Source organism: Acomys minous (genome assembly GCF_964271855.1).
Source record: "Acomys minous genome assembly, chromosome: 4".
Taxonomy (NCBI): Eukaryota; Metazoa; Chordata; class Mammalia; order Rodentia; family Muridae; genus Acomys; species Acomys minous.
In genome coordinates this window covers 19830396-19902188 of record NC_140486.1, presented here as the reverse complement: position 1 = coordinate 19902188, position 71793 = coordinate 19830396, and the positions used below count along the sequence as shown (strand labels likewise).

The 71793-nt window shown below is 40.5% G+C and overlaps 3 protein-coding genes across 17 annotated transcripts in view; 2 read left to right on the top strand and 1 right to left on the bottom strand.

Moving 5' to 3' along the window:
• Positions 1-1627, top strand: part of LDLRAD4 (low density lipoprotein receptor class A domain containing 4) — a 328427-nt gene extending 326800 nt beyond the window's left edge. For all 12 annotated transcript variants that reach the window (XM_084779090.1, XM_084779087.1, XM_084779093.1 and 9 more), the window contains one exon: positions 23-1627. In XM_084779090.1, the coding sequence (XP_084635216.1) occupies positions 23-553 (531 nt within the window). In that variant the 3' untranslated portion in view covers positions 554-1627. The remainder of the gene's footprint in view (positions 1-22) is intronic.
• An 11515-nt stretch (positions 1628-13142) lies between these two features.
• On the bottom strand, positions 13143-42971 carry FAM210A (family with sequence similarity 210 member A). 2 transcript variants are annotated; one of them, XM_084779096.1, is made up of 5 exons: positions 42745-42971; positions 22861-22910; positions 21844-22356; positions 18042-18153; positions 13143-14696 (listed from the first exon to the last, which is right to left on the bottom strand). In XM_084779096.1, exons 3-5 carry the CDS (start codon positions 22317-22319, stop codon positions 14463-14465), a joined length of 822 nt encoding a protein of 273 aa, XP_084635222.1. In that variant the 5' UTR covers positions 22320-22356; positions 22861-22910; positions 42745-42971; the 3' UTR covers positions 13143-14462. The 2 variants fall into 2 exon arrangements, with proteins under 2 accessions (XP_084635222.1, XP_084635221.1); XM_084779095.1 differs by lacking the exon at positions 22861-22910 and having other exon boundaries at positions 42745-42965.
• Positions 42972-43027: 56 nt separating this feature from the next.
• Positions 43028-67398, top strand: RNMT (RNA guanine-7 methyltransferase). 3 transcript variants are annotated; one of them, XM_084779079.1, is made up of 11 exons: positions 43028-43128; positions 50311-50769; positions 51958-52093; positions 53611-53736; positions 55732-55844; positions 57879-58060; positions 58199-58363; positions 60311-60428; positions 64620-64721; positions 65558-65591; positions 65862-66645. In XM_084779079.1, the coding sequence occupies exons 2-11, from the start codon at positions 50353-50355 to the stop codon at positions 65927-65929; spliced, it is 1461 nt and encodes a 486-aa protein (XP_084635205.1). In that variant the 5' UTR covers positions 43028-43128; positions 50311-50352; the 3' UTR covers positions 65930-66645. The 3 variants fall into 3 exon arrangements, with proteins under 3 accessions (XP_084635205.1, XP_084635207.1, XP_084635206.1); XM_084779081.1 differs by lacking the exon at positions 65862-66645 and adding an exon at positions 66672-67398 and having other exon boundaries at positions 43030-43128; XM_084779080.1 differs by lacking the exon at positions 43028-43128 and adding an exon at positions 43243-43403.
• The last annotated feature ends 4395 nt before the right edge of the window (positions 67399-71793 follow it).

The following is a 71793-nucleotide window of genomic DNA, read 5'->3' as shown; positions in this document are numbered from 1 at the left end:
GCCTCTTCTCTTTTCCTTGCAGATCATGTGTGCCGCACGAGGCAGGGATAGGTTTACGACTCCGTCCTTCATCCAGCGGGATCCATTCAGTCGTTTCCAGCCCACTTACCCCTACGTGCAGCACGAGATTGACTTGCCTCCCACCATCTCCCTGTCAGATGGGGAGGAGCCACCTCCTTACCAGGGACCCTGCACCCTGCAGCTCCGGGACCCAGAGCAGCAGATGGAACTCAACCGAGAGTCCGTGAGGGCCCCACCCAACCGAACGGTGTTTGACAGTGACTTGATAGACATTTCTATGTACAACGGGGGACCATGCCCACCAAGCAGCCACTCAGGCATCAGTGCAGCTACCTGTAGCAGTAATGGGAGGATGGAGGGGCCGCCTCCGACCTACAGTGAGGTGATGGGTCACTACCCAGGCACTTCCTTCTACCACCACCAGCACAGCAACGCACACAGGGGCAGCAGACCACAGTTTCAGCCGAACAACTCAGAGGGCACAATAGTACCCATCAAGGGCAAAGACAGGAAGCCTGGGGACCTGGTCTGAATCCCTCCACAGTGCACTTTTCAAGGAGAGAGAAACCTCGGCAGGGAGAGAGAGAGAGAGAGAGAGAGAGAGAGAGAGAGAGAGAGAGAGAGAGAGAGAGAGAGAGAGAGAGAGAGAGAGAGCGAGGCCTGCAGGGCCCCCTGCCACAGTGTTTTCCAGCTCTACATGGTACAGCTGAGTAAAACCAAATGTGCAAACATGGTCTTCGTTTCTGATTCCTTTCACGGGAATTGCATGCAAACAAGACTGAAACAATACAAACTTCCATCTGGTCTGGCCACACACAGTGTTCATCTGGGGGCGGGGTGGAGTCAGGGCTAGAGATGGCCTAATCTTGGCAAAGGGCGTGCAGAGAGAACCGAGAAGGCTGCTTTGAAAACATCATGAAAGTAAGACCCACAGAGGTATTTTTGACATATTTAATTCCAAAAGGAGACTACAGATAAATGAGGCCAGAATGGCCTATTTTATAATTAACTGAATAAAGAAGGAAGAATTATTATATATTATCATGAGGAAGAGTCAGCCAGTTTGCTTTTTCTCCAAAGGTGTGAAACTTTTATTTTGTTTTAAAAATATGAGTCGAAACTCCTGTTTTGTGTGCCAAGGTATAAAGTTGGAGAAGTTAGACGAGTGAGAGGAACTGATTTGTGTTGTGATGGTATGTTTTAAGAGTTGCACTATCTTAATGTTTAAAAATATGGATGAGGGAAACTGTATTGTGTGACGTTTCTGTATGTCGTCTTGTCACCTATGGATGGCTATTATGCCCAAGGAACATCCTCAAGTGTCCACAGAGTCATATAAGAAAGGTATTTGGGAATGTGCCCTGGTGTTTACCAAGTTACATATATTTTAAAAAGTGGTTATGTTGCAAGAATTTGCAGCCAGAAACAGTGTGTTACTGAGGTATTTGGAGAGGCTGGGAAAGAGAAACACCTGCATTGGGTATCGAGTATCATGCAGAGCTAGCCTTATTTCCAGCAGTGCCAGCAAGTTAGACTTTTTTCACTGTAGCATGAAATATATTCAGACACATACCCTATTTTATGCAATAAATTGTTTAAAATGCAAGATGGTTATTTTGTGTACTGCTGAACTGTGGGGCCCAGTGAGTCCCATTGCCTCTCCCCTCTCCTAGGCAGTTCTGTTGAGTTCTGCGAGGGAGCTCTGTTCAGCACCTGGCACCAGCAGTTGCCCCCAAACCCACTTGGCGTTCTAAGTGCCATGCTGGTAATGGCCCCTTATGTTTAATATGCTCCTGGACCCGAAAGAACACGAAGTTTGGCATAATAATAAGCCATTACATATCACCAGTGTCGCATGTTAGGGGAATCTGGCACAGACCTTCCCAGACTCATACCAGACTCACTTCCGCTAGCCAGTCTTTTCACTGTGGTCAGTTAGAGAGCAGAAGGTGGTGGGTTGGGTAGAGACTCAGGACAAGGCATGGCGGGCAAAGCTGCAGCTGGAAAATTGCTTCTCAGTATTTGAAATCAGTTTACTATTTCTAATATTTCTAAACATTCTTATGTAGAATAAAAAAAAACCCAACAACTTTATTCTACAGGCTTTGTAAACCCCCCACCAAGGCAGGCTCACCTGTAGTGGCAGGCCTGCTTTCTGGAGGGTGGTCTGTCCTCTCTGCGTGTAACAAAATGTTGCTCAGTGGCAGCTTTAACACCAAATCAATCTCAGTCTCAACCCCAACCCCCTCTGCTCTGCTAGCTACTGTTTTCTGACATGATTATGTGCAGTAACTCTGCACCCTTACCTGAGAATGAGAGATTGTTTGACGCCCCAGGCCTGTCTGACCCCAGGCTTTTCTTTTCTGCTTGTCTCAGTAGGCAGGCCAGTGGCTTGCTTTGAGACTTGAGATCTCCGTGGGGTGGATCCATTTCACACCGTAGCAGCTACCCCCAGTCCAACGGAGAGAGAACAGATAGACAGCAGTCGGCAGTTTGTGCTTAAACGCTGCTTAGAAGGATGTACCTGGGAGAGTCACTGGGAGGCAGGAGCTGCTTTTCTGTCTTGTCCGGTGACATTCAGTGGCCTCTGAGGCCATGGGTTAACTGGGCCAAAGGTGACCTTTTCCATTTCCCTGAGGCCTCCTGAGAAGGTTCTGGCTCCCGATGACCTAGGCTTTCAGACTGTACTTGTATGGGACCTGAGATAACCGTGGCGGAGGAGAGGAGGCAGTATGTGTCCTCACTGGGTTCTTGACGGCAGGGACTCGGCATGAGACTGCCAGAGGAAGGCGAGGGTATGGTTTTGTCATTCCAAAGCCTAACTAGTTTTGGTGAAGCTGGCTAACCCACCCTTTAGTTTCAGCTCCAAATGGCTTCTCATTTATCTTTATTTTGCTACCAGCTGTGAGAATGAACACAGATGAACTGAGAGACTTGTAAATTCCTCCGGATATTGGCAAGCACACGGACATTTTGTAGATGCCAATAGTATTGGCAAACCAATTAATTCACGTAACTTAGTTACCTTTCAAAGGAGAAGTTGCCTTCTTATTGTTATCACAGCCACAGCCACAGCCCCCACCTCCAACACCTGACTCTGAGATTCCACCTCTTTACAGAGTTAGTTTAAAAGCCAAAGCAAAGGTCATAAGCATGAGTTAGTCCATTTCTCTCAGCCCAGGGAGCAGGTTTGGATGGACAGTGCATGCCATGCTGTCTCCTGGCTCTGAGGTGCTGACTAAGTAGCAACTGTGAAGACAGTCCACACAGTGGGGCCTACTGTCTTTTGAGGAGTTGAGTGCTCATCTTAGAAAGCAGCATGCTTAGGCAAACAACAGTGGGTTAGAATGATAGATTATTCCCATGGGATACCGTAGTAAAAAAGATTTGCCTGATCAGGCGCAGTGATGGGCAGGCCATTCTGACTCACAGATTTCATGGAATATGAAACATACTCTGCAAACCCATCTCCTGGAGATCAGCCATTTGTCCTGTATTTGCTTTTTAAGAATCTTTATAAACACTGAAGCACTATTTAATACAGATTATAGTAAAGCCGACTATTATGGTTACTGGTTAGTAAAGCCAACTATTATGGTTACTGATAAAAAGCATTCCCCATGCCTTCTCCAGCAGACACATATCAAGAGGTGACTAGAGCTTAAAGATGTATGGTGAGAATTTGCTTTCCATGGTCGTTTTCAGCTCAAACTCAAGAGCTAAGGATGAGGAGTCAAACTGGGATGAATGCCTCTTTACACAAACATGGGGACTGGGTATAAAAAGGTTGTTGTTTTTTTTTTTTTTTTTTTTTTTAAATCTAAGTAGCTTTATTTGACCTTCATCTTTTTTATTGGGACCAAAAAGAAGTACTTTCAGAAAGCCCCTTTAATCTGACAATCCATCCATATGCCTGCCTTCCTCTCAGGTGTAGGTTTTACATCTCTTATCCAACTGTTCTTTTTAGGAAGATTCCTGGTGTAGTCCTTCTGAGATGCCCTCAGGCTATATTAATGGGGACGCCCACATGGCCTCTGTGAGCTCTACTGACACTCTGCTGTAGACAGAGCACAGTCATCCCTAGACGTCATGGAGACACAATTGTGCATGCTGTGGCACTGCTTCCAGTTTTGCGACTTAGAATGGCAACTGTATAAACAAATTCTCAGCAGTAGAGGTGAGGGGAAGAAACTGGGAAGGATACTTGCTATTACGTTTTTTTTTTCTTTTTTCTTTTCTTCCATGTCAGTCACTCCTTGTGTCTTACTTACACCCTAAAAATCACAAGCAGCTTCATGGTTTAGATTGTACCCATTCCAACAGACTCCAGAGCTGTTCAGTCCTTGGAGATATGGACACATCAAAACAGCATTCTTAGCCACCCGCAGTCCATAGGTTTTAGAAATAAAGATGTCACTTAATAGCTGGCTTTGCAAGCTGGAAGTAGCACAAGGCTAATGTCACCACACAGGGACATCTTGTTGAACAAGAAGCTTCTCTGCACACCTCATTGTTGTCCCTAGGCATGCTGGAGATAGTGTAACACGACAAGGTTAGCACTAGACAGATGCAGTTGCACATACCCTCTTGGTCCCTAGCTCTGCAAATCTACCTATAAGCAGCTGAGATGCCTTGAGTTCTGATGTCAGGAGATGTAGGGCCCAGCCCCAGCATGCAATGCTCACCTTTGCTGTGCCTCACTTGAAATGGTGCTTCTTCAACTGTTTGCTTTTATTTGTAAGGTGCTGTATATAAGTTGAACATATGCACATATTCTACCCAATGGGTAGAACAAGAAATTAATACTGTAATATATTGTGTAGATACCAGTTTTAACAGAAATGGCATAGAACTTGTGAATGCCTATGTACTCCATCTTTTGTAAGGAAACTTGCAAATGATTACATACAGATAAAGTCTATGTAGTTTATTTTCCTATGAAATATATTAACACCATGGAATGCAGTCTGAACAAACAAGCAGCTGTTATGACCAGCACATACATAGGAATTGAGTTGCACCTTTGCTCTGAAAATACTTTAGCAATTTCTAAGATTTTTGTTTTGTTTTTATTGTTTTGTTTTGTTTTGAGACAGGGTTTCTCTGTGTAGCCTTGGCCGTCCTGGACTCACTTTGTAGACATCATTTTAGAAATAGACCAGTTTGGTTCTATTTTTATCAGGGGGGATTTTCAGCTTGCTCTGTATGCAGGCCTTCTCTCTAGCTGTAGTATCAGTGTCAGGCCTCAGTGGGATGTGCAAACCTCTGATGACACACATGGTGTCAGGAAAGTGAGTAACCTATAGCAGAGGCTGTTTAGCCTCAGGGCACTTGTGGCCATTTGTGTCCCATGTTTCTCAGTGCCTTGTCTTATAAATGGAAGCTATGAAGCCAATGAACTGTCTGGAATTTGTAGGGAGAGAGTTCCTCAGAAAACAGATCCATTGGGGATGAGTAAGGTAGGAAAAAAGTTTTGTCACTAGAGCTGTCAATCAGCTGAGTACAGAAGCTGAAGTCCATTCCTGTTGTGTTCTGTGGGTTGTCCTGACCCCTAAGGCATTAGGTTTGTACCACCAGTTAGGTTACATGTCAACTCACACTTTCCTCTTCCAGCTTAGTCTTTATGTTCAGTTGTAGCCTTGGCATTTTTCTTTAAGTGTTGTTTTTGTTGTTTTCAAAGAAGCCTTGGTGTCTATTAAAATCATCATGGACACTAAGTGCTGTCCATAAAGGCAATCCATAGAATGCTGCCCATCCAGTCTAACCCAGTTATGTTACCAGGTGATGATTTGAGTAATTCCAGGCCTTTTCTTTGTTCTATGGCATGTGCTCTTATTTTGAAAGTCAGGAACAGAATTACCATCCCCCACCAATCAGGAAAAAACAAAAAACTCCAAGCTATTACTAATTATGCTTAATGTCCAACTCTTAATGTTGACTCAGCTAACACCTCCTAAAAGAACTGAGCAAAATGACAGTGGGTACCTCCTAAACCCAATGCAAGTCCAAGTTAACATCTCTGACTACTGCAGGGTACCCTCGGGATCCTTTGGGTCCAACATCGAAGAGGCTCCACCACTCTCTAGTGTCAGAATGTTCTGGACTCAGTAGTAAGATGTGTGACCAACCAGATTCCTTTCTATAGACCCAGGCCTGGCCAAGCATTCCTCTCAATGATGCTGGTTCTGTCTTAATGTGCTTGCCTTTCAAATAAATCTCAATTTCAGCCCATATCCTTGTTGAGTTTAAAGTTGTTTTAAAATATATACAGCAGTATCCACAGCATTTAGTTCATTTAATTTTTTATTATAAAGAAATCTACTAAAAAAAAGTACAACTGTATTTGAACCTTCCAATCTTTGTGAGCTATGATACTCAGAAGTCAGTCTGTTTGTGTTTAAACAACCATATGCTTACTCTTTAACACAATCCCTGGTTATATATGGGAAGTGATTGACAGCTGTCACCCAGCTGCATCTTCTGGTGATGCGGCTTAGACCTCAGGTCTGTAAATTGCAATACTTCTGATGAAAGATGTTGCACAAGTGCTGTTTGTTAGTTATGAAATCAGGTTTTCTGCTTGTTCTTAATGCCATGGTCAAATCATAGCACAAAATCATTAAAAATAATCAGTGATAAATATCTGCTCCCTGGGGTTGTTTGTTTATTCACTTTTCAGCTGCAACATATACATAATAGAAAACAGATGTGTGTATGACCAGCCTAAAAAAATACATTGTTTCTTGAGGTGCTGAAGATAAAATTCAGGGAAGAGTTCTTCTTGGGCTACACGCCAGCCCGAATGATACTGCTGACCATCCCATAGTTACTGACCTTAAAAATATTTGTTTGAGTGTGCTGGGGACACATGTGCACATGTGCTAGTGTCAGTTCCAAGAATGCACCTTAAACTGTCAAGCTTGGCAGGGAATGCCTTCCTTCAGTTCCTATCTCACCAGTCAGTTGCTGACTTTTTAAAAAGGGTTTCCTAGTGTGTTATAAACTCAATCCCATATTCTAATACAGGAAATTCGGAACTGGTCCCCAAGAACATCTGACCCCATGAGGACTTTGAATGGCTGTCACACAGCAAGCTAAGTAGGCCTGCCAACAAATGCTTAACATTCCCTGAAAGTGGACGCCTTCATATGTTCTGTGACCTACACCAAGAGAGCATTCGACCTGTGTTCTGAGTAAGATGACACGTGTATGCACAAACCCCACACAAGTTACCACACAATAAGTGAATTTAGCATGATAGTAGAATGCTTTACTTTTCCATCTCTGCTTGTGTGTAATGAACAACTACAAACAAAATTTTTAGGTCTTACTGGAATAGCTGTGTGGGCCCCAAATCATCATAGATTCAGAGTGAGGCTATTCTGGTGAGGGGTTTACACAACTTAACAAGCAAACATAGGGCCTCTCATCCTTAGTCACCTATAAACCACACTGTGCTCTCAGGGAAATTCCAGTTCAGCAGCTCACTAGAGACATCACCACCAGGTCCCTCAAACCTAACACTAGTGTGAGCCAATGATGGCGGATGTCAGGCTCTCCCTTCCCTCTGCCTTAGGTACAGATCTCCACCTCAGCTCTGGTAGATTTGTGTCCTCAGTGCTGTTTCAGGGAAGCAGGAGCAGGACACTGGGAGGCACTGCTGAGCAACAGGGTTGCCGCAGCAGGAGTGTGGCTGGCCCCTGAAGAGCAGGAGGCCAGTCCTCCAGTTCAAGAGGAAGACTGCCTTGCAGGACTATCTTCTCCCTGGCTGAGAACTAGCAAGCTCTGAAGACCTCTGGTAAGACCTGATAAGGACAGCAGCTCACACTGGGCCTTTAAGCGAAAACATGAATTCTGTGTCTCTATGGTAATACTTGCATCAACAGTTTATAAGAAACCCATTATTTAAAACAAGTTAGAGTTCCTTCACTATACTGTCTTGATCTGTTTGGCTTACAGATTCTAATTAAAACACACATTTTGAAACAGCAGCCCCCAAAGTAGTTTTAAATACTGTACTTCTGTCAAGATTTTAACTCTTGCCTCAAGAATGCAAATTTCATTTGTTCTGTTTTACTCTCACTTCCAAAAAAAGAAATTAAGAGCTAATGCTGGTTCTAATTGAGTGCAACAGTGATGACTGAAACGACACACCCTGAAGGCCCTTAAAGTAAATTAATTCCATTAAAGACCGTACACACACCGCAGTTACAGTCAGTGACTCAAGTGATTTAACCTGTCAGATCATTGTTCACTTAGCATTTCATCAGTTAACAACCATTTGTGAGCACAAAAACAATCATGTGAAAAAAACAGCCAGTATGGCCGAAAGCCCAAGCACAACTGTGCTACCTAACTCCTCCAGGGGCCAACAGCCCAGCTTGGTCCCCACGTGCTGAGACTCTTATGCCACCCCGAGGTAAGCTGGGACATACTCTTGGCCACAGCATCTTTGGTGTGGGGTTCCGAGGTGACTTGGTTTTGTAAACATGTCCTACATACAACAAGGAGCAGCTGCTACCTTGAGCCCAGCTGACTTCCAGATAGTTCAAGAGCTCACCTCAGCTAATGGATGTCCCTAGCTGGCAGTAGTTCCAAACCCCCTCCTAGAAAGCAGGTGTAACTGTTTCAGGTAAGTAGAGCTAAAAACAAGGGACCACCTAAGGCAGAGGTGGCAGCCCACCACACTCTCAGTGTCTGCAAGAGGTGACAGCTGCTAGCCAATGAAGTCCCACCATCCTTGCCATTTAAGCTGAGGGAATGGGCACGCCAGGCACATGATCTCTTCCAGGTGCAGGCCCTGTGCAGGATGCTGTGCCCTGCACACATCTGCTGAGGCAGTGAAGAACACACATGCTTTGCTGCACAGTTATGTGAAGTGCCAGGTGTTTTGTTTTCATTTTACGGTACTGAGACTGTTTCATAGGATATCTGCTCTCTTAATGAATGCAGCATAGGCTTTAAACTTCATTTGCATGGGACTCAGGGAGAGAAAGCACTCTCTTGTGAAACTTAGCATTTCCGGAGCATATCTTGAACGTCACTGCACGAAAAATTTCTATAAATACCAGTTTCTGATGGCTTCAGATGTTCTAGTAATTGGCAGCAATTAAATGGCTTCAAGTATGGCACTGACAAAGGTTCAGACACCAGCAACACTGGTACTATACATGGGCAGGAAAGGGAAGGTGAATTCATTTTGAACCAAGGAGACAATCTGAGCTTCTTCAGGCCAAGTGCTCCCTGATATGTGAAATATTTAAAGTTACTTATATGGATAAAATCTAATTTCATGGAGGTTTTCTTTGTCTCAAATGTGGATTTAGGAAAAGGCAAAAAAAAAAAAAAAGTTTTATGACTGGAAGAGAAACTAGAGATTCAAATATGGGTTTAGTTGTGTGAAAAGTGCAACTTGAATGCTTTGCTAAGCCCAGCTTCACTAGATGGTGCTAAAGGACAGAGTAAGACTGGACCTTTAGTCTCCCACCCTCACCCCAGTCATCCCAAACTAAAGAGAAAATGAAGCTAAAATAAAGTCACAGAATAGTTTGTTTCTCTTTCAGGCCACTCTTAAAAAAAAAAAAAAAAAAAAAGAAACAGTAGAGTCTAAAGAAAGCTAAACTTCAACAGATGAAAGGGATCAGCAGAAAAGCCAGGCTCTGTGTTGCTGACACATGCAGTGAGTTGGCCTGACTTACTTTCCCTTAAGTCCAAGAGCATGTGGCCTGGCTTGCTTCAGTACCCGGCGCAGGGGAGAGGGCCGCAGCCTGAGTAATGACTAGCTGCACTTGAGACTCAGGTCATTTTGCCTTTTTCTTCAACTAGAACATGCCCGGCCCACTCGGTGCCACACTCTACACTTCTCTTAGTCTGGGGTTGGAGTTATTATCAGAGGTGAAAGCAAAAGTAAAAGCCAACGACCGCGACTACTCCCTCCCCAAGGTGCGACTAACCCATGTGCCCAACAAGCACTGCATGTATGGACACGTTTGACTGTTTTTTTTACTTTGGGTCACTGCAGTCCTGTTTGTTACCAGTCAAAAGAAGTACAGAGTACAAGTTGCGTGTCTCCCACAACCTGGCTCTGCTTCACCAAGGAAACAGAATGTGCATGCTGACTGAGGGCCCTGTCTTACACCGCCATCACAGACCACCAGGCAGGTAAGGACACCCAGCAGCCTTTGTAAGGAAGTATGAATTCAAATGAGTAAAACCATACTTGTCACAGAATCCCACTCTAGAGCTCATAGGTACAACCTGTCAACAGCTGCTGCCCTTCCTAAAGTCAAATCCAGGATTTGATGCAGAGATGCCGCTTGTTATTCTGTGTAACAGCTTTATGGAATTGTCAAAATATGGCAGAAAGTGCCTTTTACTATGTGCAGGGATTAAAAGGGGGAGGAAATGTCATCTGTTAGAATAAAAAAGGAAGCTAGGCTTCAGTGTTGTTGCTCTAGAAACTGGTGGTTACAGTCAAATGCAGCTAGATGTCTGAGGTCCTTGGAAAAATGCCCTGTGCTGCTACTCAAACTGACCGGGAGCTGAGCGCCACAGGCCTGCTGCGCAGACTTGCACTGGGCACACTCCCTGCACATGTGTCCTCCTCACTTCAGGGACTATTTACTAACATTTAAATCAGTCAAATATTAAGACAGAAAGGGCTGGACAAAGGGAGGAAAGGGAATCAGTGCTGTGGCAAGTCATATGCTCACCACCCAACATTTGCTCTTTAGACATTTCCTGGAGAAAACAGCATGAGGTGCTTCCCCACAGCTCACTCTGGAAGCAGCCATGTTCTGAGCTTGCTTCCTACTCCCCATCAAGGCCATCCAAGCAAATCCTCAGAATAAACCGTTCACCTTCTGCCCTCAAAGGACCTACAATCAGGACCATTCTTATCAAAATAACCGAATAACCGCCGTAGGACTCTCAGGATGTGTAACTACTGTTAGTGACTATCAGCCATGGAGAGGAAAAAATGCTGCTCATTTTCAAAGCTCAATCCTGGAGACACAGGTCTATAACAAACTTGTTTTGACTAGTTAGAATCAACAACAGACACGGAAGTCACAAACGGAAAGAAAAAAATTCTCAGGGAAAATCAACTCAGTGAGCCTAATGCAGCATTTAACTGTGAGAAACTCAGAGCAAGAGAATGTCCTCATGGGGAAAGAGGAGTGCTGGGGCAAGAGCGGTCCTGACACCATCCCATCACCAGCAACGATGTGAGGTCTAGACTCTGCTTTCTTTCAGGTATATGACCTACCTATATATGTTTTCCTTTTCTTCCTTCCTGCCTCCTCCGTTTTCCTAGAAACCCTAATTAATACAAAACTGGCAAATAGCACGCACATGGGCCAATGGAGATCGAGCGCAATTACTATCTGAAGAATGAGGGAGTGATACCCTCCTCACTGTTTCCCTGCCATCCATGTTCTGCACATTTCCAGGTCAAGAGACCCACATACCCCTCACCAGATGCTCATGTGCTCATCAGGCATGGGGCCAACACCTGGGTGATTCTGACACCATGTCCCTGCTTAAGTCAACTAAACAGTGAGTTCTTAATGCCAACAAGTAAATGGCATGCAAGAAGGGCACTTATATAGGTAAGGAGAACTTCGCAACATTTAAATTTACCCTGTTTTAGCTCTTATGGAGACTCAGTTTTGAAAATTTGAAACAATATGTCAGAAAATGAACTGTAGCTACCAGGAAAATTATTCCTTTAATTTTAAAACAACCTCTTTTTAGAAGACCTTTAGTAATTCAAAAAGGTGTATGTATACTTCAAAAATCCCTATTTCAAAAAGAATTCAGAAAATGAACTCATTATTTTCCCAGTTTTGCTAAAGTCACTTTTGGCCCATCTCACTGCTGTCATCTACAATAGCTTGGTTCCTATCTGAAGCCATTATGAAATCCTGAAAATTTGCACCCAGTGCCAAGAACATTAAAAGAAGCTCAGTGTGTCTAAAATACAAATACCTCGTCTGCTCAAACTATAAAGATGCTTAAAATTCCTACAGCCATAGTCTGAGACCACAGAAACAAGAAGCTAACCAGCTTCACTCTTTCCTCTGTGAATGAGAAGATGGAGGCAGATTTACAATGGAAAATGCAAGGGATATTGGAAGGCTTAGTTTTATTATTTTACTGTGGGAGGAGGCTAATCTTAACATACACCCTTTTCCCTTTGGTGAAATCCAAATGTACCCCATTTTGCACAGAAGGCTCTCAATAATGATGTGATATTTTAAAAGGCTGGTTTTACTCTTATTCTTCACAAACCAAGCTTTCATTTGAACTTATTTGCTGGACAAATGCTTTCTGTTCATTTTTAAAAAATGAAATCTTAAGTCACAGCTCCATTCATGACATCAACTTATCTTTCAAAAGGACAGATGTATACACCAGACCTAGAGCTGCCTGGTTTCCTTTGCAGCTCAGAGAAATGCAAGATCTGCTGTAAATAAAATGCAATTCAGCGTATATAAAAATCTATCTATATATTATACATTTTGATAATTTGTTATGTTACTTTTGTCTGCTATCAACATATTACAGGGTTCTCTATAAGCTGTTTGTTGCATGTCTTAAGGATGTATTGGTAACAGTATTTTTATGACATTTCTGATGCCAAATCTTTAAAGACATTTTCATTGGATTTAAAAGCATACACAAACATCTCCCCATTTGCTATAACTAGGTAGGCACAACCCAGACATAAAACGGGATGGTGGTAAGACTCCAATGGCCTGGGCAGGAGATACCTATTCAGGACAAGAAAGTTGCAGTCTCTCTAGAGCTCTCAGATTATGCACTACAACAGGCAAATGGCTTTAGGATAAAGAACTCTACATAACACCACATTTTAGCATAGCTTCCTTGGTTTAAAAGGGAGGAAAATGTTAACACACTAGCATTTAGTAGCTTACTATTTAATAAGCGGGCTGCAGTGTGCTGTCTGTTTATACTTGAAAGCACACCATCAATGTGCAGCAGAACACTGAACTCTGCATCAGATCAATCATGCTGCCAACAAACAGAGGAACAGAAACACAGGGCAAGTTCCCCTCTGTCATTCTTCCAACCCAGAAAGACTTCAACCACAGCACTGCTACTTATAATGTGCTTTAATATAATGACTGGGTCTCAAATGTGACATTATTCCTCCATTCTCTAAATGAGGCCAAATTAAGCATTTGACATAAACCCTCACAGCTATGTGCCAAAGTCTCTGACATTTTCTTGATGGTAAGTCAAAACCAATGCCCTCTAAAGAGGCATTTGCTGCTCCAGTGTCCAATCGGGTTAGAACCATAGGTGAGCCATTAGTGCAATATGAGACACACAAACCTATAGTTATGGGACTTGCCTGACAGCCCGACTAGTTATAAGCAGGGACACTTTTGCTATAAAAAGTTGAGCAGAATATTTAAGCAGCATTTTCCTCTTCCGATCTGAGAAATATTAGCCACAACACTAATGATACTCAGGACAGACAGGCTTCTTTTGTTTGACCAGGGATACAAAGACCCAAATCCTGCAGGGATTGAAGTAGTGGGAGAGATCTGTGAAACCAATAAATGACCCACATGGGTGCACTGCCCACCTATTCTCTACAGGCACCACAATGAGCCTCCACTCTCGTCCATACTCAGTTACAGACTTTTGCTCCTACCAAAATCGGTGGTGAAAGCAAGGCTTGATGTAGTTAAGAACAGTAAGCTTGACTTACTGTTGTATGTGATTTCAACAATAAAGTTTATAAAACTTTCACTTCTCTCCCAAGATTAGATAGAGAAGACACAAGCAAGTTACAAGGAAGTTTAGCAGTCCATGTGATAAATCACCATGCATAGTCAAGTTTGAAAAAATTTGCTTAAAAAATGTGATTTTGACGAGCTCCAGTTAAAACCATTTTAAAAGATCCATTTCATTACATAGCCAATATATGTTATTTATAAATTAACATGTCAATAGGTAGGTAACGTCTCTACTCTCCTTCTTTATCCAGAGTTTGAATGGTGTACGCTTTCCCACAGAACTGGTACTTAATGACTCTGATGCTAGGAGTGGACTGCCCAGTACACACACACTGCAGGTGCCAGAGTGCATGAAGCAAATTTGATTCTGAAGATATGGAAAAAGAACTCTGACTTCTAGGACATTAACTACTTATTAGCTTATTGCTGCAATTCATATAAAATCTGTATGCTGGGTTCATTTCTTCATTTTTGAAAAACACTGATTCTCCCCTCTACTGTTATTTAAAAGAAAAAGAAAGAAAGAAAGAAAAAACCTATCTGTTCTTTAACCCTCAGAGAACTAATACTTTCAGTCAAGTAACCAAAAAAAGGAAAAAAATATCAGGAATATGTTCTTTGCCCAGAGTATATAGAGGGTTAAAGTGCAAGGTTTTCTGTAGTAAGGCAGCCTTATTCCACTTTTTTCTTAAAAGAAACTTTCTCTTTGGTTTCCTGTAGTCTCTCAGTGAGTCTGCCCTTTGTCTCCTCCATCTTTTCTGTGATGAGCTCCTTCGTCTCCTCCATTCTGTCCTGCAGATACTCCTTGACAGGTGGTGGGGTAGACATGTAGCCGTGACTTCGCAAATACTTCACAGTGAAGGACGTTCCTCCTAAGGTCACAGTGTAGCGGGCGGGTGTGGCGATCTTAAGGAGAAAGAAAGCAAACAGGTGGATCAACATTTGATTATTGACTATAAATAAAATTAAGTTGGAACTTAACGTTTTGCTAATAATTAGCATAACTATTATTTGAGGAGGTGAGCTTCTTACCTATATTTTTGTCTTTCTAACAAGGGATACTTTTCCTGTGGGCTTAAATTGCCTGTCCTCAGACTATGTTACTTAAGATTTCAGGGTTATCATAGACAGTTGCACTGACACCCTTATGAATGCTAATGATCATGGGACCAGGCCTGGCCACATGGCAGAAACAGGACAAGATTGTGGTAACACAGGTAATACAGGTGCATCATTTTTTGTGCCCTAACATCTCTGCCATGTATGGCAGATCTGGAGCTAAAATGCAGCCAAATTTCAAACAGGGGGAGGAGGCCAAGAGAGAATTAAACACTTCTTTGCTGGATTAATTTTTGCTCTACTCCCAAATCATCTTTAACTTTTTCTGCATGTATACTCCCATCTCACTACAGGGTCTGAACTGACAACTCCTGAGGCCAGGACAAAAAGGACAAGAGACTTGAAGCAATGCAAAGAGCTTGTATAAGCAAATGGCTCCATGGGACCAGGTGCTCAAGCAGGTAGACTACCCAGCAGTCTCAACTCTCAGTTGTTCCTCTATCCCTACCAACCAACCTGCTCTTAGCAGTTTTAATGGCCTCTGTGAAACCATACCCACCATTAACCTGCAGACAACCTGGCCCACTCTAAGATGGCTTCCTCTGCCTGACTCCCATGCACTGGGTGCCAGGACCCCCACCCGACCCCATGGCTTTCCTGAGGATCTCTGGCCACTTCCTAGCTTTTCAATCCTTTTCTGTTTCTCACACCCATGACTGGCTGTCCAGGTTCATGCTTTTAGTGTTACATCTCCAACTGAATTCTAATTCTGTATAGCTAAGTTCCTGACTCACCTGTGCTTGCACGTCTGAGTCCACTTTGGAACCTCAGTTGTCCCAGTCCTGCTCCTTCCACAATTTTACTCATAGGAAATGGTGGCTCAGTTCTAGCTGCTCAGCCCCAAATGAATAGCTCTTACTGCAGTTTCTTCAACGTAATCTGTATGCCTGTCACTAGGAAAGCCTTAGTTTCTTTAAAATATATCCACCACACAGCTACTTCTGACTGCCTCTCCTGAGAGCACTAGGGTGCTGACCATGAGGATCAGGCCTAGGCTTCTGTGACAAACAGCTCCTCTCAGAAGCTGTGGCTTTTAATGAGATGTTCTCAACAAAGTAGCTGCAGAGAGTTTGCTGAAACAGAGGCCACATGTTTAAAGTTTCTCAACAGGTTTCCATGCTGATCTGACAAGACTTTTTTTTCTCTCTCTGTTTTTTTGAGACAGGGTTTCTGTGTAGCCTTGGCTGTCTTGGACTTGCTCTGTAGACCAGGCTGGCCTTGAACTCACAGTGATCCACCTGGCTCTGCCTCCCGAGTGCTGGGATTAAAGGTGTGTGCCACCATGCCCGGCAACAAGACTTTCTTGTTCACTCCAGCCACTTGGCTCCCAGCTAGCCCTCTAGCATACAGCATCCTGCAACTCTCAAGGCTTCCTCTGCTAGGTATCTTCCCCCCCTCCCCCCAGCCACCAGATCAATGTACTAGCTGCTTGGAGCACCTCCCCTTTAAATCTGCAATCTTGGGGTAGAGGGAAGGGGTGGGCTGGACAAAAACCAAAACAAAATAAAAAACAAAGTCCAAACTAACACACACCCAAATACCTCCTTTATCTGGCTTATTCTTTTTAAAAATGTTTTTTAAATACTTATTTTATGCATATGAGTGTTTTGCCTGCACATGTATATGTGCACTGCATGTGTGCCTGGTGCCCACAGAGGTCAAAGGAGGGCATTGGACCATCTGGAAACTGAAGTTACAAATAGTTGCGAGTCAACAAGCGAGTGCTGGGAATCCAACTGCTGGTCCTCTGCAAGAGCATCAAGTACTCGTAACCATGTTCTTAACATCCAGTACCATTTAATGTAATTTAAATATACATGCACCACATATATGTGCTTATACACACTGTGTGTGGGTGCATGCTTATATATCCTCCTTCTCTGTCTCTCCAATTACCCATGGCCTTGCCACTCTTACTCCCTAGAATATATGCTCTGTATGGCAGGTACTTGGCAGGGGCTTTGTTTTTTTCCCTTCCTTTCTTTTCTTTTTATAAGAAAGAGTTTCACACTGTCTCAGAACTTGCCCTGTAGACTAGGCTGGCCTTGAACTCAGAAAATCTTTTCCTTTTCCCAAGTACTGGAACTAGAGGCATGCTCAACCCACCATACCTGGCCCGACAGTGTTTTCTTTAGTTAGTGAATTCCTGGTTCCCAGCATGACAGCTGACATGGAGTCAGAGTTTACTCATTTAAATCTGAGTTAACTACAGGTGCATGCTAGAGGCCATCTGAGGGAGCTCTGATGCCCCAGTACCCTTGGTGTTCTGCCTTAAGGAGGAAAGGCACCTCTGCTGTTCTACCTGAGGGGCTGTGGGATATAGACACTCAGGACCATGCTCCCCATTTCTCACTCACAGAGAGAGGAGAGGCGGGAGACATCCACAGGATGTGAAGGTTCCAAATCAGCTAAGCATTGATGCACCTAAAGTCACTAGAGAGGAAAAGCCCAAGTGCAGGACCCTGAATTCTTGAAGTTCGTAAGTACAGGGAGAAACACTTCAGATAATATGAAGAGTTGCCTGCACACGGGCAAGGGGAGCCAGAAAACTGACTTAAGCCACCATTATATACTCTGATATATTATAGTTCAATTTAACGTATAATATATTTAATACACTTTAATGAGAGAAAAACGCAGCAAAGTATTGAAAAAACTAAGATGTCAGACGATTCTAGTAAAGATAGGAAAAAAATACATCTGAATAGTACTATAAGTCACTATTCCATGTACTTTTATATAATTTTATTCGGTACCTTATTTTAAGGTACTTCTTCCTAAAGCCGTAGTTTTATTCTTGTACTCGCTGTTCATTACAAATACAAAAGGTGAAAATCACATGTTTAAATTATAGAAAACAAAACCCCCATGTGCAGTGGCATACACCTGTAATCTCTGCACTCTAGGAGGCAGAAGCAGGTGATCTCTGTGAGTTCGAGGCTAGCCTGGTCTACAAAGCGAGTCCAGGATAGCCAGGGCTACACAAAGACACCAGGTCTCTAAAACAACAAAATAGATAGATAGTAAGTAAGCAAGTAAATAAATAAGTAAATAAATAAATAAAAAACCAATTCAGAGCTAAAGGTGAGTTGTACATCAAGTGTTCAGAGTTTTAGTAAGTGAAGAACCTACCTTAAACATGGCATATGCTGTCAGAGCATTTCCACTTTGGGAGTTTTTCAGGATGTCTACTACACTGTCCGGTAACCCAATGAGCTCTAGGAAAGGGACAACATTCACTCCTCTGCAGAAGAAACATAAATTAAATCATATAAGCAAACCTTTAAGGGCTGTATTTTCAGAAGATAATCTGAAAACATAAACTACAAATTTGGATAATGTATATTAAATTTTATTTGCTCTGAGGGCTCAAGAACTGGAGGCTAGCCTGGGCTACATACTGAGATTCTACCTCAAAAAAACAAAACAAAAGCAGTAACAAAACAAAACAAACCTAAACCATCACCCCCCAACAGCTTAGCAGTTGCTTCTGTATTATTCAATGCTTCCATTTCTCTTTCACACCTTTCTTGAATACGTAAGTAATACTGTCATCTCTTAGCTCATGTGGCCTAATTAGTCTATTAAAATGTGGACACTTTTATTCTAGTCAGTAACAGCTTAAGTAGACCAGGAGAGCAGGATCACTGTTTACTTCATCTTTACTTCCTCACCCAATACCATCTTCCTTACAACCCTCCAATTCACATTTCAGGATATTAAATTTTTACCTTTTATCAGTATCACTTCTATGATATTATACAAAGAATGAATGGTTCTGTGGGTTTGGCGTATTCTAAAAGTACGCCTTTATGCTTATTGTAAGCTTAAAAGGAAGGTAAAGAATAATTACAACAAACTGCAGCTGACTCTCAGAGGAAGGCAGAGAAAGCCTCCAAACTGGTAAGCCCTGACTTACGTACTTTTAGTACCTCATTTTGGCTTACCCCATTGCTCTAATCTTTTCTGATTACAACTCTGCATATCTGTATCAGGACAAAAATCATCCACACGAACTTATAATTATCACACCAATGAGATTTAACACACACACAATGGTATAAGGTTAATACAAAAAAGTGTATTAATATAAAACTTGTAATTTAAAAAACTGCCTCAGTATACCATTTTCTTTTCCTCTTTCTGATCTCTTCCTCTCCAGAGATGACTTTCAGAACCTTGGACGGGAAAGAAGGCAGAAGGGTATTTTTTAGATGGCCGGGATAGCAAGGACTGGATTTGGGATTGTGATTGTTTTCTCCTTCAGGGAAGCTACACAGGATGAGCTGTGTATGGTCTATCACATGACAGTAGGAGTATATAACATCACTCTGTCGCCTTTGTCCCATCCCTGGCACTTAAAAGTATGCCTTTTAACTAAGGCAGGATCCTCAGGTTGCTCCAATATAATTGTCTCTTTCCCTTGTCACTAAGAAAGGAAACTTCCTGGACTTAATATTAAGGTAGCTGCATGCTTTTAATTTATTTTTAATATTAAATAATTGGTTTAACTGGGGGAAAAGGTGACACTAAGCCACCACTCTTTGTATAGTATAGTAGACACTGCTAATCATTACCTAGGAAGACTAGCTAGCATCAAAAATATGAGGAAATCAGAGCAGCAGAAAGAACTATTTTTAAAAGGTATATTTCAAAACCAACCAGGAGTCTAGTATAATACTATTTATCTGCATTTTCTTTTTATGCACCAATAAAATCCTTAAAGACTCAATATTAGACTTGGTCTTTTAATGAATATTTTTCAGTGTTTAAAGTAACATCCTACCATGCTAATTTTATATCTTCTAGCACAAATATGATTATGAAATTATTTTATTAATTATTTCCTAGTTCTAACTAAACCCAACACATAAAATCTATACATTTAACACCAGTAATAAGACAAAATATGACCAAATATGAAAGATAGTAATGAATAAGAAAACATTTATCATAAAGATAAGAAAACATTTATCATAAAGATAAGACAGTAATAAACTCAGCTAACACCATTTATTTTACTAACAAGAATCTGAATCAAACCAGAAGATCTTCTGTTTGCCACTTAGTGGCCTGGCAGGAATGTATGCTCACTGCCTGACTGTTTACAGATTGTTCTACAAAGTCTAAAGAATGTTCACCGTCTAGAGGAAGTACATCAGCAGAGCTGAGGCTGACAGTGGATGCCAGGGAGGAGCCTGGTCCCTGGACACAAAGCATCTGAAAGCAGGGACAACATAGTTGTTACTGAGCCATATCATTATAGAGAACACTTATCTTCAAAGAATACACCTTTTGCCAAACACTAGCAGTCAGTGTAAAATACACCTATTAGCATAATTTAACTCTGTCTGATATAAATACACTTAGCTAAATACATAATGTATTTTGCTTTCAGGTTGTGGGAGTAACTAAGACAAACAGGTCAGTGATACGACATTGATCTGATGTCCATCCTTCCAGAAACAGTATTTCCTCTCTTAAGTAGGCAACAGACAGGGAAAGGGTACTTTTCAGTTACTACAAAATGAAAAGAGTTACAATGTTTTGTTAGCTGGATGGAAAACTGGAGTTTAATACAACCAACCCTAACCTGACAGTAAGCGGCTCCCACTGGAACATGTACCAATTCGTTTTCTTCTGTAGACAGAATATTTTCTAAGTATCACTTGTAATTAAGTCTTCCACTGAAACAAGTGAACTTTTCCATCTTGTGCACTCTGCACCCATCAGGACAGGTTGCGGCGCAGAACAGTAAGCGCTAGGCTGGCAGAGGCCCATGCTGACCAAGGGCCCCAGGGCAAGTTGTGATGCTCAGTGTGCATGCTTTTAAATCAGGCAGTCTCACCTGTATATTTTGACATAGCATTTTACAGGAAACAAAGAAAGACAAGAGTAGAAAGATGCATTTCACAGGGGATAACAGAATCTGCCACTGCCTTAGGTGAACTAAAGAAACTTGAAATACAACTGGTATCTTCAAGTTATTTTGAGTCTAGTTTTTCAAAAACATAACTTGTTTACCCAAGAAAGCAAGGTGCAGTAAAAGGAGACAGTTCCTTTTAAGAGGCCAAACAAGAACCTCATATTCAATTAACTAAGACGCAAGATTTTTCCCTAAGACCCAAAACTGGAAGAAGACATAATCGTCAACAATACTGAAGCCCAGGAATCCCCAGTGGCTCAAAAAAGACAAACGTAGTAACACTATGGCCACGTACCAGACAGCAGGACTACATGGCCACAGGGACTGAATGCCTTCTGTTAAAAATAGGGCCGTTCTGAGGACTTGTACAAATACTACACATGTATAGAAAATGTCTTTAACAAAGAATGTAATGCAAAGAACAGAAAGGCATCACACACACACACACACACACACACACACAAATTTATCCTGCCCTTCTAGAATGGCAGCGAAAAACATCCAAACCCTCTGCTCCCTCAAATAGCTGGGGACAGCTGAGCCAGGAGAAGCTGAGCCGAGCCAGAGAAGATATTGGGAGACAGAAGAAGAACCCACAAAGTAGTAAAATAAAGAACAAATAAAGATTAAAAGCTACAGTATTCTTGCAGAGGGCCAGAGTCTGGTTCCTAGCACCTACACAGAGTAACTCCAGCTCTAGGGGGATCTGAATGCCTTTGCATTCACATGCATAGTAGAAACAAAATAAATCTTAAAAAATTAAGGGCCAGCGAGACAGTTTGGCGGGTAAAGGTGCTTGCCTGCAAGCTTGATATGAGCTCAATCCTGGGCACACAAGGTAGAAGGAGAGACCTGACTCCTCCAAGTTGTCCTCTGACCTCCTCATGTTCACCCACCCACACACATACACATGTACAGATAATAAAATAAAGCTACTTCAGGCCTTATAAATGAGAAGACTAATATTGTGGTAAAATGTGGGAGATGGTCAACTAAGCAAAAACTTACTTTATGGCTGCATAGTAAAATGTTCCAAACCAAATACCAGAAGTTATTAGATGCACAGGAATCAAAACTTTTCCATATTGTCTAAATGTTTTCTTAAATCGTTGATAAAGACTAATAGATTTGTCCTGTAAAGGATCAGGCTCTTCCTTTTTTTCCGATGGAGTCTCTTGTGATGTGGCACTGGAAGAGAAAACCCTCTTGGATAAAGTATCCTGTTCCCATTGTTCCTGGTGAAGGACTCCCAGCTGAGGTGGCTGAGCATCTAACAGATTCCTTTGCTTTGCAAGGCACTGAACAGCAGGCACATGTAGCCACTGCTTTTGGAGGTGTGGTGTCCAAACCACTCTGCAGTCACTGCTATGCAAAAGTAACGGTCCTCTTATGCTTTGATGATGATCAAAGAGCCCAGCTTTCTGTGGTTCCAAGAATGTCCTGAGTGCCAGCCGAGACATAGTCCGTGGTACATTCCATTGCATGTTGAAGGATGGTGATGAGTTTCAGCTTCCACAGAGACTAGATTTAGAAAAAATACTGTGTTACACACAGATTTCCATTTTTAGTCAAACTACTTAAAAGTTAACCACTGTGCATTAGCAATAAAAGGACAAACTGGTACCTAATGTACAGGAAAAATGGCAAGGTATATAGTTTTAAGGACCATAACATTTCATAAAATACATCCTTTAAATGTAAGCAGTCTGCTTAGCAGACACTGTGGAGGGTAACATTAACTACAAATGGGATGTTGTAAGGACTCTTCTATTACACAAAGAATCAATGGGAGCTCTGATCTGAGTACAGATGTACTTTGCTTTCAGGCCCCAAGCCCAAGTCAACAAGTTAAATGATGACTACTTTAACAGGGTTCTTACAGAAATGACTGCCACTCCTGATAGAACGCCACTCTGTAAATGAGTTCCTTTCACAAGTGTTAACGTTTAGATAGTTGTGATCAGTACCATCTATTCTGTAACAGCCCTTAAACACGTAATAATAATAAAGTTGTAATTCACATACGTTATTGGTGATGAAAGGAAACAGCCTGGTATTTTATCTTCTTTTTCCCCCTATATCAAGAGAAAAAAAAAAACAAAAACCCAAAACAAAACAAAACAAAACACCCAAAAACAATGTCTCATGATTTGACTTGGCATCAGTGTTGGATTCAGAATGACAAGGTACTTTGGAGTCAGAAAGACCATAAGATGGGGGGCCAGCCTGGGCTACAAAGGGTGATCCTATCTAAAGAATTCAAGGGACTGGAGAGATTGCTCAGCAGTTACAAGTACTTGCTGCTCTTCCAGAGGACCTAAGTGCAGTTCCCAACACCCACACCTACAGTTTACAGCCCTTTGTAATCCCTGCTCCAGGGGACTGACACACACATAAAATAATGCAAAGATAACTAACGTCCCCTCACTTCACTGAAAGGCAAGATTAATCAATAGTATTTTTGAACAAATTATTTAGCCTTTTTTTCTTTCTTTTCTTCTTTTCTTTTTCTTTTTTCCCCTTTTCTTTTTGAGATAGGGTTGCTGTATGTAGCCTTAGCTGTCCTGGACTCACTTTGTAGACCAGGCTGGCCTTGAACTCAGAGAGACCCACCTGCTTCTGATTTCCAGGGTGCTGGGATTGCTGGTGTGTACCACCATGCCTGGCTTTATTTAGCCTCCTTAAATGCATGTTTCTTAGTGTGAGATGGAATTATTAGAACTGCTAACATGTAGTCCTTATTCCATTTTAGCAACTTAATACTTCTAACATTTTGAAAACAGATGATCTATTTTAAATTCCATTATTACTAAGAGTTAGTAAGATTTCAATAATAACCTAGCAGTTGCTGACATGTGTACTTTGACATGAAAATTCATTATCTCAAATAGACATTGACAGAGAAAGCATAATCTGTCATCATATAAAAGCCTTTATTAATGAATTATCCAGATTATAAGATCAATCCTATTTCTTCTCTAAAAAACATCATTTCCTACCAGGTTCTCACAGATAACCCTACATCAAGTATTATATCGTAAGTGAAAATTCCACTGTACATCCCCTTCATCAGGGCACTGCCTGTGTATTGAAGTGGGTTCTCTGGTTATAGGGCCCATAGGCAGTGTTCCAGAGCCTGCATATTTTTTTGAGCACTGGCTTTGCACTGCTTCTGTAGTCTATCTACACAGTTAAGTTAAAGTACCTTGCCTGCATCTGTTAGTACTCTCAACTTAAACTTTCCCAGGGGGGTTCTATCTTCTTCCTATCTCTGTGTTGTCCTTCACAGCTCATGCCATGTGACTTTCTGCTTCCTATCTATCTCCCACTTAATTTTTTAAAGACTTATTTGTATTTCAATGTGTACGTGCAGATAGATACCTGTGGAAGCCAGAAAACTGTGTCAGATCTCCTGGAGCAAGAATTACAGGTAGTTTTAAGTCACTAAACATGAGTGCTGGGAACTTGTATCTTCTGGAACAGCGGCAAGTGCTTTTAATAACCGAGTCATCTCTCTCCACAGCATTTTCCACTTTCATATTCCAGGGATGCCTATCTGTCTTTTAAATACATCGTAGCTCAAGTGATGTTACCATATGTGGGTCTGTACTGTCCATTCTCTCCTTCCCTTGGGAATTCCCAGTGTGTCCCGTCTGTTCTTTGTAAAAGTTAGGGGCAGAAATATATGCCTGTCGTAACGGTGTCCTAATTAACTTCAGGTATTTTGCCTTCTATGTTTATGTTCTTGTCAGTGCTTCTATCTGGTGTTATATGCTCAGTTGTTGTTGTTTTTAATCATCTTTCAGAGGCAATCTGTGTGTGTGTGTGTGTGTGTGTGTGTGTGTGTGTGTGGTTTCTTGTTATTCTTTTCAATACTGGCATGGTCAAAAGTCTTTGCCATTTATTTTACAGTAATTTTTGGGTTGATTTACAGAACCACAGGGTTAAGCCACTTGTTATTGCTCATGAGTCTGTGAATATGTAAATTTTGGTTTGCTTTTTCAATTATGAATTGTCTGGCTGGAAGTAACATTTTAACACTTTCTGCATGCTTGTAAGACAGTAAAGTGTCTTGTTCAATGTCCCAGGACCATACTATTCTGGGGTTTCCATTTTATTTTTTCTTGAGCTTTTTCTTTGATGGCTAGTAGGGGTATTATTTGACCAGGGAGGACCCCATTTCTGATATTGGGATGATATGCTCTGTCCTTGGAATGAATTCTGGTAAATACTTCTCATCTTGTGTATTCCTTCTGTGAGGAGCCCTGACCTGAAGCCAACATGCCTGCTTTGTAAGCACTATTTCTAGGGAACAAGTTTCTGACCAATTTGGATACCTGCCAATTCTTCTGGACTCAATCTCATCCAATAGAGGAACAATATCATATACCTGATTATATTAGGCTTCTTGCTAGTATGACAGTCTGCATCCTTCAATGCCTCATATTTTTTTTCAAAGTGTATTACTTATTTGATGCTATGGAAATTTAGTTTTCCAGAATCTTACTGAAATAAAATTGTGTTGTGTATGTAAGTTCCTTGATCCAAAATAGCTATGTGCTGTAATGACTTATAACCTTAATTGTGCCCTAAGTGTTGTGTACTAAGTTTTGTAAGGCATAAAATAATCTTTTAATATTCAATCCTTCTGTTCTTCTACCCAATAAAAGTATGTGACTTTTTGTGATTTTAGGATGATGATAACATAGGGTAAGTACTGCTTCCAGTAACCAAATAGAACTTGACAACTTTTGTGCATCCTCTTTAGATGTAGGCAATCCCTATTGCCCTAATTTTGCTTTCTCTTGCTTTTGATATGCACTTGTCACTTGATGACCATGTAAGACCTAAAAATTTAAGTGGTGTCTGGTTTTAGTTTTTCTTATTAACTCACCCCCTCCCCCAGTCACCTAGTCAAGGGACCATCCCTTCAGGAAGGCTAGTATTCCTTAAATTATGCTAAAGAGATGGGAGGAATAATCATCCCTTCAATGAGATAGTACTTTCCTTCCTAGAATCTCTGCTCTCTGTACATTTGCTACAGAAACACCTTCGAGTTCTATTAAGTCGGCCCATGTTTCTGAGATATAACTTTCCTTTTTCTTCTCTTCTGTCTCTTTCTTTCAGATAATGGCCTTCTTTGGTTTGGGCTTTTTCACTCTCTCTTGAAGCCTTCCTCCACTTCATGTGGCTGTTCACACATCACAGTTTTCTCTCTTCCTCGTCTCTATTTCTCTCCTCTGGGCAGCTACCGAGATTTACAGATGACATATGGCTGGGGTTTTCCTTTTCTTTTAAAAACTTGCCTTACTATTTATGTATTTATTTGTGTGTGTGTGCCTGTGCAAACATGCTGATGCTACATGGGTGGGTGCCTGTAGAGGGCACTAGAACCCCTGCAACAGGACTTAGAGGCCTGAACTTGGGTCCTTTGTATGAGAAGTACATGCTCTTAACTGCTGAGCAATCTGTCCAGCTCCATGGGGATGGGTGGGTGGGTGCTTTTCTTTTAACTAATAAAATTGTCCTTGAACTTTTCTGAGTCTGTTCTTAAATTACACTTAAGTTCTTTTATTATCAAAACTAACAATTTCAAGAATTGGCAAATTTCCAGTAATATATGAGGGACCTCTGATTTTCCAGTAACAAAACATTGCAGGCCCAGAGTTTAATCTTGAACTAATTTTAGTCTTCTTAGTTATTCCCTGCCCACCTGTGTCTAAGCTAATGTTCTTATACCTATGGAGACAGCAGAGACTTCCTGTTTTGTTGTACCTCATTTACCAATGTTTCCATCAATGTATGTGAAAATTGTCTTGACACGATTTCCTGTGTTCTGTTACTATGAAACTGTTAACTATATTGGAACATGTAATTTGGGGTAACCTAAATCTGTGTTCCCATGACATCACAACCCATATTTAGATTCAGAATAAACACTTATCTCCTTTGGGATAATAAATATGTTTTTTGAGTCAACACACTTCTGGCAGGTAGCATCTCAATGACAACCAGGACTTTCCAAGAGAAATAACCAAGCTCTAGGCCTGTGTTAGCTTTTATCCTCATCCCTAAAATGTAGCTAATAATACTTTGTCACAGTTATTATGATGATGATTAAAGTATACTACTCTACATTGTAGCTTCCCTTCTTCAACTGCTCATCTACCCGACACGCTCAAACCATGCCCACATCCGTCCTTCATCAACCCATGCAGAATCCTAGTGTAAATGGCCGGGGTGACATTATGAAAACACCTTTCCCCTTCTCCTTACTTTCAATAATCAACACACTCTGTAACCACGTATGTGCTTTCCCCCATTTCTTCTTTTTTTTTTTAAAGGTCAAAAACACCATGCAATTCCTCATGGACAACAACTAGATATCTTCCATTTCAAGGTGACTTGCACACTATACTCCAATTAAAGTTAGATCTCACTGTACACGGTTAGCATTTCTCTGACACTAAAACCAGACAAGGATACAACTAGTATCACTGGTGAACAAAGAACACTAAAATCCCCAACAAACACTGACAAATCAATTCTAACTATACAGTCAACAGTTTATACAGCATGATAAGTGAAATTTACTTTTGGGACACAATATGGTTCAATATGTGAAAATTAAAAGACCTAACTGTGGGCATAAGGTTATTGTATCATTCAAATCCTGATTTCTGTGCCCCCAGCACCCCCCGATGTGGTTATTACCATCCTTGGTCTGAGAATCTCCTGTCTCAACGTTGTATAAACACTGCTCCCCAATTATATACCCTGGTATGCCAATAAAGCAGCTTATAGCCAATTACTGAGCAGGGGAGAGAATAGAGCTATACTTCCTGCCACCAGGGAGGAGGAATTAGTGGAGGAAGTAGGGGATCAGCCATGGGAGAGGTCCAAGAGACATCCGAAGAGAGAGCTGGAACAAGAAAGGGTAAAAAGTACAAGTATCTCTGGGATATAAGCTGGGAGGAAGCTAGATTCGATCAGAGGATTAAGAATAGAGTAATACAGAGCTTTCCAGCTTGTTTAATCTTGATACTGGAGTGCTCTAGGGATCCCCTGTGTTGTCTTTCTAAGGCTGGGACTATACGCAGGTTGCCATGACAACCCAGCATGTATGTGGTGTTATAGTTTTCTTTTGCAAATACTGTCCATTATGATGGGCTTGTACGAAACCATTGAGCTTTTTGACTTTAGAACTCACCACTATGTTTGTAATATGGTCTTTTAAAAAGTCATAATGTCCGTGTGTGCCTTTCTTAGATACACTGGAGTTGTCTTCACACCCTACTCAGTTACATGCTGTAGAGCACATTGTTATACAAATGAAGATGAGAGAATGACAGGGTAGAAGTTCCAGAACAATATTATTTTTATATTAAGAACAGAATATCTTTATAGACGGATATGCCATGGGGAAATGTCCAGGGAGTGTTTGTTAGTTTGTTGCTATTCTTTGTTTGCTTGTTTGCTTATTTGTTTGTTTACAAAGCACACCCAGTGGGGGAAAAGGCATAATTAAACTCTGGAACTAAAAAAAAAAAAAAAAAAAAAGAATAGAGTAATAATTGCTCAGTTACTGCGCTGTGAAACTTATTAAAATAATATAATGGAGTCTCAATTAGTTGTGTGATAGCCACATTAAGAGAGAAACTAACAGTTTAACAACACATTAGCTTAATAAAAAGTTTTGATTATCTTTATAGATATAGAAAAGGCAGGCATTCAATAAATATTCCAAATAAATATTCCAAACAGATCAGTTGTGGAAGAATCAACTCAACACAACTTCTGCATGTGACAAACCTAAAGTCAATGCCATACTAAAATGAGGAAACCCCACAAGTGTTTCTTCTAATATCTGAACACAGGGATATCTCCTCTTTTTTCAATACAGCATGTTAACCAAAGCAATTATGAAAGGAAAAGAAATATGTATATGGAGAGAAGTAAAGTTATCTTTGTTTGCAAATTATATGATCCATAAAAAACCAAAACTAAACTCTACCAAAAGACTTGCAGAATTGGCAAATTTAATAAGCTGCACAATACAAAAATAAAAATATAAAGTCTATCAATTTTTATCAACTAAAAACATGCTTCTCTTGGGAACTACATTTAAACCTGGTGTGGACCAACTTTCTTCCTTCCAGTGGACCCTCCCTTCTGGCCCATTCCCATCCCATAGTGTCAGGAGCCTGAGATACCAAGGCACACTATCTATGTGGAACATCCAGCGCCCATACCAACTGGGACTCAGGTAGGCAATTCACACAATCCTTCCTGTCCTCTATTATGATCTCTCCATTTTTACCCTCAGCTCTTAATAACCAACTTGCAGGTGCCTCTCCTTCCATCTCAATTCCATCTACTGAAGGCTCTTGCTACAAATGCAGGATTCTTCCAGCTCTTTCATCCCTGTCTCTCTAGATTATTTCTCTTATCACAGCTTACATACAAGAGCCCTTCCTCTTATCACACCTCTGACTTTTTGGGGTCTACATGGTGTGGAATGCTGCCCTAAGCTCTTTTCCTCAGCTTCTCTCAGGTTTTTCTCTTAGACTATCTCTTCTTCCTCTCTAATACCAGCCAATATACAAAACAACTCTGTGCCAGGCAACCCACAAGAGGGGGCGTGGCAGAAACCAAGGAATGAAACATGCACCCAACAAAGATAAGACCAAATATCAACACTTAGAATCACGTTAGTGATCAGAACTCCAGGTGCCTAGAAAACAACACAAGTATTAACAGTCAAAACAACGTTTCCACTAGAATCTAGTAGGTGATATAGCTGAAGCACAAGATATGGGCTTCAGAATAGCAATTGTGAATATGTTCAAAGACATTAATGAGGGAATGAATACATCATAATAAAGTCTGTGAAAGCAGGAACAAACAGTGGAATGAAGAATGAAAACAATTCATGACATAAAAATAGACTCAATAAAGAAAACCCAAACTGAGATAAAACTAAAAATGAAAAATTGATAAAGTAAAAAAAGAACTTCAGAGACAAGCTTCACAAGCAGAGTACAAGATATGAAGAAGGAATTGTAGTTGTTGAAGACAAGGCAGAAGAAATAGATAACCCAACTCTTAAAAAAAAATCAGGCACAAAACATTTACATATCTTGAAATGATAGGAATAGGGGAAGAAGAAATCAAAGTCAAAGACACAGAAAACATTTTCAACAAAATCATAGAATAAAATTTTCCCAACTCAAGGAGGGAGGTGTCTAACAAGTTATAAGAAGCACACAGAACACCAAATAGACAAGATCAGAAGAGAAATTCCCCATAACACATAATCAAAACACTACATGTACAGAACAAAGAAAAAACTTTAAAAGCTGAAAAGGAAAAATACCAAGTAACATATAAAGGAAGTCCCATTAGAATAACACATGACTTCTCAATGAAGATTCTAAAAGCCAGAAGGGCATGGACGAATATACTATAAATTTAAGACCACAGATGCCACGGTAGGCTATTATATCCAGCAAAACTATTCACCACAAATGATGGAGGAAAAACTATTACACAATGAAACCAAATCTAAGCAGTAGCAGTATTTATCTTAAAATGCAGCTCTACGGAGGACACTAGAAGGAAAACTTCGGTCCGAAGAGGTAGCCACATCCAAGAAAACACAAGGAATAAATAATTGCAAAATTATCAGTAAATCAAGAGGAGGAAAATCCACATTATAACAAAATAACAGGAAATCAATAAACTCAGTTCACTGACAACTGTCAACATTTAATGCCCCCAATTCCCCAAGAAAAAGACATAGACTAACAGACTGGATTAGAAAATAGTATTATCTTTCTGCTACATCCAAGAAACACACTTTAACATCAAGGTGAGATATTACTTCAGAGTAAAAGGATGGAAAAAAAAATAGTCTAAACAAACAGACTCCCAAAACAAGCAGGTGTAGGCATTTTCATATCTGACAAAATAAGACGTCAAAACTAATTAGAAGAGATAGAGAAGGACACTACATACTCAAAGGGGGGAAAACCACTAAGAGGATGTTGCAATTCTAAACATTAATGCACCACACACAAGGATACCCAAGTTCATAAAAGAAATGCTGCTAAAACTAAAATCACATACTATCACACAGTGATAGTGGATAACTTAAATACTCGACTGTCACCAATATAGAAATCATTCTGTTAAAAACTAAACAGAGAAATTCCAGGGTTAAATAACACCATAAATCAAAACCGTCTAGCAGGTATAACACTTCACCCAAAAACCAAATATACCTTCTTCCAAGTAGCCCATGGCACCTTCTTTAAGACTGACCATAAACTTGGACACAATCCAAGTCTCAAAAAATATAAGAAATTTGAAATACCTTTGAACCTATTTGACTACTATAGATTAAAGCTGGATATCATCAACAATAGGAACAATAGAAAGTATAGAAATTTATGGAAACTGAACAACTCACCACTGAATGTAAAATACTAGGTGCCAACATTAAAAAAAAAAATGGTGATCTCCTGGCACTCTTGAAAGCTCTAGAACAATAATAATAAAAACCCAAAGGAGTAGACAGCAAGAAATAGTCAAACAGCTGCAATCAATAAAATAGAAACAAATACAAAGAATCAATGAAAAGAAGAGTTGGTTCTTTCAGAAAATAAATAATACTGATAAACCATTAGCCAAGATAATTAAAAGATGAAGAAACTAGATCCAAATAAATACATCACAATAGAAACCAAGGTAATATAGAAATCTTAAGGACACACTTTAAAAAAATCTGCACTCAACCAACTGGAAAACCTAAAATAAATGAATACATGCTTTGACATATAATACCTACCAAAGTTAAATTAAGATCAGATAAGCAAATTAAACAGACCCACATGCCCTAGTGAAGTAGCTGTAACTAAGAGTTTCACAACTAAAGAAAGCCCAGGGCCAGATGGAGTCAGCACAGAAATTTACCACATCTTCAAAGAATAATTAACACCAATACTACTCAAATTATTCCATAAAATAGAAATGGAAGGAACACTGCCTAATTCTTTTTATGACAATTACTCTGATAATTAAACCACACAGAAACCCAACAAAGAAAGAAAATTATAGAACAATACCCTTTATGACAACAGATGCAAAAAGTAATAAAACATTTGCAAACAGAATCCAAGAACATATCAAAATGATTATCTACAACAATAAAGTAGTTTTCAGCAAAGTTGTAGGATAAAAATTAACATACAAAATCAGTAGCTTTCCTATATACAAATGGCAGACTGAGAAAGAAATGGGAAACACCTTTCACAATAACCTCAAACAACAACAAAACAACACGGAGGAATAACTAACCAAGCAATGGAAAGACTTGTACAATAAAAACTTTGTGACAATACAGAAGGAAATTGACATTTGAAGATGGAAGTGATCTTCTATGCTCATGGGTTGGTAGGATTAACATAATGAAAGTGGTCATCTTACCAAAAATTTAACTACAAATTCTAAGTAATCCTTCTCAAAATTATAAGACAATTCTTCAAAGAAATTGAAAGACTGTTTTTCAACCTCACGTGAAAACACAAACTCAGGATAGCAAAAACAATAAAATAATAAAAGAACTGCTAGGGGTATTAACATACGAGACTTAAAGTTGTAACACAGAGCTATAGTACTAAAAATAGACTGATATTGTCATAAAAAGGCACATTGATCAAAGGAATTGAACTGAAGACCCAACCATAAGTCCACAAACCTATGGATACCAGATTTTTGACCAAGATGCCAAAAATGCACATTATAGCATCTTCAACAAATGGTGCAGGTCTAATTGGATGGCTGCATGTAGAAGAATCCAAATAGATCCAGATATATCACCCTGCATAAAAATCAACTCCAAATGGACTTAGGACCTCAACATAAGGCCAAATACACCAAATCTGATAGAGGAGAAAAGTTGGGAATAGCCTTAAATTCACTGGCATAGGAAAAGACTTTCTTGGGACACTAATAGCACAGCACTAAGATCAACAGTAATAATGGGACCTCATCAAACCAAAAGGCTTCTGTATGGCAAAGGATAGCACTACTAAGACAAAGTGGCAGTCTGCAGACTAGGAAAATATCTTTACCAGTTACACATCCGATATATAAATTGATCAGATACATAAGTTGATACATAAAATATATAAGGAACTAAATAAGAAAACTGGACATCAAGAAAACAAGTAATGTAATTAAAAATGGGAAACAGAACTAAACAATTCTCAAAAGATGAAACAGAAATGGCTGAGAAACACTTAAAGAAATGTTCAACGTCCTTAGTTGTGGGAAGGATTGTAAGCTTTGTGAAAGCAGTCTTGGCGGGCTTTGCCCTTGGACACACCACGGATACTCCCTGAGATTAACCTTGAGATAGACTGGGTGGAGCCATCCTGGGCCTGGAATTCAGGAAGCTGACCTGGGGACTCCACCTGGACTATTGTGTTTCTAATCGACCCTCAACGGGAGAGGGAGACCACCCTTGTACGTGACAGACTGGCAAGTGGGAGGGGTCAGAGAGAAAAACATCAGGGTCAGACTGGGCTTGAGCACACTTGGATCGGGAAGAGGATCAGCGAACAGGTCGGACCAGTGTGCTGGCCAGAGACACCTAGGGACCCATCCCATGGAATGGACACCGAAAGGTTTACTCTTTTTTCCCTTTAACCTTTTTTCCCTTTTGTGTAAGCTAGTTGGGTTAATTGTTAAAAAACAGAGCCAACACTTAGTCATTGGTGTTCCAAACTACTTTGGGATTTCATCTTCACCAGTCAAAATTGTGAAGATCAATAATATAAATGAAAACTCATGCTGGCAAGGGTGTGGGGTAAGGGGGAACACTTACCTCTTTCTGGTGGGAGTGAAAACTTGTATAGCCACTATGGAAATTAGTATAGCAGTTTCACAGGAAAATAGTGAAAATGCAATAGATTTACCCAGTGAAATATTATTTAGCTTTAAAAATGAAATTTACAAGTAAAAGGATGGAGTTAGAAAAAAAAAAATCACCCCGAGTGAGGTAACCTAGACCCCAGAAGAAAAAAATGCTGTTTGGAGTCTCTTATATGTAGGTGTTAGCCTTTAAACACTTGATAGGTATGCTAGTGTCAATAAAAGTAGGGGTTAGGTATAGAGTAAATGATTAGGAAGGATCGAGGATCTCCCAAAGATGGGGAAACAGAATCTATAGCTATAGCACTGTGGTGCTTGCCTACAACTGGATCTTAAGGCATTTTCTTAGTTGAGGCTCCCTCCTTTCTGATGACTCTACCTTGTGTCATGTTGACATAATACTAGCTGGTACAGGAGAGTAGGGACAGATGAACATATTATATCTCAGGCCAAATCTCAGGCCTTACTTCTTTCCTGTCCTGACAGCCAAATGTCTGTTATCCTAACTCCATCTCCCACAGCAGAGTGCTCTACTGTTTAGGGCAGTAGCAGCAAAGCACTGTAAAATATTTAGTAAGCATCTCCTATTACCTAACACCACGGCCGTAAAGGTCCCTCTTGTAGTGCTTCTAGGGGTACGAACCAGAATGCACTGTTTTATGTTGTGCCTCTTATACCAAAGTAAAAAAAAAAATTCCTTTGGTTATTTACTCTAAATGAAAACATTCATTTCTGGAGGGAGAGAGCTCTTAAGACTCAGACAGTTACAGGACTCACAAAATAGACTTGGGTAGAATTGTTTCTTTGTTCTAACTTTAGATATTTGCTTATATCTGTCTAGGAACAGTCACAAAACTAAACTAAATAAATGTTTTTATTGACCAAGTACTGCACAATACAGAGCTATAATCCTTTGACATGAAGAACAAATTTGTATAAATATGGTTACTACCTTCAAGTAGTTTACAATTTAGTTATGAAAGGTAAATATTCCACGATATGAGAAATGCTCATTAAGTATGAGTTATAAGCCTATATTAAGAAAGGGAAAAAAATAAGAAAATGCTGTGAACTCTAGTGATCAGGTGATGATAATCCAGGATACATTTGAAAGGATAACTTGAGACTCAATGGAGAGAAAACGGGATGGTTATTTTGGTTCAGGCTGAAGTGACAGGTAGAGGTAGAGAATTAATATGTAAAGAAGAGCCCCTTTTTGGCTCAGAGGTTAAGAGCATTGGCTGCTCTTCCAAAGGTCCTAAGTTCAGTTCCCAGGAACCACATGGTGGCCACAACCATCTATAATGAGATCTGGTGTCCTCTTCTGGTATGCAGGTGTATATACAGGTAAAACACTGTATACATAATAAATACATCTTTAAAAAAAAAGATTCCTTTCAGGGTGTTATTCGTTTTGGCTCATAGCTGAAGAACTGTACCTATAGTTCTTAGTCCCATGATTTTGACATCATGGAGAGGCAGAACATCATAGCAATGAGAACATACCAAAGAGCTTACCTATGGTAGACAGGAAACAAAGAAAGAAGGGCATGGAGACCAGGTACAACCCTCAAAGGCCTTTCACAATGACCTACCTATACTAGGAGGTTTCCACTACCTTCCCAAAACAGCACCACCTGCTGGGCCTCAAGCACTCAGCACCTGAGCCTGTGGGAGACATTTCATACTCCAAAGATAACAAAGGATGATGGGAATTAAAGTTAGCATTGCAGTTCATAATTGTAATGTAAAATTGTAGTTACAATTTCAGTTTGTACCTTACAAATTCAAAGTCTCTTATATCTTATAATTCTTTAACTATTATGTTAAAAGAAATATTTAAATAAAGAGGAGAATGAGGAAAGTGAACTTGGTTGTTTCTGGTACTATTTGTAGAGATCTGTCCTAAACAATTATCTAACCATTTGGTTCTTTTGGCCCTTTGAATTTTGTTCACAGGAACCTGCTGACAACAAAACAGTGGCTTTATTTTAGAAGTCTGAGTTACTGTTTGTTGTATTGCATGCTATGGCATATTATTTACCATTAGTCTGTTTATATACAAAGAGCTATTACTCAAATTGTCAGCCTAAAGAGCTAGATAAGAAATAATTCATTTTGAAAAACCAGAACTGATTTAATCATTTACTTAGTCTTATAAACTTAAGTTTCCAATTTTGACATACAAATAAACAACATTCTATTACATAAAATTTTGCATACCTTAAAAAAATCTTTAAGAAATGTCTATAAGCAGAATTACTGTATTTGTGAGTGCAGTGAAGTTTTAGTTTCTTTAAAAACTCAAGTTATGTTTTATACACAGGTTTTTGCTTTAATCCGAAGTACGGGATATGGAACTGCTTTTAGTTTGTCCACAGCTGGTAACACCTCATGTGGCTTAGAGAAGGGCGTGGTCTTAGCCAGCTGCAGTTAGTTTAATTCTGAGGACTTTGGAGAGGGAATAAATTACAGGGGTGGGGGCGGGGAAAGAGACAGACAGACACTCTGAAAAAGAAGAATGCTGGTGCTCCCCTCTGCTGCTCCTATTGCTGTTGATGCAGTTTGACTAGAAAAAGTTAGAGATATCCTGAAATAAAGACTGGACTTGAACCCTACGGCCCTAACTAGCAGGTTGTAACCTAGGGGACCTATACCTCTTTCCCCACTAATCTTTCTCTTCTACCTGGTGCTGGGGTGTTGGAAGGGATTGGGATGGAAAAGAAAGATAAGAGATAAGAAACCCCAATAAATGAGATAAAAGTGGTGCCCGCAGGTGCGTATCTTATGGCACTTAATACTTAGTTATGCAGCTCTAACTCTACTTGAACAAAGCGTCAGAGAGCAGAGTCACAAGATGACTCCACCCAGTGGGAGCGTTCTAAAGAAAGCAAGGCTTTGAGAGGATACACAGTCACATTATACACCTCTATTTCAAACTTTAAGGGTCAATGCCAAAGTGTTATTTACTGGGTAATAAAAACAAAAGCCCAGTTAATTTAAAAGGCTAACTATTATCTCAAGCATATTATCTCATGAATAACTTAAATTCCAGGTCATATAATCACTAATAAATCCTAGTACAAGGGCTGTTGTTGTTGTTCTGTGTCTTTTATTGTACACCGTGAATGTACAATAAGGCTGCTGCTATCCACAGACAGTCTACTCAACACTTGGGGTCTGACTAGTGTGACTAAAGAAAGTACCAAACATTTCAGCTTTACTTAAAAAAAACAAAAACAAACAAACAACAGAAAAAAACAAGCCACAGGTTCTTGAAACAGCAAAACCGACAGAGAATAACTGAAAACTAAAATAGATCAATTATGTTAACTGAACTACTTGGTTAGTCAATGTAATGGATGCTAGTAGCTGCCTACTCAGATCATCTAACTTTTACTTTTAGAAGCCCTATTTTCTAAATTCACTTTCTCCCAGCTTCAATATTAAACCTGACTAAAACTCCACATGGGGGTGGGGAGCCTGCAAGATGACTCCTAAAGGCTCTTGCAGCCACGCGTGATGACCTAGGTTTGATCTCTGGATTCAATATAGTGCAAGGAGGGAACCTTGCAAATTACCTTTTGACCTCCATATGCACTCAATGGCTCACCTGCACACATGCACATATATACAAAATGTGTGTGTGTGTGGTGTGTGTGTAAAAGTCCATGGGTTTTGATGACTGTTATTGGTTCAGAGTAGACTTGTCAGAGGACAGTAAGGAATTTGTGGGGGCCTCATTTCCTACCCAAACACACAAAACCCCAGAGACCACAGAAAGCTTGGCAGCTCTTCAGTGTCCAGTCTTGGGCCAATCTAACACCGTAAGGCAGAGCTGGAGCTCTGGAACAAGACTGTCCTTGCCCTTGAAACACTGCGCTACTATCTTTTTCCTTTACTGTGAGTGAGAACTAAGTCCATTTCTGCTATAAGAGGCAGAAAGTAATTTAATAATAAAACCAGGTGTGTGATAAGTTATCCTCTAAGGTGCTCCAAACTACATAAAATTCCCATCTGTTTCTTTTTTTTCTCCTCACATTACTGAAGGCTTTGAGCAACATTTGTGGTATGAAGTAAACATGAGTTTACTAAAGATCAGTTTTTGAATGAGATTAATGCCACCTGTTGCCTGAATTTTGAATTTTACCAGTGCTTATAGAGTGATTTTAGTTTTAAATAGCTAGTCCAACTATGTTGTAGATACACTGTGAAGAAAAGGGGAAATACAAAATGTTTAGGAATCTACTATCCAAAGTTAGTTTAAAAGAAAGGGTACAGAGGTCACACAAAGTTTACAGTTTGAATTAGACTAAAGAGCAAAAACACCATACACCAGTGAGTCTTTTTATCAAAAGTTAACAAAATTGTGTAATTAGTAGGAGCCAGTGCACTAGAATATCACCTTTAAAAGCTGTTTGGTAGGGTCAACAACAACAACAAAAAAATGTAGGTAGTTTGTAAAGTTAAAGAATTCCCTAAGGTAGGAGTAGTGCTTTTAGAAACTAGAAATCAACAGAGGTTCTTGCTTTACAATTCATGTTAAGAATTATTTTGGAAAATAAAAAGGGGAGGATTAGGATTGAAGATTCTGTTTTTGCCCTCAAATACTCTAGTGTCTCAGTTTCTTGACCTCTTGTCCTTAAGGACATCACTCTATGACACACCTCAGCCACCCCACTTTATAAACACTTCGTACATTTCCACATAGCTATACTCCACTGTGAACTCCTTCGTGGCCACAATCTCCTAGATTTCTGTCACTTCTTCTAGACCACTATCATTGCGAAGTCTTTCCCATCATGGAGTCCCAGCGTCTGTGGACTTCCTAAGGAAGGAGAGAAAGCTAAGGAATTACTGTAACCTGGAGAAAATGCCTGGGAGAGGGAGGAGGCTACACTCCTGGGATCTTACCTGCTTTGACTACTGAGAAAGGAGGGAAAAAAAGAATGAGGAACGCACACAGCTGGTTAGTTTCCTTTCTTCATTACATAGTCAAGAATTCCATCAAGAGAATGGTGTACACACACACACACACACACACACACACACACACACACACACCCCAATACACTAAAGGTTACCTCTACACTCCTGTTTACCGCATCACTACTCACCACAGCCAACTTCTGGACTCAGCCTAATGTACATTAACCGATGAATGGATGGAGGAAATGCGGCATCTATACAAAATATTTTTATTTAGCCATAAAGAATGAAACTATGGGGATGGGGAGCTTGCTCAGTGGGTAAAATGTTTGCCTGAATCTGTGAGGACCTGAGTTAGACTTGCCAGACCCCAAGCAAAAGCCCGCCCTATTGGTGCCTGTCTTTAATCCCAGGGACCCTATAATGAGATGGGAGAACACAGGAGCATCTCCAAACACTCAAGCCACCGGCACAACAAAGAGACCATGTCTCCAGCACCGTGGAAGGCAAAGGCTGACAGCCAAGGTTGTAGTTTGACTTCCACATATACAGGAATTTTAATTCTGATATGGCTGCTCTGGCAAGAGATCACATCCAAAGACCGTCTAGGTCTGCATGATCCAGCTAGAATACAGACACGCCTTTAATCCAGGAGACAAAGACAAACAGATCTGAGTTCAAGGCCAGCCTGATATAGAGCAAGTTTCAGGTAAGGAAAACCTTAGGTCCAGGCATGGTGGTACACGCCTTTAATCCCAAATGAAGGTAAAGTTCATTTGTAGAAGCATCCACGTTTGAAAGTGATGTTTAATTAATGGCAGAAAAAGTGACAAATCAGAGAAGATTTGACAGAAGAGGATATGTCCAACTCTCAAGAGAGAAGAAAGGCTAGCTACTTAAGGGAGCAACACAGAGAGTGAGGATAGAGGAGGCAGTTTTACAGAGAGGTTGAATGAGAGAACAAGCTAGACAGAATGAGCCAGAGAAGGAGAAGGAACCAGAAGATTAGAAAAGACTGCTGGAGTTAGTTTGAGACCAAGCAGAGCAATTCAGGGGCTCAGAGAGAAGCCAGATTGAATCAGTCAGTTAGGAGAAGAGTCTGAGCCAGAACAGCTGAGTTGAACCAGCTGGCCCAGAGCTCAATAAGAACAAGAAAGGATTAGCCTATTAAGCAGTAAGTCTCAGAGGCTGAAAACATTCTAGGTCTATCTAGGTTAGATTATACAGTGGCTAGAAGCTTCCAGGACCAGGCCTAGGTTAGCAGACAGAGGCAGTAATCCTCTGAGATGACAATTCTATCAGGAGAATAAAGTTACTTTTTACATCCATATTCCTGCCTGCACCCACATATACACCACCCACACACATACAAATACAAAGTATGAAATACTGTTATTTGCCAGGAAATAGAGACAACTGGAGATCACATATGTTAAGTGAAAAAAGCTTGACTAGGCAAGACAAATATTGCTGTGTTTTTCTCACATGTGGATCCTAGATCTTACACATAAAAGCATTTATATATGTAAACAAGCATATGACACAAAAGTAAAAGTGGGAGTATCTTAGAAAAGGAAGGGTACAAGTCGGAGGGTGGAAGAAAGTGGAGAATATAAAGACAGAGTAAATATGCATACTTAAATTTTAAAAAGTGTTTATGAAATCCATCTTAGTGACAATGACTTTACATTAATAAAAATATTTGTTAAAGTCACCTCCGGAAGCACTCAGTACAAAATCTTTATAGTCATTTTACCCCCAGCAATATAAAACCAACATGAAAGTTAGACAGAAGACTGAAACATTTATAACTATATCTAAGTTAAAGCAGGTTGTTATTGACAGTAATCACCTTGAAAATCAACAGGTGACTACATCTTCAAAATACCTTAACAACAAACACCAAGATCAGCATTTGATTAACTACAGCCTGGGCTGACATATTAGTCAGCACACAAAAGATTCAAGTAAATACTCCTTGCAACTCTAAAAAAAAACTTTTCTGACTTGAAAAGTTGTAAACTTTCAGCACAGGCAGACACAGTTAAGCAGAACCTTCACTTTTTGAAGTGACTATTTGGAGAAACAAAACAAAACAAAACTCTTTACACTTTGTTGCCACAGAACAAGATCACCCTTAAGAAGATCAGGCATCTTCTCTACATCTTAGAAACAATATCATGTTTCAGAGATTACACTCAACTTAAAAGCACTTCTGAGAGATATATTCACTTTCTTATAAATGCTTTCAAATAAATTTTCTTTTGCTTAAAAATATGAATTAAATAGTGCTCCCCTCCCCCACGGAGTGCCAGTCACTCCCCAAGTAGAGCCTACGGAGCAGGTGCTGGCCAGTGCACCTGACCTAAACCAACCAGGACTGTGATGGTTCCAGTCTGGGTGAGCGCTCATATTCTGGCAAAGTAACACCCTTAACCAGCTATTGTTCTCTCCGAACATGATAACTGGAACATTAAGAATTGTGAAAATATTTTTGGGGATCACATGCTGGGCAACTTTCAGTTCTGAGTATGACCTGGGAGATCTTCTGTTTAATGAATATTAGCATGGAGACCTTGGGTCCACTACTTACCAGGCTGACTTTGCCAAACAAACTTAAGCATCTGTAAAACAAAAATAATCCTAACTACCCTGCTGGATTACACAAGAAAATGAGCAAGAAATGTGTGAAATACTTAGCTTGGTACTAGAAAATATGAAAGTATTAGCTATCTTTTTTTTTTAAACTGAAAACCAGACAGCATCAGACAAAGATGTAAAGTTTGAATATCTTGACAAAGAAGTAAAGTTTGAATTCATAACATCTATTCATTGTGGAAATTGTATAAACATGTAGTTTTAAATCCATTAAGAGAAAATTTTAAGGCAGATGTGGTTGATGTCTGCCTGTCATCCCTGCATTGGAGAGGTCCGAGGTAGGAAGATCAGGAGTTTAAGTCCTGCCTGCATAATTTAATTCTGTCTTTTAAAGTTTTTAAAAGTCAAAACCAGGCCCACTTTCTCTCAGATGACAGCAATTATCTGGGGAAAACAAAAAACAAAAACACCCCAATCACTGGATCCAACAAGCTCTAGTGCTTCAATATGCACCCAGCGCTTTGGGGCTCTAGGACTGATTCTTCTGCATCTGTCAATACACATGAACGGAAGTTAACTCAAACTGTATGGTGGCATAAAATAAAATACACGATCCCAGGTATCGGAAATTGGTTTCTCCTACTTGTTAAAAGGAAGGTGTCTTCCTTTTCAAGGTCTATAAAGGGGTCAACGACCTCAGAATGGCAAAGGTCCACAATTTGCAAGCGATCACACCAGGAGGTATATACTGCAAATCTCTTCCCCAAGACTATTTTTATAAAATTGACTACAAACGAATAGGTGGACTAGTAAACTACATTTCCAAAGTGACCTTGGACAGACCAAATATGCTGAGGATCACAATTCAGGATACATTGCAAATCTGATTGTGGTTTTGCACAACTTTGATGGGGGGCGGCGGGGGGGGGGGAGGGAGGAGCAGAGGCGAATTAATGCGTTGGTGCGTAAACTATCTTAATCCACAGGTAGATTCTACGTTCTGACTCTAATCTTGGAGTAAACGCCTGTAACGGTATGCCTCCCTTGAGAGCATGGCAGTAACCAAAAAACAAGCCGACCAGAAACGGCCAGCCAGTCCCAAAGGTGAAGTTATTTTTGAAGGGACACTCCAACTAGCAAGGACACAAGATGGGGCGGGGGGGGGGCGTTAAGGGTCAGAACGCGTAGGATATAACACAGCACCGGGAGGTGCGAGGTTTGCCAGGTTTTCAGAAGGACCCAGGGACAGGGGTGACTTCTTTTCGACCACCCCCGGCCCCCCCCTCCCGGCGGTGGGGTCCGGAGCGCTGACGCCTCCCGCCCGTCAGGAGGGAGGCCGCCACGGACCGTCAGCGGCGCGCTCCGCTGCCGTCAGACTCACGCCTGCGGTGAAGGTGCCCTCTGGCCCCCTCCCGAAGCCCCGCTGCGAACATGGATCCAGGCTACCTCTCAGGATGCGTGTGTTGCGGCGGGGAGGTCTCCACTGATTCCCGCCGCACCGGCCGGACGAAGTTGCCTCAGCAGGGCGACCGGGCCAAGCGGTAGGGCAGCGTGCCGAGCCGCAGGTCAGGAAAACGCTAGGCCTCCACCACCCAGGCCAGCCGCGCCCACTAGCAACGTGCTCCGACCCTCCGTGCCCGCTCGCAGGGCCAGAGGCACGCCGCCGCGCGAGGAACCATGGGACTCGTAGTTCGGACGCCGAGGAAGTCGCGCTCCAAGTCTGGCCTTCGAGTTACTTACTAGTCCCCGGCGCACTCCCCGGAAGTGACGCAACAAGGCACGCGTGGCGCCGGCCGGCGTTTCCGCAAACAGAATCGTGGATGACTGTGGGTGAGTATGGCGTTCGGCGTTCTGGCCTTCCCTTGCTTCTTTGTCTTTAATCTTGCGCGCTGAGAGCAAAGACAGACCGAACGCCCGGACTCTTGGGCCGGCTCGATTCCCATTAGTGTCGCTAGTCGAGGGAAGGAAGAACCGCAAGCAGACGAGTATTGAGATTTTACAGGTGCTTTACTAGTCACACACTCAGCACACTTCACTCAGACATTCGGGTACCTCTCCTAGCCTGCTGAGGCCAGCTGTAGTTTGGTTGGTGGCTTGCTTCACAGGTAAGGCTCGCGATCTGTCCCGGTGTGCTGAGGGGGTCCACAGTGGGCTTCCTTTTCCAAGTCTGGGCCCCGGTCTGGTCTAGTCTGGTCTGGTCTGATCTCCCGCGGGTCTTTGGACTTCGGGACGCGTGTGTCCAACTTGAATCCCCATAGTGACATGGTCTTCAGGCATCACGGCCTGATGTGGTCTTGTACTCAGCTTATATACCTTATCTATGGTGGGAGGAGTTGGACCCCCTCTTAACCAATGAGGTATTGGGTTATGTCACTCATTTTACATTATGCTTATTATGTCCAGGTGGACAACTTATGTCATTTCTTATCGCAGCAAGCACACTGTTAAACTTATCACTACCAGTTAGCCTCCCGCCTCCATTTATTGTGCCCGGAGCCGGAAGGAAACAGTGTGGGACTGTTTGTCTTGAGACGGTGGGCGCTATCGCACCTCCAGACCACAGTAGCCCAGGGAGGAGACGCTCCAGTGTTTGTTTCTGCTCTGGCGGAAGGGCTGTGTTGAGGGATGGGCCAGCTTGTTCAATCTGGAGCAGTGCCAATAGTAACCTGAACCAGAGGTTGAGTAAAAGGTTGGGCCGGCGAGGGGAACAGATGAATTTAGTTGGAGAGCCGCTTTCTTCCTTTCTGTTTCACTGTCTTGCACCCTGTTATAGACAGACAGTCAAGGTTGACCACCGAGGTCATTTTTGACCAGTAGCTATCAGGCACAAAGTGAAATGAGGAAGAAAAATAATTTCCTTTAGAGTCATTACTGAACCTACGATCATGGCATGCACACTCCCCAACAAGTATGGTTCAGTCACCTCAATAAGCCAATTAAAAGAGCCAGATTTGTTTTATTTTTTATTTAATTACTTTATTCAGATTACATCTCAGTTGTTATCCCATCCCTTGTATCCTTCCCTTCCTCCCTCCCTCCCACTTTCACCCTATTCCCCTCCCCCTCTGTGACCGAGTAGGGACCTCCTCCCCCACTATATGGTCATAGGTTCTGAAGTCTCACCGTGGTAGCCTGCTTATTCTTTCTCTGAGTGCCACCAGGCCTCCCCACCACGGGGAAGTGGTCAAATATGGGGCACCAGAGCTCATGTCCGAGTCAGTCCTCACTCTCCACTCAACTGTGGAGAATGTCCTGTCCATTGGCTTGATCTGGGTGGGGGTTCAATGTTTACTGCACGTAGTGTCCTTGCGTGGTACAGTAGTTTGAGCAGAACCCCTGGGCCCAGATCCGCCCATCATGATGTTCTTGTAGGTTTCTAGAACCCTCTGGATCCTCCTTTTCTCCCATTCTCCCATACTTCTCTCACCTAGCATCCCAATAGGATGTCCTCAGAACTATCCCAATTTCCTGGTAAGTGAAGACTTTCATGGGACATGCCTCTTGGGCTGGTGTCCAATTATAAGTGAGTATATACTGTGTGAGTCGTTCTGCTTCTGGGTTAACTCACTCAGTATGAACATTTATAGTTCCATCCATTTGTCCACAATTTTCAAGATTTCCTTGTTTTTAATAGCTGAGTAGTATTCCATAGTGTAAATGTACCACAGTTTCTTTATCCATTCTTTGACTGAGGGACATTTAGGCTGTTTCCAGGTTCTGGCTATTATGAATAAGGCCACTATGAATATGGTTGAGCATATGTCCTTGTTGTGTGGTGGAACATTTTCTGGATATATTCCAAGGAGTGGAATAGCTGGGTCTTGAGGAAGCCCTATTCCCAGTTTTCTGAGATAGTGCCAGATAGATTTCCAAAGTGGTTTTACAAGTTTGCATTCCCACCAGCAATGTAGGAGCGTTTCTCTTTCTCCACATCCTCACCAGCATGTGGTGTCACCTGAATTTCTGATCTTAGTCATTCTGACAGGTCTAAGATGGAATCTCAGAGTTTTTTGATTTGCATTTCTCTGATGACTAAAGACGGTGAGCATTTCTTTAAATGTTTGTCGGCCATTCAATATTCCTCTGTTGAGAATTCTCTGCTTGGTTCTGAGCCCCATTTCTTAATTGAATTATTTGATTTGGTGGTGTTTAATTTCTTGAGTTCTTTATATATTTTGGATATTAGCCTTTGTCATATGTAGGGTTGGTGAAGATCTTTTCCCAGTCTGTAGGCTGTCGCTTTGTTCTGTTGACAGTGTCTCCGGCCTTACAGAAGCTTTTCAGCCTCATGAGGTCCCATTATCAATTGTTGACTTTAAGGCCTGGGCTGTTGGTGTTCTGTTCAAGAAGTTGTCTCCTGTGCCAATGTGTTCCAGGCTCTTCTCCACTTTTTCTTCTAACCGATTTAGTGTCTCTGGTTTTATGTTGAGGTCTTTAATTCATCTGGACTTAAGTTTTGTGCATGGTGATAAATATGGATCTAATTGCATTTTTCTACATGTAGACATCCAGTTAGACCAGCACCATTTGTTGAAGATGCTGTCCTTTTTCCATTGAATAGATTTGGCTTTTTTGTCAAAAATCAAGTGACCATATGTGTGTGGATTCATTTCTGGGTCTTCGATTTGATTCCATTCATCAACCAGCCTATTGCTCTGCTAGTACCATGCTGTTTTAATTACTGTTGAAAAGAGGCAGATTTATAATGAAAAGCAGAAAAAGGAGATTGACTTCCCTTCCGTCTTTGTGAATCCTGAAATGAGGGTAAGGTTTAAATAGAAGGCAAGAAATAATGCAGCCTGGCTTCCTTTAAGGTGGTCTTGCTCCCTTTGGCTTGCTCCTTTCCCTAGGCATAAGATTCCTAGGGGAGATGTTCATGCACCTTGCTTCTCTTCCTCCACCTCTTCTCTCCCTCTCTTCCCTCCTCCCTTCACCCTTTCCCTCTCTCCCTTCTCTCTCTCCTCTCTTGGTGTTCACTGGCTCAGCAATTTGATAGATGGAGAGCTATTCCCTTTTGACTATCTTGATTTCTGTGATACAATTCACATTATGATTGCAGCCAGATCGAAATACGAAGTCTACTTTTACCATGAATTCCCTTCTCCATTGTTCTATCAGGACATTTTATTGTTATTGCTGATAGTTTTGTCATAATTATTGATGCAAAGCCAGGGATTGAACCCAGAGCCTAGAGTATGATTGCATGAGCAGACTCTTTCCTGGAAAGACGCTGCGACTACACAGCTGTTGGCTGGTTTTTAGAATTTTGGTGATATTTTTTTTAGAATTTCATTGATTCAGATAAGATGGAATGTTACAAGTCTAGACCCTAATTATTTTGGCCCATCTTTAGTTCCCTTTCTTGCCATTTATTCTTCTCTACATGTGACCTAACGTTTTTGTGACCATTAGGTAAATCCTCTGGAATGTACAGATTCCTGGTTCTGATCAACTAAAAGGCTGAGGATTCTGTCAGATAGCATCTGGGTCGTATAGCTGAGATTTCCTTAGTTTTCTGTGATCTGCCTACCTCGCGCTTCCACCAGTGTAATTGAGAAGTGTCTGGATTTATGATTTCTTTCTTCTGTTACTATAAAACTTACTGGAAATGTTACCATGTTAGAAAAAGACGGAACTTTAGTAACCTCAATCTGTGTCCCTTAGCCATTGTCACACAATTTTGGCTTTCTTATCCTCTTTGAGGTAAGAGCGATTGCTTTCTTGTGTAGCAGGTAAAGTGCTGTATCATTGAGTTATTTGACACAATTCTAGACATTCTTAGCCATCATGTTAGCTTAAATGCTTTTAGGACAGCTAATTTGTGGAAGTATAGACTAAGAATAAAATTCACCCTTAAATACCAGTATTGATTTGAGGCAATAATTACAGTTAAGGATAATATTACACATGGTTTTATGATTGTAAAAATACATTTTTTTTCTAGGCAGAAAATGGCAGAGAAGTAAGGGTTTTCATAATTCGATGACCAATTTTCCTTGATACCCATTTATATACTAGCTACTTTGTGAGTTATTTTCCTAGTTGATTTTGTTTTGTTCTCTGATTCAATTGTTCGTGTGTGACATATTTTGCTATTCTTTTACTCTGAGTAGTAGATAGTGAAAGCTAATGTTCTGCTGAAATTCTTCCCAGTGTCTAATGACTTGTTTGTACCTCCTCATATAAATAATTTCACCTTTTCTTTGTGCAAAAGGTCTTTAAAAGTAATTTACCTCTTCTTTAGTCACTTTTCTATTGCTGTGATGAGACACTGTGACCAAGGGAACTTTTAAAAGAAGTTGTTTGGGGCTTGCAGTTTCAGAGAGTTAGAGTCCAAGAGTATCATTGTCAGGAAGCATGGTGGCAGCAGGAGGCAGGCAGGCAGAGTTCTGGAGCAAGAGCTGAGAGTACGTCTTGTTTGACAAGCACAAGGCAGAGTGCTATTTACAGATAGGCAGGCTTTTTGAAACTCTAAAGCCCACCCATGGTGACACACTCCTCCACTGAGGCCACGCCCTTTAATCCTTTCCAAGCTCTAGCACCAACTGAAGTCAAGCATTCAAATATATGAGCCTACGGGGCCCATTCTCACTCAGGCCGCCACAGGTCTTCATTACTTGTAGGGCCTGAAATTCCAGGGTCTCCGATTGTTTTGAGTTTGGTTTCCCTTTTCCATTTATTTCAGTAACATAGTTTGATATTATAGTAGAAGTGTTTAAGGGGTAAATTTAGTGAAGATAGTTCACATTGTACTACAAACTAGCTGAGTGAGTGAGTAGACTGCAACAGTCGCTTTCTTATAGGTTACTGCTTTCCTCCTCTTCCTCCTGCTCCTCCTCTTCTTCCCATTTTATACATAATATCTCAGAACATATTTGAAAGAGATTTGATGTTGGTTACATTGAAGGCTGAGTCTTCAAGCTGTTCTAACGCTATTTCCACTTACAGAGTAGTCAGAGTACCTAAGGGAGCAACTTATAAAAAGGGAAGATTTATTTCAACTCACAATTTAGGAGATTTCAGGCCATACTGTTTGGTTTTGGTGATTTGGGGCTTGTGGTAAGGTAGAATATCGTTCTGGGCCCTTGGGTAAGGCAAGATGTTATGCTTGTGAGAATGTATAAAGGAGAAGATAGTTTTACCTCACAGTAGTCAAGAAGGAAATACTGGTAACCAGGTATAAGTTACATATTTCCTCCAAACAGCCTGTACCTCCTCAAGTCTCTGGAAGCTCCCAGAATAGTGCTACCAGCTGCCAGCCAAGCATTCCACACAAACTGGTATGGGAATTTCACAAACAGTATTACTTTGCTCCAGCCCCAAAGTTCCATGACTGTTTGATAATGCAAATGCACGTAGCCCAGTCTCAGTCCCCTGAGGTAGCAGTTCAGTGCTGTCTAGAAGTCTTAATTTCAGAGTTTTTTGACACTCAAGGCTGGCCCTATGCTGTGAGACCCTGTAAGGTAAAAGGAAAAGCACATGGTAATTGTGGTGGGAACTCAGAAGATTAGAATGCCAACAGGCTACATACAGTGAGGCCAGGCTTCAAGGGCGCAGGTGGGAACAAAGCTGCTTTGGGGAATTGGGCCACAGGCCATTCGGATTGTACTCGAATAGAGACTTCGTAAAGCTCTGCTCAGCCAAGAATGTTACAGGCTGAGTTTAAAACCAACAGACTGATCTAGTGAAAGAAGTGTCAACATTCAGCTGTTTCATGCTTTTTTGTTGTTTTTGCTTTTTGAGATGTGGTCTTACTGTGTAGCCCTAGCTGGCCTGCAACTCTATGTAGACCTGGCTCCAACTCACAGAGAGCCTCCGATCTTTGCCACCGAAGTGCTGGGGCTAAAGGCAACTGCAACCGTGCTCACATTGTAGTAGCTGCGTCTTACCAGCTTGACAGTGAGAATCAAGAGCAAAAACATGAAGTTTGATCAAATTACTGTGTTACAACATACTAGGCCTACATATATATGTTGTTTCAAGATCTCCAAGTCAGTTCAACTGTGTCTGCAGCACATTGCCAGCTAGTCACAGCATGGCAACACCACTTCTCTGGTACTACTCTTAGTTACTTTTGTATTACTGACCAGATGTCAGAGAAGGCAGTTTAAGAGAAGGAGGATTACTTTGGCTTGTATTATTCATTTCAGGTTGTGATTGTTTGGCCCCTTGCCCTTGGGCAGAGTACCCGGTCCACAGTAGTGTGTGAGTAAGGAGCTTCATTTCCTAGTGATGGACATGAGGCAGAGAGGATGTTATCAAGGATGGGCTTAACTTTCAGTGGTATCTCTTCAGTGACTTACTTGCTCCAAACTAGTCCCCATGTTCTCAGATTTCCAGAATCTCCCAAAATAGCACCACTAAGTGGGAACCAGGCATTAAACACCAAAGCCTATGGGGGAATAATTTCATATTCAAATACCAAAGCAATGTCTTAACAGTTCTAATAATTAAACAGCTTAGTTCAAAGAACTTAGTAAGTATATTCTAACATTTGTGTCTATAAAAATTAATATACATGAAGTAGGAGGAATAGTGTTTGGGTTTAATTCTTGATCAGAGCTGCTTGTTAATGGAGTATATATATTTGGTGGCTACTCCAAGAAGTTTAGATTTCAGATGTCAAACCTGTGCTTGTGTGTCTTAACTTATGTACACTGTGACTTTCATAAGTAAAATTGGGTTTGGAGGAATTCTAACTTAGTTCTATATATTTATAAAATACTATATCTATAAAACGCTATATTTATAACTAATGCATATATACCCATTTATTTTCAGTCCCAGTGTGCACAGCCTTTTGACATTATGAAGCAGTTGTCATCTACAAAGTTTACGCTTGAGACTGACACTGTTCAGCTTATGGTTTCTGAGTTGGGCCACATTCATAGCTATAATGAATGGCCATAAGTGGTTCTGGGCTACAGGTTAGACATGCCTGCGTGACTCAGATTGTCTTAGAGTCTTAGCATTAGTGTTTATAAGTAACACCTTTTTCAAAAACTGTTGCAGTGTTGATGCTTGAAGTTTTGCTGTCAGCTCAAGTAACCAGAAATGGAAAGTCCTGCGAAAGCAGAGAAATATGAAAAGATGTCTTTTGAAAAGGCACAAGTGTCCGTAGATTCAGAAACAGAGTCTCCTCTGCGTGTTAATGAAACGGCCGCTGCATCTGGCCCGAGGCTTTCTGGAAAGACACCTGCATGCCAGCAAGTAGATCAAGCAGAACTGAGCAGAGAGTCTGAAGATGATGTTGTAGAGCAGAATTCCAGTCATGTGGCAGGCTCTCCATCCAAGAAAAGAAAGCTTGATGTTGAGATCATCTTAGAGGAGAAACACTCTGATGATGATGGAGGCGTTTCAAAGAAGAGGAAGCTGGAAAGTGATGACGTATCAGAAGATGAGCCTTCCTCTGGAGAGTTCACCCAGAGAAAGAGAAAACTGCAATCCGAGGATGTTGGAGAAAAGCGCAGAGTATGCTGCATGTGTTTTATTTTTAATTCATTGTGCTAAGCTGGAGTATGCATCAGCTGTGGACATACATTTAAGCAAACAGTTTAAGAATGGTTTTCTTTTAAATAAGTATAATCTTATCACTAGACTCTTAACTCCTAAAGTTAAGATTTTACTAGGGTGAAAATTGTGCTGGGATAATTTTCATATTATCTTGAAACTCTTGTTTGACCAGAGCCATGAAAGCCAGTTTCTGTAGTGTGCTTTTTACTAGTGTTTTTAATAGATGGCTGTGTGTGGCCTAGTTGATAGACTCTTTGTCCTTTTTTATTGGGTGTTTCAAGTAGCCAGACAATCACATAAAGTAATAAATGTCAAAATTGTGCCGGGCTTTATTCTCCTTTATTAATGTGGTAAACTATAATGGTTTCCAGCTTCTGGTCTGGTTAATATAGCTATTTCATATAATTTTGGTTAAGTTAATGCAAAAGGCTGAGACAGAGCAGGGAATAACAAGCATTTACCATATTGGAAAGGATGCTGAGGCTGAATCTGGGGTGGAGAGAAGGAGTGCTTTACAAATTAGTAACATTTTGCTATCAGGCTTGAAGAAGAAAGTAGCAGGCCAGGCTTTCACCAATGGTGTGCTTGTAAAAAGGTAAGCTTATATGTTAAACTTGGGTTTTTAACTTATATTGCCAGATTTTTTTTTTCAAGTAAAATTTTACCCTTAAATTTGATATGTAAAGTAAGAAAAGAATTAGGTGCTTTGAAAACAGAGATAGCAGAAGCTGAAGGCCTTTACCTACTATGGAATTTTTAGCTTAGGGTTTACTAAATGCAGATGAAAAATTGTTGCATTAGATTAATAATGTGTAATAATATCACTGATGTTGAGTGTAATCTAATTCCTAGAAATGCATTATGTAATCATAACAATAATTTACTATGGATAGGAAAGTATAATAGCTTTCTTAAAACATTTAGCCTTAAGTTATATAGGTGAGGATCATGGCACAGACCTTAAGCTGGGGACACTTCATAAAGAATCAAGGAGATCCTTCTTAGCCCAGTGAAGCGTGGTGCCGTTCTGGGGTTCAGCCATTGCTCTGTGAAGTTCCCATCAGCTGCGCTCACTTGGTCCGTACGTCAGGTGGCCTGAGGCCTCAGGTGATGCTCTGACCCTGGATTCTGTTCTTTCTGTTTCAGAAACTAGAGGAAGGACACAGCTCCACTGTGGCTGCCCACTATAATGAGCTTCAGGAAGTCGGTTTGGAGAAGCGTAGTCAAAGTCGGATTTTTTATCTAAGAAACTTTAATAATTGGATTAAAAGTATTCTTATTGGTATGTTTGGGTGGTTTTTTTTTTTTTTTTTTTTTTTTTGCCCTTTTGGTGTAAGATTTAAATTTTTATTTAATTACTTTTCACAGTGCTGGACATTGAACCAAAGGGTGCATTGATTGAAAGGGCTCTGCAGCTCTGCTGTATCTGCAGCCCTTTCTTTGCTTTTGGCTCTGAAGGTCATCATTTATTCTTCACTTTGTGATCACACTTTGGCTTTAAAAAGCTAGAGAGCCAAAAGTGGACCCTTGAGATAAATTATTTTACTGTTTGGGGTTAATCGTATGGGGTTTTCATGATGTTTAGTTGATACTAAGTTAAATGGGATTTCAATTGGCAGTGTGTCCTTTATACTTTGAGTTAATGTTACCCAAGACTATTACATAGCTGTCTTACTAATAGCTTTAGTGGACTGAACACTGAGTTTTTATTGTGTGAAGGGAATGCCAGTGTTACGGTCTACCTGTGCGCCATTAGGTAGCATGGAGCCTCTCTTAGTGATTTCTTCGGGGAAATACTGTTTATTTTGAGGATTGATAAAGACCTGCAGCTTTAGAGCTAACGTCTTATCTATAGAAACTCACCTTTAAAATTAAAATGGACATGAGTAGACAAACTATGACTTAGAATGTAAATACTGCTTTCTCTGTCTAGTTAAATCAGACTTGTATGTAAGTTTGGAGAAATTTTAAGAGTTTATTTTAAGGCTTTTTTCTTATGTAAGTAAAGTTTAATGGAAATTTTGGCAAGTCGACTTTGACAAATGTATCTACATTTAATGGATCATTTTATAATTTTGGTGAATAAGTATAATATTCCTGACAGATTTAAATATAGGATATTTATGCTTCTGTCGAAACTACTTTCATACCTGCATTGGAAGGCAGAAATATTTGTACTGAATATTTTAGCTACCCAAATAGCATACACACAAATTATAAAGTATTAAGCACAGAGTAATAGGGAAAACAAGCGTAATATTCAGTATTGTATCATTTTAGTACTGCTGAATGGTTCATTTATCACAGCCTATTAGTAAGCCTTTTAAACTGTTTGACTTCTAGAGGCTAAAGGTAGTACACTATTTTGAACTATAGAGAGTAAGAATCAGTTATTATTATCGTCCCGTAGCTACTGCAGCATAAATGTGTAAGGAGCCAACACTGGGCAACGGGAAGACGGAGAGAGCGCTAAGAAATACAAGTTAGTTTTCTCTTACCACAGATGTTAAAGCTTTTTTAAAATTAGAACTTAAATGTCATCTACTTAATACTGATCCAGGTTTTGAAAGTATCCTTCAAAAAACCATTTTAATCTTGTAAAACAGTATACGTGCTCTTTAATAATAAAGGATCAAGTTAGTTACTCTGTTCCTTTTTGGAATACCAAATTACAAATTAACTATACATTAATGTGTTATTGTCCATGTGCTTTGTCAGGCAGAAGTTAGTAGATTTTAAAGAAGTTTCTGTAGTAAAAAATAGAGGAAATGCATTATAATTGATTTTTCCCTGTTTTAGGGGAATTCTTAGAAAAAGTACGACAAAGAAAAAATCGTGACATCACAGTTCTGGACCTGGGATGTGGCAAAGGTGGAGATTTGCTCAAGTGGAGGAAGGGGAGAATTAGCAGACTAGTGTGTGCTGGTAAGACAGATCTTGCCATGGTAAAGAGTTATTTTGGGGGTGGGGGCAGCGGAAGGGAGAATGCTGGTGCACGGTCTCTCCCTTGCTCACTCACACATGCACAGTCACAGTGGTAACAATAACTAACGTCTTAAAGATCAGAATTATTTTGCTCAGTTAGGTAAATGAGAAACTCAAAAGGTCGCCTTGGCAACGTGATGCTCAGATACCTTATGGCACCTTTTCCCTGGGACCCATGCATATCATAGGTGTTTTGAAAAATTAATTCAGTCTTTTCTGGTGGTTTTGTAATGCTGCTAATGTTAACTTGCCCTTCCCCAAAGGAAGGACATAGTATTTTTATTATTATTATTATTATTATTATTATTATTATTATTATTATTATTAATATTAATTATTCCCACTAGGCATTGTATTCTTTCTGTTTGATGGGTCACAGGAAGTACAACATGTCGTCTCTAAAAGTACTTCTCAAATCATGGTTTTCTTAAAAAATTTTTGATGAACCATATACACACCCCCCCAAAACCAACTAACCAACCAACAACAACCAAAACAAACAAACAAACAAACAAACAAAAACAAACCCTAAAGAACTAATAATTTTATGTGTGTGGCTTTAGCTATTGATGCTTGACCGTGTTAAAAATTGAGGTTGTGATTTTTAATTTATACAAATAAAGTTTAATGAGAATTCTGGCAAGTTGACTTAGAAGACAAATGTCTCTACATTTAACAGGTCATTTTATTTTGGTGAATAAGAGTTGTAAATGAAAGGTACTATTAGCCTTTTCAGATAATTATGGTTATTGCTGAGATGTGAGCAAATGGCACTTCTGTAAGGTTAGTCATGATGTGGAATCTGAAGCCTTACTGACAATGCTACATATCCCCTTACTTTCAGACTCATTTGGTCTGTCTTATATTTTCAGAATGGTTTTAAAATACCTGGAAAATTCTGTTCACTGGAGTTATCTTGTGCCTGACATCAAGATATCACTAGTCACAAAAGTGGTTGATTCAAGTTTCTTTTTTCCCTCAGAATTGTTATTTTGGGGGCGGGGGCAGGGGGGGGGCGTCAAATTTTATCTTTGGCAATAAGTACTGTGCATTGTGTCCCTTGAAATAATCTTGTTCATATGCAAAATACCTGTATGATAGTCGGAGCTTGATAGCCATCCTTTCAAATTCAAAAGACTTGGTAATGGCATACTACTATCAGTTTGCAACTCATAGCTGTGCCAGGTGCTGCTCGTAACAGGAAAAGTCTGCTTAATTCATCATGGTGATGCTCAGAGGTTGGACTCAGGCCAGGACTGAGTTCCTATGGCTTTATGAAGGAATTTCTAAATGAAAATGGCCTTCCTCACTGCTGTGTGGTAGTGACGAACACAGGACACCTCCACAGCAGCACTTGATGCTGCTGCTTTGCATGGGTGACCAGAGCTGTCTTTACCCGTCATTGCTTTCCTGTCACTAGTGCAAACCTCATAGCCAGAACAAGAAGCTTTCAGTATGAAAACAGTAACTTGCTATTTCACAAAATGAGCTTATAGATGGTGTTGGATTTTATAGTTCCAATTGGAATCTAAGTTTTCTGCCTCATATTTTGAATGAGCATTTAAATAGTGGGGCAGTGCATAAAAACCCTTGCTGTCTAAGCTTGACAAGTCCTGAGAAGCCAAGATATAGAGAGAGAACCCATTCTGAAAGCTGTCCTTTGACTTTCACACATAAGATAGTGATGCTAAACTTGATCATCCTAGCACTTGGTTAGTGTAAGTAGTTAGGAAAGCGTCTCTCCAGGACCCGAGAAGCTGCTTGTTCTGTATGGAATGTAGTTGGACATGTGCACTGAAACAAAGCAAACAAAGTTTTCGTTTAAAAGGAACTCTATAGAGCCTCACAACATCTTCCACCTGGATTTCATGCCACAGTTTATCAGTCAGGTTGCTATTCTGTGTTGACATTTACTGACACCCTTTGCCCTTCCAGATATTGCTGATGTTTCTATGAAACAATGTCAACAGCGTTATGAAGACATGAGATGTCGTCGCGATAATGACTATATTTTTAGTGCAGAATTTATAACTGCTGACTGTTCAAAGGTACAGCGTTTTTGTTGTTTAAATTTTAGATTTATTTATTTTATATGTATTAATGTTTGCCTAATTATATATTAGTGTGCATCACATGTATATCTGCTACCTGTGGCGGCTAGAAGAGGGTATTAAATCCCCTGGAAGTGGAATTAGGTACAGTTAGAAGTTGCCATGTGGGTTCTGGGCATCCAACCTGTGTCCTCTACAAGAGCAGCCAGTGCTCTTCACTGCTGAGCCATTTCTGTAGCCTCATCTTTTAAATTTTCTTTCCCTTTCACATCAAATGCAGGGCCTTGTGCATGCTACATCTTCCATTTTAAAAACTGACTCATTTGTTAAAATGTGAGTTGAAACATTAAAAATCTTAAGGCATGCATTTTTAATTTCTACTAGAAATTCTGCTATAATAAATCTGGGGTACTTTTAGGAAAGTTTTACATTTAATAATTGGATATTTTGAAATCACTTTGTTGTTTTTTATTTGGGCAAGATTTGTTTTCTAATAGGATCCTTTAGTGTCTCTAGGGAATTGGTTCCAGGAGCCCCAGAGTCTACAGAAGCACCAAGTCCCTTATATGAAATGGCATAGTATTTGTGGATAACTACGTACATACTCATACACACTTTAAAAACATGTTCAGATGATTTTGCTATTGTACCTAATACAGTGAAAATGCTGTGTTACTAGTTGTCACACTGTATTGTTTAGGAAATAAGCATGAAGGAAAAGAAGTCTGCAGATTCATTTAAAAAATAAATCTTCCTCTCATCGTTAGTCCATCACTGGTTGAGTTCATTGTTGGGGAACCTGAGGCTGGGAAGGGCTGCTTTATTATGCAGTAGGCCTGGACTTAAAAGTGTGTTTTGTTCACCTGTAATTTATAAGGATGGTTTCCTGTCACAGTGTAATTTATTAGGATGGTTTCCTATCACAGTGGAATCGTGTTTTACACTTTCTGTTGATTCTTTGACATTCTGAGCTGAGTTGATGTCTTCCTGGGAACTTGATATTCTTTGTCTTTAAATTTTATATTAAAAAACATTTAAGTAGTACCTACTTAGTCATATTTTGATTGCAGCCTTGAAAATGATAAAAAAAATTATGCTGCTTAAAAGGTGAAAACTTAAGTACTATTTCTTTTAGGTGCCAAGGGTGAATGTTTTTTTGTTTTAGTTACCCAAGTCATTGTTAAGTGTCAGTTTATTTTAGCTCTCAGGACCAACTGAAATGTTCTACAGCATTTTAGTTATTTTTGTGTTTGTGAGTACAGTGTGGGGGTGAGGAGGGTGGGAGTTGCTCATCTGTGACGCAGCTGCCAGGTCAGGGCCTCCAGCTCAGTCTTCACCTTCCACTTTGTTTGAGGAAAAGCCTGTCTCGTTTGCTGCTCTTCATTACACCCCAGCCTGTGAGCTTCCTGAGCATTCTCGTGTGTCCACCTTATCTGAGAATGATGGGGCTCCTGACACATCCTACCATATCCTAGGTTACCTGTATCCCAGGGACCCAGACTCAGGCTGTCAGGCTTGCAAGGCAAGCACTTTTACCTACTGAGTCTCTCTCTGGACCAATATTTTTAACATGATTTCAGGATCATGTTTTAAAAAATCACATTTTTCAATCACCATGAAAATGAAAATTATGATTGTTTTATACGTATGTTTGGTAGGAGAGTGGGGTACACGTGCTTACATTGGGTACTGCTCTGTTTTCTGAGGCAGAGTTTCTCGCAGGGGCCTGGAGACCCTTGGCTAGGCTATGCTGGCTCGCCAGTGAGCCCTCTGGTGCAGTCTTTGTTCCCTCACTTGCATTTGTGCTATCTACTCAGACCTGCAAGGTCTTTATAGGTTAAGGCTAAAATACCTTTTTAAAAATGCTTCTTGCTATACGTGAGAAGAGAAAGACTAAATCAAAGATTGATGAAAACTCTGGGTCACTGTCAGGGTAGGTCTACGTTAAGAACCCTAAATTGTAGTAATTTACTAAAAACTTACCCTGCCTTGTGTTAGTTTGGAATATTAACCCATTTACATTTGTTACAGGAACTTTTGGTTGAAAAATTCCATGATCCAAAAATGTACTTTGACATCTGTAGCTGTCAGTTTGCTTGTCATTACTCCTTTGAGTCCTTGGAGCAGGCTGATATGATGCTTAGAAATGCTTGTGGAAGACTTAACCTTGGGGGCTATTTTATTGGTACCACTCCCAATAGCTTCGAACTGATGTAAGTAACTTGAATCCATTAAAATTAGTTAGGTACTTTAAAATTGTTATCATGTATTTTTTCACATGTATGATATGATTGATAGGATCAAAAGTATTAACATAATTCTTTTATTTTGGTTATGGAATAACCTAATAGAAGACGCCTTGAAGCTTCAGAAACAGAATCATTTGGAAATGAAATATACACTGTGAAATTCCAGAAGAAAGGAAATTATCCTTTATTTGGCTGCAAATATGACTTCAACTTGGAAGGTGTTGTGGATGTTCCTGAATTCTTGGTCTATTTTCCATTGCTAACTGAGTAAGAATGTCTTGATCTGTTGCTTTTTCTTTCCCCTCATCCCTTATCCTAGGGGACAAAATTAGTATTCTATTCATACTGTATTTTAAATGCAACCCCAAGAAAAAGCCTTAGCTTTTAAAGTGGTGTCCACTTTAAATAACTTTCTTTCCTAAGAAAAGGGAGCCAACTGCTTCTACTCAAGGCAGGAGACAACTGACCCTACAGGTATCAGATACAACGTGATAATATAAAAATGAGTATTCATAAGTCCAAGATCCTCTAGCTATGAAATTGCCTGTGGAGTAGCCCAATGGTTCTGTTTGTTTTGTTTTTTCTTTTCTTTTTTTCTTACCTTTCATTTTTTTTGAGATAGGGTCTCTGTTATGTAGTCGTGGCTGTCTTGGAACTTGCTATGTAGACCAGGCTAGCCCTGTACTTACAGAGATCTACTTGCCTCTGCCCTCTAGTGCTGGGATTACAGGCGTGCACCACCGTGTGCAGCTTCCTACAGGTTGATTATAAAGTCCTGACTCATGGGTGAGCCCAACTCCATCCCCCATGCATATTAATTGCCAAGAATTCTGGTGAACTGCATGCAAGCACAGAAGAAATTGAAGGACTGAACTTTATTATGTGGCCTCAAGACTTTGTGATATGTACCTTAATCTGCAGGATTTCCCTGCCACGAGAGTATAATAAAAGATGGAGGCTATATGCAGATGACCAGATTTTATTTTGTACCTTTTGAAAACAAACATTTTCTCTTTTGAGTATTAACTGAGGAAGCAGGGGGTCTTTTTCTAGATTTGGCTGGTGATTATTTCAGTCTAGTGTTTTCATGAGTTACTGTAATGAAAGGGTCTTGGGCCAGGTTCCGCAGTTGAGGGGATGGAAAAGGGACCTTATCTGCAGTATGTCACATAGTGGGCAGGAAAAGGGACCCTATCAGCAGTATGCCACATAGTGGGCAAGAACCAAAGGGCGTGGCTCATCATGGGCAGCTACGGAAGTACAAGGAGAAACCCTGTTGGTGTCCCTCCTTCCTGGGCCTGAGCCAGGCAAGGGCAGTGGGGCTGGGGGGGGGGGGGGCGATGAGAGGCACAATGGTTTCACCGAGAAAATCCATGGCTACACCCTAGTATATCATTTTTAAAATGATGTTTTATTTGTGCAAGCATTTGGTGATCTAAATGTTAAGTCTAGAGATGTTGAGGTTGAGATGGCTTTTCCCCATTTAATTAATAGACAAAACAGTAATGTAATTAATTTATTGAAAAATCCATTCAGATTGCTCAAATACGGTTCTTTGTACTCCAGACAGCATCCAACATTCCATGTAGTTGGTACAGAGAAGTAAGTAGGTTCTGGAACAAACTTCAAAACCTTAACATTTAGAAGTTGTGTTAAACTCTGCAAAGAAGCCACTACATATACTTTTGATGGAAAATAGTAGTTTATCTTACCAGAGAATGCAGGAGATGAGAATGAATATTTGAAAAAGATGTAGGGGATGTAAATAGAGTAGAATTTATGGAGCAGTGCTCTGTATGACCCTTTTTTCCATGAACTGTTTGTCACACTGAAGGAAGGCTTGTCTGCAAGCTTATGGGCCTTTGGGATGCTTGTTTCTTCATTGGTGTGTAAGTTGCTAACTCACCCTTCATTTGTCTTACTCTGTTCAACACAAGTAAATAGCTTTCTTAATTAAACCCACATGTCACTGCTGTCACTTAAAGAGTAAACTGTATGACATTAAAATACCAGAGAGATAGTTCAGTGAGGAAAGGCACTTGCTGAGTGCCTGAGTTCAATCCCTGGGACCCAGGTCACGGAGGAAGAGAACCAGTGCCTTCAAGTTATACTCTGATCACCATGACCACCCACATACACATAAATGTGATGAGATAATTTTAAAAAAGAAATTAGAAACATTTGAAAGGGTTTCCATTAATCTTTTTTGTACAGAATGGCAAAGAAGTATAATATGAAGCTAATCTATAAAAAAACATTTCTGGAATTCTATGAAGAAAAAATTAAGAACAATGAAAACAAAATGCTCTTAAAACGAATGCAGGCCCTGGAGGTACGTATACAGAAAAAGTATAACGATTCTAGGACATGGGGAATATGTTTGGAATTCTGGGCTGTTTTCAAAGGTCTTCAGACATTGTGCAGGTAGCTGCATTGTGCAGGTTAGAGGTGTGCAGATGCTCTACCTGCTGGAACGGAGGTGATAACAGACTCCTCCGTAAGGGATGTTCACTTGGTGAGTGAATAAGTACTACTCTAATCAATTGTCTCCTAGGTAGTCCTACTTTAAAATAAGGCTTCTCAACCCCAAGACCATTGGCATTGTGGGCTGGAAAGAATTTTGCCTGTGCTCTGGTAGTATATTGAGAGCACTCCAACCTCTGCCTATTCGATGCTTACCTGTAGTGGTACCTGTGTCCTTGCTGTGACAGGCATGTTTCTGAGTAAAATTGAGACTTCCCTAACTAGAACAGTTCTCTTATGACCAGGCCAGTAGTTTAGGGCCCTCCTGGCCAGGGCTTAGGGAGCAAGTGCGTACCAAGGTAGAATTTAGTTCTATGATGACTTTGGTGACATTTTGGTAATTTGCCGTATTCTAAGGTCAAGGCTGCTTAACTCTGTTGTCCCGCAGCCAGGGTCCTGTCTCTTCCCTTAGTGGTGTCCAGGCACGGTGTGTAAGGATGTTGGACTCAAAGGAATGAAGTTTAGCCAGGCAGGTGTGTGGGCCAGCTGGGAGGGCAGAAAGCCTTCTCTGATACAGCTCTTCCAGTACAGCTCCCCTTTATTGGGGGAATAAGGGCTATATAAACCCTGGGGAAGTGGGTAAGGGGTTTTGGGGATCAGTGTACCTCATTGCCTGGGCCTGAGGTGCGGGGAATGCTTAATTTGCATGGAGAGGAATTCCAGGTGCTAGCTGGAGATGTCCTTATAAGGAAACCTGGTCACCAGGCTATATGACTACCTCCAGTGTTGTTGGAGGTGGCGGTGCAAGGCAAGATTGTGTGTACCAGGATATGAAGGTAAGGACAGGGAGGGAGCAATCCTTACCTGCTGGATTCAAGATGAGATTTTTGGGGTTTGGACATGTCTTGACTTCACTCTTGCTCCAGGCCAGTTCTTCTGGATGCGCAGACATGTGCCTCCCAGAACTTCTGTGTCATGTATGTCCCATCCCCCTACCCCGTATCCCCCCACCTCCCCACCTCACCCCCCTACATGTGTGTGTGTGTGTGTGTGCGCGCGGCGTGGGCAGCCGTGAGAGACTGCGGTTATTGGTTGTTTTCCCCTTTCCTCTTATTAAGCAGATTTAAATATTCAGTGTGCTTGTTTTTGTTAAAATTCTATCATACACTCTGTAAGATGGTCCATTTAGTTTAGAATATTGATTTCTCTTTGTTGTTGTTTGGGTTTTTCTTGCAGGATTTTTGTTTGTTTATCTTGCTATGAGATGAGGTCTTATTCTGTGGTACTAGTTGGCCTGGAAGTCATTATGTAGAGCAGATGACCTTCAAACTTGTCATTATGTAGAGCAGATGACCTTCAAACTTGTAGCAGTCCTCTTGCTTCTCCTGAGTGCTGGGCTCCGGGTGTGAGGTCCATCAACATAGAATACTCCTTTAAGTACTTAAAGCCTAGCCTGTCTTGCTTATACTCAACCCATGAAAGAAACAAAGCAATCACTTTTCTTTTTAAATCAGGCAGCCTAAGGAATAGAGTGTGGTTCAGGGTCACATAGCTGTTAGGTAATTGGGCTTTCATGGATGGTGCCGTGCTGTTGAAGTTGCACCATAGTTACTCCCCTGCATTGTCCAATGGGAGCATCTTGACATTCTGGTTGACTTTTGAAACCTGTACTTAATAATTTATCAGTTATACATCCTGTATTTTTGAATTAAGAATGTTTTATATGTGTCCCATATTTTAGAATTATGAATGTTTTTATTGGCTTTGTATTAGGGTAGGAGCTTGGCTTTTTTGTCCTGAGGTAGAAAGGAAAAGAGGTGGCTGTCCTTCCTCACATGCTTGCACATTGCCTTTTCTGATGAGCTGTACATGCACATTCAACATTGTTTTCTTTCAGTTTATAAACAGCGGGTTCTATTACTGCTTTAAAATGTATTTAGATACTAGGTAACAAGAGAACCAGGATCTTAGGGTTTTTTGTTTTTTGTTTTTAATGAGACCAACACATAGGCAGTGAATCCAGTACAGCATAAGAGTGGGCGCAAAAGAGAAGAAATATTCAAAGTACAGTGAGTAGAATATAAAAAGGAGGAAGGCAGCGAGGATGTAGACAGAGGCATGAGGAAATGGGGTGTTCGAAGTGTTGCTGGTAAGCACACTGCATTTTCAGTTTGCCTTCTCCTTCATCCTGCCCTTAAGGCTATGACCCTGGCTGTGTAGGAGCATAATCAGAAATAGCTTGCTGTTAGGGAAAGTGTTTTGTTTCTTCTTGATTAACTTCCTATGCGCCTGTGACGGATGTTGTTGCTTTTGTGGGCTATGCAGGATGGTTTGGAGGGATAGTGAGACCAAGGGTGGGAAGAATGGCTGTATTCTTGGTGTCCCCGTCCAGATCAGATATTTTAAGGGGTTCTTGGTATTTGCAAAGTCTTCTGAAGCATGCAGCCTTTGGCTGGCCCAGACCTTCAGCACTGGACCTTTGCTAGTTCCCATAGTACTCAGAGGACGAAGGCCGACTGGGAAGCTAAGGGCCAAGAACCTAGGATCCCAGGGGTCTGACACCCACCTTCTGTTTTCAGGGGAACTTTGTTGGGAAGCACTTGTGGAAGAGTAATTCCTTTGAGAAGTGCTCACTTAAACATTTAGTAAGGATGATGATGGTGGTGATGGAGAGGGCAGATGTGTAGCTCTTACCAATTATTTGGGTCATCTGTCAGTAAAGGATGAAATGCCTACAGATGTGCAGAACAGCTCATGGTGGAGCTGTAGACTGGATGACAACAGAATGAGTGAGAGCCAGTCACAGTAAAGTTGTGAAGCTGTGTGATGTGGTGACACTAAAATCAAGAGCTTGAAACTCAGAAAGATTTTAAAGTTGCCTTTATTAAGATTGGGTGAAAAGTAAAGCTGTGAATGCTAAGAATATGTGAATCCCACAAAGCCACATGCTTTTATATGTGTTTTATTTTTAATTTTTCATAAAAGGTCCTGTTATGTCATCTAGGTTGTCTGAGAACAGACAGTGCTCTTTTCTCTATCCTCTGAGTAGCACATGCTACCAAGCACAGCAACCAGTGTACTCTAAACAGTAACTAAATAGCTTTATTTCCAATTCCTGGGTATGCTATAGGATATTTATAAGGAAAAAGGGAAAGGGGCTGAAGAGATGGCTCAGTTGGAAGACCTGAGTTATAGCCTAGAACCTATACAGTAGCTGAGCACAGTTGCTCGTGTCTGTAATTGTAGAAGCAGAAATGACCTGAGCTCCAGAACTGTGAGAGATCAAACTAAGGTAATGATCACATCCAAGGTTGACCTCTGGCCCACACATACACATACCCTAAAAGAAAATGGGGAAAAAAGAGGAAAGTAGACATTTGTGAATCATTCTCATGAAACTGTCTTAGGACAATTTAGGTTTTAGGTGGTTATATCCAGCCCAGTTTCTTAGATACTAAAGACAAAAGACTTTGCAGTATAAGGCTATGTTGCTTCAAATGAATTAAACAAGCATGTGAAGTAATTTAGAACACTGCCTTTTCCCAATAGTTTTTAACTTATAACAGAAAAGCCCTTTGCCAGAAGTTAAGAAGATGGAGATGGTTTCTGCTGAATGACCCTTTTTGAGAATTAAATTATGTAGTTATCCAAGTTGTAGATGCTCTAAGATTATGACAGAAGTTGTCCATCATGGCTGCTATTAAAGATAATTTCCTCCCCGCCCTTTTTTCTTACGTGAAAACTATGTATGGCGCCTGCAGAGATGGGTCTTCGGCAATTGAGCTCTTGCTGCTCTTGTGGAGGATTTGAGTCTGATTCCCAGCTCCTGTGTCAGGTGCCTCACAACCATCTGGTGTCATTCTAGCCTCTGGGCATCTCCAAGAGCCTCTGGTCTCTGTGGGTACCCCCCCCCCCCCAACAACTTTAAAAGAAAAAAAAAGGCATGTGTAGCTTTGAAACAATACTTAAGGATTATTCTTATCATCTCAGTGGTTTATTCTGTCAAACTGTTATAAATTCAGTGAGATCTCTTAACTCGAATGTGCGTTTGCTTCCGTAGCAGTACCCTGCGAATGAGAACTCTAAACTTGCCTCTGAAAAGGTGGGCGACTATGCGCATGCAGCAGAGCACATGAAGAGCAGTCAAGGAAGGCTGCCCCTGGTAAGTTTTCAGCTCTCACCGTCAGAGCAGTGAGCATGAGCTGCATGGAGACTTGGATTATGTCACTTGTTCATAATATTTGGACCTACTGCATTATAAACTCGCAAGTAATTATCTGTTTTCCCTGAGTTGTGATACTTCTGATACTGTGCTTATTTCAGCCACTAGTTTAGAAAGCTCCTTCTGAGGCAGCTAAGGGTGGGGAAACACATCACAGGCTTGGCTTGCACAGTCCTTGCTAACTTAGTGTTCCAGAGACAGAATTCCAAGCTCTGTGAACTTAAATGGAGATGGGAAACTAATGTGTTTTCATTTGTTTAAAAACATTTTTTAAAAATTATGTGATGTTAGTAAGATAAGCTATAACAGCCCTAGTGAAGACTGCAGTCATTTTCATATTACATTTCTCTTAATGTCTTAGAATATTCCTTATTCATAATTTCTTCAAACTTGCATTAGGCCCTAGAATGGACACTTGAGCATATGAGGTCAGTGCCTGTGCAAAGCTACGTGTACCTTACCACACTGGAATGTTGTATTTTTTGACAAATGCACTTTATTTTATGATGCATACTTTGTAGTTCTAAAAAGAAATTTGTGTTTTCTTGCTAAAACATTTGCTAGTCCCTATTACCAGGGACAATGAATATATATATATATTTTTAAATATTTTCAGAAAGTTACTCTTACTGATTGTATTCAGATATGTATATTATAATTTTATTTGCTTTTACAATGAATTTAGGGGATTTTGCCACCTCTCCTCTATTAAAAAATAAGCTTACATTTATTTCTGTATTAAATTAGATTTTTTTGTTTTTCTTCTCTAATTTTAGGGAACCTTAAGTAAATCAGAATGGGAAGCTACAAGTGAGTATATCATCCAGCTAAATGACAATTTCAGTGATTCTGTTTTAAAGAATCATTAAAGCTTGAATATTTTAGAGTGTTTCTGGTATTTATGGTGATACACTGAAATACATACATATATATATATATCCATTTGTACATTTGCATAGTGACAAGAGCAAATATCTCTAGGCTGTTATTCTACATATTTTCATGAGCATACAGCACATTTGCTAATAAGCAGCTGCCTCTGTCTTCATCTCAGTATCTGTTGAATTGTTTGGCTTTTAGGATTTCCCTTCCATGGAAATCACTTGGCCACTCAGATGTTGACAGCAAAAGAGGAATATAGAACCTAAGCAAAGCAGAGCAAGCAGAGCTCAATGGCGCGTGTGCTTGAAAACAGTGCTGTACAGACATTGTAACAGGAGACTGGTGTCTTCAGAGGAGACTGGGCAGATGTGCGAAGTCTGGGCTTCTGCAGAGTGCTGGAGAGGACTTCATTTGCAGATCCTTAGTGTTAAGATCAAAGGGTTCTAACCTTTCCCATGGGTATCTGAGAACCTGAACACACTTTCTGCTGTCCCTTTCAATGTGTGTAGGTCACACGGAAGGCAAAAGTAGTAATAGAGACATATTATTTAATAAACATTGTACATTGACTTACTTGGAAGGACTTCAGGCATTAAAAAGGAAACACATGTGCCTTGTAGGGTTTAGTGGAAGAAACAAACACAAATATATATTGCTACACAATTTAAATGCTGAAGAGGGGAAAGATAGGTGGGGAGTTTAAAGGTAGATCTTCAAACTGGCAAAATCTGAGAAGTAGTAATACTGATTGAGTGTTAAGTAGTGTCTGGACTTTCAGATACTTTGAATTTCAATTTGTGTATATGAAATCAGATTCTAGCATTATTAGTGGTATTAAGTGGCTAAGTACAATTTGTGTTTGAAATTATATTTAAATGATCCTATATCTGCTCCCAAACCATTCAAATAATAGCTCTTACAAAATTAATGATGTTTTTTCTTTCTCAGTGCTGCTTGAGAGTGTTTCCCTGATGATACGAGTAACGGAACTTTCCTTTACTTCTTTAGGTATCTACTTGGTTTTTGCCTTTGAGAAGCAGCAGTGAGCAAGTTGCCTCAGAGCAGCACTCCATCTTTCCAGAGCAACAAACCATCCTAGATACTCTTGACAGCTGTTTGTTTATTTTAATAGTCAGTTCTAAATGTGTAGGCTGCTGCCAAAACATCCAGTGTATACAATTGACATTTACTGTCTGTGACAGGTTAGCATTGTGTGTGTATAGAAGAATGCTTGTCTTTAAGATCTATTTTTAAGTAATGTTCTAAGAATTGTTTCTCTCTTCTGTCAAGAACTATAGCAAGGCATGTCAGAGCACTGACCTCTCCACAGTGCTGTGATGTGCTGAGTGTGTTTACAGAGCTGAATTTACAACAACTGTAAAATTGGCAAAGGAGCACTGGTTTGCCACCATGCTGCACTCATTTCAAGTTGTGTTACAGTGTTTTTCAAGAGTAAATGAATTGTGTTCTATACATTTAAGTGTAAGTGTTCAATATATACTGCTAAAGCTGTATGATTAAAATTTGATTTTAGATTGTCGTAAGAGCCACCCGGCTAGATTTTTGACAGTGTTTCAATAAAATAACTATTTGCTAATACCCTGCAATTAAGAGACTCTATAGAACATTTTAGGTGGCAGTGTAGCGTAATTGTGGTGTGGTTGATATTCTCTTAAGAATTTCTCGAAATTCTCGAAACCCTGTTTCGAAAAACCAAAAAAAAAAAAAAAAAGAATTTCTCACCATAACAATTAATATATCCAACTATTGAGGTTGCCATTAAGGTACATTTAAGTTTCTTCATTGGACAGTGATTCCATGGTTAGATTTTCCTAAGATTTTATGAAAATGCCATGTCATAATGCTGTCACACAATGTTTTCAAATGTATATATGCAAGTGTACCAGGAGTAGCCCCGTAAGATAAGGCTTGAGCTGACACCTCACTAATGGAGAACCCGTGCTCTTCTCTTACAGCATTGGTACTGCATACAGCACGGCCCACTGCCTTTGACACACTCACTTGTTGAGCATTATGGTATAGTGGTTGGCATGCCTGCCTTCCAAATATTTACTTGCTGTCTTACAAACATCATAATTTTTGTTAAGTTGTCAATTATAACATTGACTTCTAGAACCGATGCCCAAACAAACTGCTGTCTTACATTTAAGAAACTTGCCAGCCTTTAGATACATCAGGAAACTTGAAAGCAAATGCCATTATTTATTTTTTTAAAAAGTCATTTATTTAAAGGACAATTTACAAAGATGCTGCTTTCTGTAAAAATCTATAGTACTTGCTCTAAAAGTAGGCTCAGACCCAGAGAGATAGGTCAGCATTTGAGAATGTTGGCTGCTCTTACAGAAGGCCCAGGTTCAGTCTCCAGCTGGCAGCCTACTATCATCTGTAACTCCAGTTCCAGGGAGTCTGACAACTTCTGGCCTCCCTGGACACCAGGCATCCACATAGTGCATAGCCATGCATGCAGGCAGAACATTCACACATATAAAATAAAGATTATTTTTAAAAAATTTAAAGCGTAATCTCAGTTTCTATGTAATCACTGTTCTTAGTATTAGAGGGTAAGTTTGGTCCTGGTGCAGGGGGTGGGGGTGTGGGGAGCAAAGTTCTTGCTCTAAGAAACGTAAGGTTGATTTATTCCTGGGGAAGGTACCATTAAGTATTTTGATGGTACGGCAAGTAGAGAAAGCTTTGTCACAGTTCATGCTCTTAGTTAGTAAGTGATACATTAATTTTTAGTCTCTTCCTGCCCTTTCCATTCCACCCCAGGGGCTATTTTTAGGAGAGAAGAGTTGCTCAAAGGGTGGAGTAATTGATGGTTACCCCAAGCAACAAGAAGAGAAACGTGGAGTCTTAGGCCCTTCCCTGAGGAACCAGAGAGCTGGACTGGGTCTAGATGAGCTGTAGTCATTACAGTCAAAAACACAGGAAGGTTCCCATGACGCCACCCTGCAGGAAACAGTTCAAGCAGCTGCCTTTTTCCTTTTGCATTGTTCTTATCTGTTGAGCCTCTGCCCCTCCACAGCTCCTTGCTGAGGTTAAATGACCCAGGATGAATTCTTGAGGACAAGAATGGCGAAGTGGTCTTTCTGTTGTTTCTTTCAACAAATGAGACTTTCCCCCAGCATTCTTGGAACCTAAATGTTTAATTTTGTCAGGATTTGTAGTACCTGATGAGAAAGGTGTGGCTTTTCATTGCAGGATCTAGGAAGAGCACTGTAACTTGGGCTAGTGATGAAGGTGGTTCAGACATGCTGGTCAGATACTCCCATGCCTGCGCACAGTGTACTCTCAAAGATTGAGTTTCAAAAGGAAGACTGCTGGAGACATGGCTCCACGGTTAAGAGTGCTTGCAACTCTTTCAGAGGACTGGGCTTGCTTCCCAGCACACATATCGGGTTTCAGCACGCCCTTCTGGGCTTCGCTGGCACCTGCACATACATGCAGACACCTACATACACACAAAACTAAACCTTTGAAATGAAGATCTTGCGGGCTGTTTATGCAAATGACACAACTTCAATTGTCGGTAGTTGGCTTGGGGACAAAGCTACAACTGTAGAATGACCTAGAATGCTGACATGGAGTTGCTTGGGCCTAGAATTTACTCAGGGAACATTCCAGTGTCTACAATGTTAATGGGGAGAAGCTGAGTTGTCAGTCCCTCCGCGTCCTTCTGGTGGCCTGACCCGTACAGAGAGCCTCAAGCCTGTTGGAGCTAGCTCACACACCACCTCAGTGCCCTTGAGCACTTTAGAGACTGACTCTTGTCAGTAAGAGAAGGCTGCAGCTGAGTAGACTTGTCACTTAACAAGTAATGGACCTGTGTGATGATAGTGGCAGAGAGAGGGTACACATTTTCTCAAGACCAAAGCCACATTAACAGTCCCACTCTGGTGGACCCTCACTCCTGTACTCACATACTTCCCAAGGCTGTAAGAGGTGGGCCCTGCAGCTTGGGGTGTTAGTGATTGAGGCACCTTAACTTAGGTATATTAATTCCTGAGTCAGGTGCTCCAGTAAAATAAGGTGCCCTGGCAGGATTAGAGCTAAACTATTCTTCATATGGCCTATTTTTCTTTATGGTGTGGAGACCTGGTCCTCTAACCAGACTTGTGCAATCTATACACTACAGGTGATGGTGTTCCCCCAACCTTATTGTGTGGATGTATCAGTACAAAAGTCTCTTAAGAGAAGATACAGAAATGCTGCTTTAGCGTAGTTAAGTAGGTAGACCTAATTGTGTGGATTTGCTTGTTTAAACTGTTAAAGTGTTGTATCTGAACAGGCAATCAGGGATTCCTCACAGACAGAACATACATGAATTCATAAGCTAGAAACTGCAAGTTCCCTTCTGACTGACTACTGTTTCATCTACAACCACCATCCAGTTCTAAGCAAAAACTGTTTGATCTGGCTTTGAATGTTATATGAATGAAATTAGAAATACGTTCTTTGGCTTTCACTTGGCAGTGTTCAGACTCAGTAGTTGTATGTTGTTCATTCTCATGATTGTATTTCAGTGTGTGAATAAACATTATACAGTGGTGGTTTGGTTCATTTCTAGTTTGAAAACTATTGCCACAGTTACCTAATAAATGAATAAGATTGCAGGGTCATAGTACATGCGCCAATTCATATTTGTTGACGGCTACTCAGAAGCTTTCCAGAGTTCATTTATCCTACATTCTTGATAACACTAGCCATGGTTTCAATGAGAATGGAGCTCAAACATACATTTGAATACATAGTCCCTAGTTAGTGGAGCTGTTTGGGAAGGATTAGAGATGTGGCCTTGGAGGAGTTACGTCACTAAGGAAAAGACCCCAAATTAATGGAATTAGAGGTGGAAATGAGATACTGCAAGAGACAGCAGTGAAATCCAGGGGGTTGTAAGAACACAATATTTCTGATGTACTAACAGACTTTTGGAGATAAGTTAGCTGCGTGACTATTTTAGCCACTGCTGTCAGTCACTTTCTGACAAGTGTAAAACAAAACAATAAAACATCACAACCCACATTCTACTTAATTTGAAAGGCTAAAAGAAATAGGTGAATTTCTTAATGCTTATGGCCTACCAAAGTTAAACCAAGAAGAGATTTTTAAGAATTATACATCACAAGAAATGACAATGAAACATTTAAAAAAACTTCCCATCCAAAATAAATGCAAGCAAACAAGCCCAGATTGATTTACCATAGGACTGTACCAGAAATTCAAAGAACTAAAGCTGTTCCTCAAACTGACCCATAAAATAAGGAAATTATACCTCCAAATTCTTTTTATGAAGGCAGAATGACACTAATAACCTAAACTAAATGTCAGTGCATACAGAAGAAGAAAATTACAGGGCAGGCTCGCTCCGTGAACACAGATGCAGAAATTATCAATAGAATGTGCATGGGCCAAATTTAAGCACACATCAAAAAATCTACTTTAATGAGCTTTGTCCCAGAGTCCATGGATGGCTCAACGTATATATAAGCCAACAAATACAGCCCACTATATAAATAGACTCAAAGATGGAAGTCCCATGATCACATCACTAGATGCAGAAAAGACCATGAAAAGAATCTAGCATTCCTTTATAAAAGTCCTGGAAAAGCCAGGGATACAAGGAATATAGCTTAATAAAGGCAATATACAACACACCCATAGGCAACATCATGCTGAATAGGGAAAAACTCAAAACTGTCTAAAATCAGGAGCAAGAAAAGGATGCTCATCCTCTTCACTACGGTCCCATATAGTGCCTGAAATTGTAGTTAGAACAATAATCCAAGAGAAGGTAATAAAAGATACAAACAGGGAAGGGAGAAGTCAAATTATTCTTATTTGCAGACGATTCTATACATAAGCTCCCAAGAGTCCACCAGAAAACGACTGCCAAGTGGGAGGATACAAAATTAGCCCATGCTAGCCTTCCTAGCTATCCATAACAGACACCAAGAAAGAACCCGGGGAAGCAGTTCTATTCACAATAGCTACCCACATCTCCATGTCTTGGGATAAACCTAGTCACAGAAGTGAAAGACCACTATACAGTGAAAACATAAAGCCAAAGAAAACGATTGGCAACAAAAGATGGAGAAAACTGCAAATATTC

Bases quoted from the DNA above. Each gene is read 5' to 3' on its own strand.
- FAM210A (XM_084779096.1), bottom strand. From the start codon at position 22,319: ATGCAATGGAATGTACCACGGACTATGTCTCGGCTGGCACTCAGGACA. The intron at 18,154-21,843 runs GTAAGTTTTTGC...TTTCTTCTGCAG, and splicing joins TTTTACTATGCAGCCATAAA to AGGAGTGAATGTTGTCCCTT. The intron at 14,697-18,041 runs GTAGGTTCTTCA...TTTCTCCTTAAG, and splicing joins CAGCATATGCCATGTTTAAG to ATCGCCACACCCGCCCGCTA.
- RNMT (XM_084779079.1), top strand. From the start codon at position 50,353: ATGGAAAGTCCTGCGAAAGCAGAGAAATATGAAAAGATGTCTTTTGAA. The intron at 58,364-60,310 runs GTAAGAATGTCT...TTTTTTGTACAG, and splicing joins TATTTTCCATTGCTAACTGA to AATGGCAAAGAAGTATAATA. The intron at 60,429-64,619 runs GTACGTATACAG...TTGCTTCCGTAG, and splicing joins AACGAATGCAGGCCCTGGAG to CAGTACCCTGCGAATGAGAA.